The sequence below is a fragment of the Phyllostomus hastatus genome, unplaced genomic scaffold (assembly GCF_019186645.2).
Source record: "Phyllostomus hastatus isolate PE091 unplaced genomic scaffold, TTU_PhHast_1.1 phas_scaffold_1674, whole genome shotgun sequence".
Classification (NCBI taxonomy): Eukaryota; Metazoa; Chordata; class Mammalia; order Chiroptera; family Phyllostomidae; genus Phyllostomus; species Phyllostomus hastatus.
This window is the reverse complement of record NW_025334011.1, coordinates 9,460,001-9,532,089: the sequence shown is the minus strand read 5'-3', so window position 1 is coordinate 9,532,089 and position 72,089 is coordinate 9,460,001. Positions and strand designations below refer to the sequence as shown.

General features: G+C 39.1%; 1 non-coding gene across 1 annotated transcript; it reads right to left on the bottom strand.

Moving 5' to 3' along the window:
* Nucleotides 1-28,847: 28,847 nt before the first annotated feature.
* Nucleotides 28,848-28,953, bottom strand: LOC123831369. Its single transcript, XR_006787892.1, has one exon. It is a non-coding gene; the product is annotated as a U6 spliceosomal RNA (small nuclear RNA).
* Between the last annotated feature and the right edge of the window lie 43,136 nt (nucleotides 28,954-72,089).

Here is a 72,089-nt window from a genome sequence, read left to right as displayed (position 1 = left end):
ATGCCAAGAAATAAAGCAATGCCTATAAGGACAATTAATACATGAAAAGAGAGTAAGACTTCCAGTAAAGATTGTGGTGTAGGCAGACATGGAATGCCTCTTTGCTCAACCACATGAAAATTACAACTAAAATATAGGACGACCATCACTCAGCATGTCAGAAATTGAATTGAATGGAAGTCTGACAACTATGAAATTAAAGAAACCACATCCATCTAGACTGGTAGGAGGGGTGCAGATGCAGAATGCACAGGCCCAACACCCATATAGATAACAATTCTGAGGGATATCTCAGGAGCGAGGAATCCAAGACCCACACCAGGCCCCCCAGCTCAGGATTCTAGTGTCAGGAACATAAGTTCCCATAAATTCTGGCTGCAAAATCCAGCGGGGATTGAGTTGGTGGAAAAAACTGCTGGAACTCCAAAACTTTTGTCTTAAAGAACCTCACACAGACTCACCTACTGAGACTCACTCCCTCCAAATTCCAGCACCTGGGTAGCAGTTTTGAAAACCACTAGTGGTATACAAGGAGAAACTGAAGTATCTGGCATCAAGGCAGAGAGAAGGAATTGTCCTTCTCTAACTCTGTCCCTACAGTGCCCACCATCTGGTGCCATTTCTGAGACTGCATCCATCAGGCTAACACTGTTTGCACACCTTGGAGATACCCAAAGGCTTTGCCCCATCCTATTTACGGGACCACTCAAGCTGCTTTCCCATATGAATGGCCAGTGTAGTTCCTAAATCCTATTACACAAGCAATAGCTGGCTTAAGTAACCTCTAATGACAGCCAGATAAGAGTCACAGCTTGGTTTCCACTGGGAATCTCTAAGCCCAGCACAAATAGCAGCCATTAACAGTACTTTACAACCCTGGCTGGTATAGCTCAGAGGATTGAGGGAGGGATGCAAATCAAAGTATCACAGGTTCGATTCCCAGTCAGGGCACATGCCTGGGTTGCAGGCCACGACCCCCAGCAACCGCATATTGATGTTTCTCTCTCCCTCTCTTTCTCCCTCCCTTCCCTCTCTAAAAATAAATAAATAAAATCTTTTAAAAAGTGTATTAAAAATAAAAGAGTACTTTACAGATAAGCAGGGTGCCCTGGGCAAAACAAAGGTGGGGGCTGAACCTTGGCCTACACCACCTGGGAAATGCCAGAACCTGTGCACTCAGTGGACAGCTACAGACCACATCAGAGCATCACCACCCAGCCCCTCAGCAGCTGATCCTCTGTGGAGGGCAGAGGTTGGTGGTCAGTGATCACTGCCAGTCCTTGAAGCTGACTGGCCTGCATAAATCCCTCCCATTGACCTTCTAACAGCAATCAAAGTTCAGCTAAAGAGGTGGGTGTACTCTGTCCACACAGAGGGTGCACCTCAAATACCAGGCGTGGGTGATTGGGGAGACTGTACACTGGACCCTACAAGATACCTACTACATTTGCCATGCTACCAAGACAGGGACTTGTAGCAGCTCTACCCAATACACAGAAATAAACACATGAAAGGGGCCAAAATGAGGAGACAAAGAAACATGGTCCAAATGAAAGAACAGATCAAAACTCTAGAAAAAGAGCTAAATGAAATGGAGATAAGCAATCTGTCAGATACAGAGCTCAAAACACTGTTTATAAGGATGCTCTGAGAACTCACTGGGGACCTCAACAGTATAAAAAAAAGATCCAGTCAGAAACAAAGGATGCACTAATTAAAATGAAGAACAATTTACTGGGAAACAATAGCACAGTGGATGAAACCAAGAATCAGGTCAATTATTTGGAATATAAGGAAGCAAAATACTACCATGCAGAATAGAACAAAAAAAAAATAAAAAAAAAACAAGGATCGCCATAACCAGTGTGGCTCTGTGGATTGAGTGCTGGCCTGCAAGGCAAAGGGTCACTGGTCCGATTCCCACTCTGGGCATGTGCCTGGGTTGTGGGCCGAGTCCCAGGTTTGGGGTGTGTTGAGTGGCAACCACACATTGCTCTTTCTCTCCCTCCCTGTCTCTCTCCCTTCCCATCCTCTTTAAGTAATTAAATAAACTCTTTTAAAAAATAAACATGTTGTAAAGAGCCTTGGGAGCAGTTCAAGCATTCAAAATTTGCATCATAGGAGTGCCAGAAGAAGAGAAAGAACAAGAAATTGTAAATGTATTTGAAAAAATAGTAAAAGAAACCTTCTCAAATTAGGTAAAGGAAATAGTCATGCAAGTGCAGAAAGCACAGAGAATCCCAATTATGATGGATGCAGAGACCCACTCTAAGACACATCATAATTAAAAGGCCAAAGGGTAAATAAAGATAAAGAGAGACTCTTAAAAGCAGCAAGAGAAAGAAGTTAGTTACCAGACAGTTGCCAGATGGGAGGGAGATGTGGGGGAATGGGTGAAGAGGTGAAGGGATTAAGAGGTACAAATAGGTAGTTACAGAAAAGCCATGGGGATGTAAAATCCAGTATAGGAAATGGAGTAGCCAAAGAATTTATACTCATGACCCATGGACCAAGCAATGGTGGGGGGATTTCCTGAGGGGGTTGTGGGGTGCTTGGTGGAGGGGTGCCAAGGGGAAAAATCAGGAAAACTGTAATGGCATAATCAATAAACATAATTTTTAAAAAAGAAAAGACAGCAAGAATGGACAATAAAGGGAGGACAGTCTCTTCAGAAAATGGTGTTGAGAAAATTGGACAGATATCTGCAAAAAAATAAATCAAACTAAACCGCCTTTTTACACCGTACATAAGAATAAACTCAAAATTGATTAAAGACTTAAATATAAGACCTGAAACCACAGAACTTCTAGGAAAAAACATAGGCAAGATGCCATTACTCTAAACAATATTTTTTAGGATACATCTCCTCAGGCAAGGGAAACAAAAGAAACATAAACAAATGACACTACACCAAACTGAACTGTTTTCACAGCAAAGAAAAACATCGACAAAACAAAAAGACACTCTACTGAATCAAGGAACATATTAATTAATAATACACCTATTGTATCCAAAATTCATAAATAATTTATACAGCTCAAGACCCAAAAAAACAAATAATAGAATTTCAAATGGGCAGAAAACCAGAACAAATATTTCTCCAAAGGGGACATATAGATGGCAAAGAGACATGTGAAATGTAGCTAAATGACACTAATCATCAAAAAAATGCAAGTTAAGACCACAATGAGAAATTGCCTCACACCTGTCAGAATCATTATCATCAACAAATCAAGAAAGAATAAGTATTGGCAAGGATGTGGAGAAAAGGGAACCTTCATGCACTGCTAGTGGGAATGCAGATCCGTGCAGCTACTATGGAAAACACTGTGGAGTTTCCTCAAAAAATTAAAAGTACAGTTCAAAGATGACAGCCAGTTAGGTGGGATCTTAACCCACTTGCTCCTGAATCCTACTGGGACACCTAGTCAATCTTCTGAAGAACAGAGGGAACAGCAAATGGAATTCCAACTTATATGAACTTTGGAGGTCAAAGATTTTAAAGGACATTAAAAAACATGGTAAGAAAATTTTGTAGGTGGACAGGAAGGTCACCGGACCCTGAAGCTGGGAATGCAGTGCAGTGACTGAGGTCCTGGTCCCTGCTGCTGTAGGAACTTTGGAGGACAGCAAGGTTAGAGATTTTTACTTCAAAGTTCCCTCCCCTCACAGTGCAGGGAAGTCAGTCCCATCTAGGAGAGACCTGGATGCTTGAAGTTGCTAGGGGGATAAAGATGCAGTGGAAGATACACAGCAGAGGGCATTACACAGCTTGAACTGTGGTCACTGGCTCAACAGTACTAGAGAAATTGGTGAGCAGGGAGACACCTGGAGACGGTAGAAGAGTTGGGCCACAACTGACCATGACCTAGAGAGTCTTGGGACTGGTCAGAGAGTAGGGCTGTGTGAAAAGCCAGGCACTTATTAAAAACAGCAGCCTTCAACCAAGGGAAATTCACTCAAAAAGAAAACAGTGTGCAGCCACTGTGCAAGGATATCTCCTGCATAGCCGCTAGGCCAGTGAAGAAGAAGAATGCCACATGGACTGATCAGAGGAGGGCAGCAAGGGCTCAGAGAGTTAGTAGCCACCAGCGACCCTTAATTTAATAGGGGAACTAAACTGCTTGGAAGGAATTTTGAGAGTGCTTAGCACTCAGGCCAACAAAGAGGGAGAAGGAGAGGAGTGAGTTGCTTCTAATTGGTGCACCTCACGGGTGGCACAATGTGGTGGATTAAAGGCACAGGCCTGGCTCAGATGGATAGGGTTGGGCAGTGCACAAGGGACCTGGGGTGGAGGCTGGGCAATTGTGAATATTACAGTCCAGACCTAGCCCCTATTCTCACAAAACCATAGGAAAGAAAAAAAGGAAAGCCCAGCAATCCAGAAAGACCAGCAGAACTGGCTTGGCACGTTTCAAGTCAGCAGGGGTTATTCCCCACCCCCAAGTGTGAGACAATAAGATCTGGAACTGTGAAAGGACTAAAGAAAGATGGAGAGAGTGATCAGAGGGCCAACACTAACAACTGAGAAACTGAGACAAATTTAACTTTGCTAACCTACAGAACTTGTATTTTATTTTTTATGTTTATTATTATTCTTACACTATTTTTATTTCTTTTTATTATTTTTCTTATTTCTCTTCTTTCTCTTTAGTTTTCCTCATTTTGTTTGTTTAAGTACATTGTTTGACTGGTTTTCTTTGTTCTCCCTTTCACATTGCATTTTAATTTTTTTTCTCACTTCACTCACATTCCAATAACACATTACTCTTGGCCTTTTACTTTCACTAGTGCAAGAAGTATTCTTTTTATTAAGATCTTGTATTTCTTGTCATATTATTCCATTCTTTTTATTCAGATCTTATATTTCTTGTCATATTATTATTTTTCCTGTATTATTATAAATAATTGTTCCATATTATTGTAAACTTACATAGCACTCTTCCCTAGCCTTGGCCCACTTCACTATCTTCCTGAGCTTTATTACTGTTGTGGTTAACTCTATTCTCTTGCACACTATGCCTAGTTTCTATCCTTTACTCTCACAATAACTTACCATCTAACCTTGCATAAGAGTTCTGTATTATGGAATCAGCTCACTTTCTTTCTCCCCTATAACAAGAGTCTTATCTCTTTTTCACGTTTTATAAAAAGTGGCTAGTTGGTTACAATATCATGGTTATTGCTGTACTTCTTCAAAGGATATCTCATCTGTTTTCTACTCGTTGGAACTTTAAATCCCATAGAATACTCTCTCACTGTCTTTCTCCACTTCTCTTTCACCCTGCCATTGATCACATACAGGGTAAGGTGGGAGTTGTGAACACCAGTAAAACCTCTGGAGGAGAGAAACCACAAACAGGTAAAATCCAAGTACAGTAAGAGATCCCACACAAATGGAAGAAAGGGAAACCCTAGAGTATGCAGACAAGGAGATCAAAGAGACCATACCACGGAATCCCATAGAACTCCTACCACAGAAGTTCACCCTACAGAGACAACTAGCAAAGCAGAACATCAGTAACCACAGAAAAAAGAAAAGATTCACCTAAAATGGGCAGACAAAGAGAGAACCTGCAATCGAAAGGAATGGAAGATTCCCCACTAAAAGAGCTAAGTGAAATGGAGGTAAGCAAACTATCACATATAGAATTCAAAAGAATGGTTATAAGGATGTTCAACGAACTCACAGACATTACAAGGAACTGAGTGAGAACAATATGAAAAAGGAAATAAAACTATAAACAAGAACCAGGAAGAAATGAACAATACAATTGCTCAAATAAAAAATACACTAGAAGGAATTACAAGCAGGTTGGATGTAGCAGAAAACCAAATCAGTGAGCCAGAAGACAAGGTAGAAAGGAATACCCAGGTAGAGCACATGCATGAAAAAAGACTCAAAAAATATGAATGTAGCTTAAGGGAACTGCAAGACAATGTGAGACGAAACAACGTTTGAATCATAGGAATACCAGAAAGAGAAGAAAAGGAGCAAGGGATAGAAACCTTGTTTGAAAAAATAATGGCAGAAAACTTCCCTAATTTGAAGAGGGGAAAAGCCACACAAGTTCAGGAAGCAGAGAAGCAACCAAATAACATGAACCTATGAGACCTACCCCAAGACACATCATAATTAAAATGCCAAGTTTTAAAGACAAAGAGAGAATATTAAGCAGCAAAGGAGAAGCAAGAAGTCATATACAGGGGAGCTCCGATAAGGCTACCAGCTGATTTCTCAATAGATACACCACAGTCCAGGAGAGAATGGCAAAAAATATTCCAAGTAATGAAAAGCAAAGGCCTGCACCCAAGACTACTCTAACCAGGGAGGCTGTAAATTAAAATGGAAGGAGAAATAAGGATTTTCCCAGACAAAAGAAGGCTGAAAGAATACTCCTCCACCAAACCAGCACTGCAAGATATGCTAAAGGGACTGCTACAACAAGAGGAAGGAAAAAGAGCGAAAGAGAGTGGAACACAGGTATGAAGGGGAAAAATGAATAAGTACCTATCAGTAATAACCCTTTATGTGAATGGATTAAATGCTCCAATCAAAAGACATAGGGTAGCTGAATGGATAAGAAAACATGATCCACACATATGCCACCTACATAAGACCCACCTCAGAACAAAAGACCTACACAGACAGAAAGTGAAGGGTTGGAAAAAAAGATTCTAAGCAAATGGACAGGAAAAAAGCTGGGGTAGCAATACTTATATCAGACAAAATAGACTTCAAAACAAAAGTCATAAAGAGACACTGAAGGACACTTCATAATACTCAATGAAAGAAATCATCAAGAAGATATAAACATTGTAAACATATATGCACCCAACATAGGAGAACCCAAATATATAAGGAAAATCTTGGAGGACTTCAAGAAAGATATAGACAGCAAAACACTTATACTAGGGGATTTTAACATCTCACTGTCAAAAATGGATAGATATTCCAAACAAAATATCAACAAGGATATTGTAGCATTGAACAATGCCTTAGATCAAATGCATTTAACAGAAACAAGATACATGTGCTTTCAAATGCATATGAAGCATTTTTGAAGATAGATCACATGATAGGACACAAAACAAGCCTCAACAAATTTAAGAAAATTGAAATCACATCATACATTTTCTCTGACAACAGGGGACTGATACTAGAAACCAACCTCAAGGAAAAAAACTCAAACTCATGGAGACTGAATAGAAAGCTATTAAACAATGAATGGGTTAAGAATGAGATCAAGGAAGAAATCAAAAAGTTTCTGGAAACAAATGAAAATGAGCACACAACAGTCCAAAACTTAAGGGACACAGCAAAGGCAGTCCTGAGAAGGAAGTTCACAGCAATACAGTCCTACCTAAGAAAGAGAAACATTTCAAATAAACAACCTGACCCTACATCTACAAGAACTGGGGGAACAACAACAAACAAAGCCCACAGCGAGTAGAAGGCAGGAAATAACCAAGATCAGAGCAGAATTAAGAGACTAAAACAACAATCCAAAGGATCAATAAATCCAGGAGCTGATTCTTTGAAAAGATAAACAAAATAGACAAGCTTTTATGTAGACTCATCAAGAAAAAAAGAGATAGGACCCAAATAAACAAAATCAGAAATGAAAGAGGAGAGATGACAATTGATATCACAGAGATACAAAGAATTATAAGAAATTACTACAACTATAAGCCAAGAAACTTGAAAACCTGGGTGAAATGGACAACTTTCTAGAAAAATATAATCTCCCAAAACTGAATGAAGAAGAAACAGAAAGTGTGAACAGACCAATAACAGCTGATGAAATCGAAGCAGTAATCAAAAAAAATTCTGGCACACAAAAGCCCTAGACTGAATGGTTTCACAAGAGAATTTTACAAAACATTTAAGGAAGAGTTAACCCCTATCCTCAGACTATTCCAAAAAATCCAAGAAGAGGGAAGACTCCCAAACCCTTTTTATAAAGCCAGCATCATCCTAATTGCAAATCCAGATAAAGACACAACAAAAAAAGAAAACTACAGGCCAATATTGCTGATGAACATAGACGCTAAAATCAACAAAATACTGGCAAACTGCATCCAGAAATATATTAAGGAGATCATACAACATGATCAAGTGGGATTCATCCCAGGGATGCAAGGATGGTACAATATTAGCAAATCAAAAAATGTAATACATCACATAAATAAAAGGAAAGACAGAAATCACATGATCTTATCGATAGATGCAGAAAAAGCATTTGATAAGGTACAGTACCCATTTAGAATAAAAACAATCAGCAAAGTGGGGGTAGAACAGGTATACCTCAACATAATAAAGGCCATAGATGAGAAACTTACAGTCAACATCATATTCAATGGGCAAAAACTAAAAGCTTTCCCACTAAGATCAGGAACAAGATCAAGACAAGGATATCAGCTTTCACAGTTTCTATTCAATATAGTATTGGAAGTCCTACCCACAATGATCAGACAAAAAAGTGAAATAAAAGGCATTCAAATTGGAAACAAGGAAGTAAAATTGTCACCGTTTGCACATGACATGAGAGTGTACATAGAAAATCTATAGACTCCACCAAAAAACTACTTGAACTAATAAGTGAATTTGGCAAAACAGCAGGATTCAGAGCCAACATTCAAAAAACAAAGATATTTTTCTACACCAACAATGAAAAATGAGAATCAGAAATCAAGGAAAAAATCTCATTTGCTATAATAACCAGAAAGATAAAATACCTAGGAATAAATTTCACTGGGGAGGTGAAAGATCTTTACTCAGAAAACTACAGAACTCTGAAGAAAGAAATTAAGGAAGACACAAATAAATGGAAGTATATAGCATGTTCATTGATTGGAGGAATTAACATCATTAAAATGTCCATATTACCTGAAGCAATTTATAGATTCAACACAATACCTATTAAAATACCAATGACATATTTCACAGATATAGAACAAACATTTCAAAAATTTATATGGAACCATCAATGACCCTGAAAAGCTTCAGCAATTTTGAGGAAGAAGAAGAAAGTAGGTGAGATCACAATATCTGATATCAAACTATACTAATAAGGCCACAGGAATCAAAACAGTCTAGTACTGGCATAAGAACAGACACATAGATCAATGGAAGAGAATAGAGAGCCCAGAAATAAACCCAAGTCTCTATGGTCAATTAGCATTTGACAAAGGGGACAGGAGCATAAAATGGAATAAACACAGCCTCTTCGGCAAATTGTGTTGGGAGATCAGGACAGCTACTTGCAAAAAAAATAAAACTTGATCAGAAACTTCCACCATACACAAAAATAAATTCTAAGTGTATAAAAGACTTAAATATAAGTTATGACACCATAAAAGTCCTAGAGGAGAACATAGAGAGGAAATTCTCAGATATTCCACAAGCAATGTTTTCACCAATATGTCCCCGAGAGCAAGGGCCATAAAGGAAAGAATAAACAAATGGGATCTCACCAAAATAAAAAGCTTCTGCACAACTAAAGAAAACAACATTAGAATGAAAACAGAACCAATTGTATGGGAAAACATATTGCAAATGATACCTTGGACAAGGGTTTGATCTTCAAAATATATGAAGAACTCACACGACTCAACACCAAGAAGACAAACAACACAATTAAAAAATGAATAAAGGACCTGAACAGACACTTCTCCAAGCAGGATATATAGAGGGCCCAGAGACATATGAAAACATGTTCAGCATCATTAGCCATCAGAGAGATGCAAATTAAAACCACAATGTGATACCACTTCACACTGATCAGAATGGCCATTATAAACAAATAAACAAAGAGTAAGTGCTAGCCCTGGCTGGCATAGCTCAGTGGATTGAGCGCGTTCTGCGAACCAAAGTGTCACAGGTTCGATTCCCAGTCAGGGTACATGCCTGGGTTGCAGGCCATGACCCCCAGCAACCCCACATTCATGTTTCTCTCTCTCGTTTCTCCTTCCCTTCCCTCTCTAAAAAGAGTAAGTGCTGCCAAGGTGGTGGAGAAAAGGGAACCCTAGTACACTATTGGTGGGAATGCAAAGTGGTGCAGCCACTGTGAAAAACAGTATAGGAATTTCCTCAAGAAACTAAAAATGGAATTGCCATTTGACAGAGCAATTCCACAGCTGGGATTATACCCTAAGAATCCTGAAACACCAATTGAAAAGAACCTATACACCCCAATGTTCATAGCAGCACAATTTATAATAGCCAAGTGCTAGAAACAACCTAAGTGCCTATCAGTAAATGAGTGGATCAAAAATCTGTGGTACATTTACACAATAAAATGCTATACAGCAGAAAGAAAGGAGCTCCTTCCCTCAGAACAGCATGGATGGAACTTGAAACTATTATCCTAAGTTAAGTAAGCCAAGCGGTGAAAGACAAATACCATACGATCTCACCTATAATGGAACCTAATGGATGAAACAAACAAGCAAGCAAACAAAATACAATCAAAGACATTGAAATAAAGAACAAACTTACTGCCCTGGCTGGCATAGCTCAGTGGATTGAGCGCGGGCTGTGAACCAAAGTGTCGCAGGTTCGGCTCCCAGTCAGGGTACATGCCTGGGTTGCAGGCCATGGCCCCCAGCAACCGCACATTGATGTTTCTCTCTCTCTCTCTTTCTCCCTCCCTTCCCTCTCTAAAAATAAATAAATAAAATCTTAAAAAAAAGAACATACTTACAGTAACCAGAGAGGAGGGGGCAGAGGGATAATGGGGGAAAATGGGGGATAATAGGGGAAGGGCCATCAAGGAATATGTATATGGGACACACAGACAAAGCCAAAGGGGTAAGATTGAAGGGTGGAAGGTGGGGATGGATGGCACAGGGGATAAGGGGGCATGGTTGAGTGAAAATGGAGACAACTGTTCTTGAACAACAATAAAAAAGAATGTTTGTATATAAACAGGCAGCATTGGAATCATGCAGATGAGAAATAAATTGGCTAAATATCTTTTAAAAAAAATAAAAATAGAACTACCATATGACTCAGCAATTCTACTCCTGGGAGTATATGTGAGAAATCCAAAACATTAATTGAAAAAGATATAGGCATCCCTATGTTCATTTCAGCATTTTTACAATAGCCAAGATATGAGAGTAACCCAAGTACTCATCAATAGACAATTGCATAAAGATTTAGTAAATATTCACAATGGAATATTACTTGCCTAAAAAAAGAATAAAATCGTACTATTATGACATGGATGGACTTATAGGCAATTATGCTAAGTGAAATAACTCAGACACAAAAAGACAGATACCAAATATCAGCTAAGGACTTCTAGCCAGATGGAGGTGTAGGTTAGTACACTTTGCCTCCTTTCACAACCAAAAGAAGGACAACAAATTTAAAGACAAGAAACAACCAGAACTGCCAGAAAATCAAACTGTATTGAAGTCCAGCAACCAAGGAGTTAAAGAAGAAATATTCATCAAGACTGGTAGGAGTGGTGGAGACAGGCAGCCAGGCGGAGAGGTCTCATGGCAAGGTGGCGGATGGAGGATGGGGTGGGCAAGGTGGCAGCTGGCAGAGCAGGCAGTTCCATGTTTGAATGCAGATAAACTGGGAGGAACAACTGAGGAACGAGAGAGACCACACAACCCAGGGTTCCAGTGCAGGGAAATAAAGCCTCAAAACCTCAGACTGAAGAAACCTGTGAGGGTTAAGGTGGTGTGAAAAACTCCCAGACTCATAGGACACTTTATTGGAGGGACCCTCAGAGTCCTAGAATGTACACAAAACCACACACTGGGGAATCAGTACTAGAAGAGCCCAATTTGTTTGTGGGTAGCAGTGGAAGTGACTGAAAGCTGACAGACAGCTGAACAAGCGGCATTGTTCCCTCTCAGACCCCTCGACCACATACAGGACCACAGCACAGCCACGTGGATTGCCCAACCCTGGTGAATACCTAAGGCTCCACCCCTTACTATGTAACAGGCACACTGAGACAAAAAAAAAAGGCTCAAATGAAAGAACAGATTAAAACTCCAGAAAAAAATATAGCTAAGTGATGACGAGATAGCCAACCTAACATATGCACAGTTCAAAACACTGCTAACCAGGATGCTCACAGAATTGGTTGAGTATGGTTGCAAAATAGAGGGGAAAATGAAGGCTATGAAAAGTAAAACAAAGGAAAATATACAGGGAAACAACAGAGACAGCAAAGAAACCAGGACTCAAATCAATGATTTGGACAAGAAGGAAGAAATAAACATTCAACCAGAACAGAATGAAGAAACAAGAATTCAAAAATGTAAGGAGAGGCTTAGGAACCTCTGGGACAACTTTAAACATTCCAATATGCAGTCATAGGGGTGCCAGAAGGAGAAGAGGAAGAGCAAAAAGTTGAAAACTTATTTGGAAAAATAACGAAAGAGAACTTCCTCAATCTGGCAAAAGAAATAGACTTCCAGGAAGTTTAGGAAACCCAAAGAGTTCCGAAGAAGTTGAACCCAATGAGAAACACACCAAAGCACATCATAATTACATTACTCAAGATTAAAGATAAGGAAAGAACCTTAAAAGCTGCAAGAGAAAAGGAGACAGTTATCTACAAAGGACTTCCCATAGACTGTCAGCTGATTTCTCCAAAGAAACACTGCGGGGAAACAAGGGACTGGAAAGAAGTATTCAAAGTCATGAAAAGCAAGGACCTACAACCAAGATTACTCTATTCAGCAAAGCTGTCATTTAGAATGGAAGGGCAGATAAAGTGCTTCCCAGATAAGGTCAAGTTAAAGAACTTCATCATCATCAAGTTCTTATTATATGAAATGTTAAAGGGGCTTGTTTAAGAAGAAGATAAAAAATATGAACAGTAAAATGACAACAAACTCACAACTATTAACAGCTGAACCTAAAAGGAATACAAAAGCAAAAACAAACTAAGCAAACAACTAGAACAGGAATACAATCACAGAAATAGAGATCACATGGAGGGTTATCAGTGGGAGAGAGGGAGAGGGAGGAAAAGGTACAGGGAATAAGTAGCATAAATGGTAGGTAGAAAATGGACAGGGGGAGGTTAAGAATAGTATAGGAAATGTAGAAGCCAAAGAACTTATGTGTATGACCCATGGACATGAACTAAAGAGGGGGAATGCAAGTGGGAGGCTGTGTGCAGGGCAGAGGGCAATAAAGGGGGGAAAATGGGACATCTGTAATAGTAAAATCAATAAAATATATGAAAAAAAGAAATACCATATGATTTCATTAATAAGTGGAATCTAAAGAACAAAAAAAAGAAACAAAGAAAACAGTAACACTCATGCATACAGTGAACAAACTGAAGGGTTGCCAGATGGGAGGGGAGTGGGGATAAAATAAAAGACATGAAAGGAATAGAATGTTATGAAATAGTCACAGGGATGTGAAGTACAGCATGAGAAATATGGTCAATAATATTGTAATAACTATGTATGTTGACAGGTGAGTACTAGTATTATCACGGAGATCTCTTTATAAATTATATAATCATTGGGCCATCATGCTGTAATGAAACATATATTAAATAACATTGAATGTCAACTGTAATTTAAACATTAAATACAAAATAAATTGTAACAATAATTTAGTTTAATTAATTGATTGATTAATGTCATAATGGTATTATTTACGGAGGTAAAGTTCACAAAACATAAAATCAAACTTTTCAAAGTGAAAAATTCAGTAGCATTTAGTACATTCACAATATTGTGCAACTGTGTCCTCTAGTTCTAAAACATTTTCCTCACCCTAAAAGGAAATCCCATTCCCATTAAACAGATTCTCTTAATTCCCCCATTTCAAGCCCCAGGCAAGCACTAACTTACTTTCTGTCCCTATGGATTAACTTATTGTGGACACTTCATATAAAAAGAATCATACAATTATAAATAATTTTTAAAATGAATCTAAGAAAAAAATGAATTTTTATTTCTTATTTAGGAGTATTTCAGCTTAAAATTTATTTCTCATTTAATGAACAGGAATTAAGAACCTCATGAACCTCATATGCATTATCATAATTTTTATTTTAATTCATGAACAAATGAAATAAAATCCTTATTTATTTTCTGTCTTTACCAAAAAAAGAAATCTAAAACCCTACTCAGATTATGCCAAACAGTAAGATGAGTTAATGCAGAAAGTTAACTATACAGCAAACAGTAAGATGTTGGAAACAACAGGAAAAAGAAGGGCAAAATTCATAATTCAAATAAATCTGATAGGCCTAAAACAAATTTCAATTTGTATTATTTATGAACACAGGTTTTGCGAGATAAAATATAAGACATCTATTTATTAAACTTAAAAGTGAGGATTTAAAAAATACAACTTCAAATTAGTGAAACTTTAATAACCAAAAAATGATGACCATTAAATTTTCCTTCAGTTCTTCATAAAAGTCAGCTACTAAGTAACTCAGGAGAGTTGAGCATTTTTTTTCATTACCTGGGTTTCTTTTTTTAATTTGCACTTAAAATTATTTTTATCATATGTCATAAAATGGTGAGTTCCTGCCCTCACTTAAGTCTTATTTTTGTTGTGTCTTTATAATAATCTCTCCATCTTGACTCTCTTATTAAATATTTTCATCTCTCTCTTACATAGATTTTTCCCCTTCATCCTCTTCATTATCTTCACATTCATCTACCTGTTCTTTCCAGTAGCTTTCCAATGTTTTCCTTCCATTGTGGTGTATGTAAGAAATGTTTATATATGGCCACTAACCTGTATAAATCCCAGTCGTGTACATATATTCCCTTTCTTATTATACTTGTTTTTTATTATGATCTTGAGGACTTCCATTTCTTTCTAGGGTCCTTGTCATTACTATATAAGAATCAAGGATATGGTATGTCAAAAATCATGGGTGGAGAACATTTAAAATAACAATACAATTTTCCTTTGTAAGGTCGATGACTGCTAAGGATGTGGGAGGGGCTTTTAGAAGAAGTTCAAGTGACCTCTTCTAAAGAAAAGCCCTGGAGTTTTTCTGATGTGCTGGGAAGGGTTTCAACCACATCTTCAGTTTCACTATGAAAAGTATTGTCTTCACATAGGTCCTATTTTCTGGTCTCACAATGGCATATTTTGCTTCTGCTATAGTAAAACAAAGTAAACAATTTGTGAAAATCTCTATAACTTCAAACCAGTGAACAACACAAGAACAGACAGTCTTTAAATAGCTTACCATTTTTGGGAATCGTGGAAAACCAGCTAGTAGCTTTGCCAAGTGTGGATTTATGGCCTTCTAGAATAAAAATCATATCATTAAGTATCAAATTTTAACAACAATGATCATATTCACCATTACTATATGATCTAACACAGAAGTGGAATCATTCAGATGTAAAGTCATATCCCAGTTCTGCTACCTACTAACTTCCATTTTCTCATGGTGTAAGGATTATGAGATGACATAGTAAGCCTTAAAATGTTACTTTACCTCTAAATGAATATTATCTAAATACTATGATATCCATTAGATTATAAAATTTATCCCTAGGCAGTTTAGAGCACTATTGCAAAAAACTAACATTAAGAAAGTTAAGTAACTTATTTGTGATATTGTGTAATGTGTTTGCTTGATTTATATTTACATGAATTATCTCTTGTGTGGCAAGAGTATGAGAATTTAGTTTTCAGTTGTATTTAGATGGGTTGGAATTACAGACAGTATAAAGTTGTTTCTATTCTGTTTAACAAAAAGCTAAGAAGAAATTATTAAATTTAGGTCCTTCCAAGAAAGAGAAAAGAATAAAGCTGTGGGGCCACATACATATTAAATAGAAAGCAATGACCATAAATATGTTCACAATGAGGACAGAGAGAGATGGACTGAAAAAACAGACATTACTGCAAGGAAAAAATAGGGGAAAGAAGGTAGGGGAAGAAAAAGAAAACAAAAAAGTGAGATATAATCAGTTAATCAAGTATAAGCCTAAGACAAGAAGAAGGAAAGCATAAGTACAATATATAGAGAAAATATATAAAATTTCAATATTTATAATATGAGTAATACATTAATATTATTAGAAATATACTTTGAACAAAGCCTCCATTTTATATGTATTTTTATTATATTATTATTAAAATATAACATTTTATAAAACTATAAATGTACTATATGTAAAATATATAAACCTCCATTTCATATATTTTTATTATATACTAAAATATCTACAATTTTATAAAACTATATTAAGTATATGCAAAATGTGTTATTTTATATAAAAGCATATAACATTTTAGAAATAAATATATTACATATGAAATATACATAATGTAGGGATATATAAAAATACATAAAATAGAGGCTTTTGTTCATAGTATATCCCTAACAATACTGATTTGTATTACTCCATGAGTATTTCTTCTTATATACCACTGTATTAAAATTTTTAATTTTGTCACTGTAAAATAAGTTATTCGGTTATTTGAAGATGGTCATCCAGGACAACTTAAAAGCTGTAAATTTTTACTAGAGAGAGAGATAAAAATAGAAAAAATGTTCCTCTCTGTCCACATCTGCTTTCCATTTGGAGAAAGAATTGATAATAAGAATTCTAAGGAGATTTCTGGCCAAGATGGACACATAGGTAGATACACTGCACCTCCTCGCACAACCAAAGTAAGGACAACGAAAGTTTAGAAACAAAAAAACAACCAGTACTGACAGAAAATTGAGCTGTATGGAAGTCTAACAACCAAGGAATTAAAAGTAGACACATTCATCAAGACCTGTAGGAGGGGTGGAGTAGGGCGGCTTGGCAGAGAAGGGTCGGCAAAAAAGATGGTGGCTGGCAGACCTGGGTGTGCAAGGCAGCGGCGGGCAGACCCAGTGAGGTGGTGCATTGTGGAGGGGAGCTGGTGCACAAGGCGGGTGGAGGACCAGGTGGCCCCACATTTGTGTGCAGATAAACCAGGCAAAACTGGGAAGTGAGAAAGACCACGCAACCCAGAGCCCCAGCATGGGGAAATGAAGCCTCAAAATACCAATTGAAAACACCTGTGGGGGCTGAGGTGTTGGGAGAGACTCTCAGCCTCACAGGAGAGTTCCTTCGAGAGACCCACAGGTCCTAGAATGTACACAAACCCATCCACCCAGGAATCAGCACCAGAAGGGCCCAATTTGCTTGTGGGAGGTGGAAGAAGTGAATGAAATTGGGCAGAGAGTGGAGTAAGTGCCATTGTTACCTCTCACACCCCTCCCCCACATACAGCATCACAACACAGCGACATGGGTTACCCCACCCTGGTGAACACCTAAGGCTCTGCCCCTCACTACATAACAGGTTCATTAAAACAAAACAAAAAAAGGCCCAGGTGAAAGAATAGATCAAACAAAGCTCTAGAAAAAAGACAACTAAGCAATGAAGAGATAGCCAACCTGTCAAATGCACAGTTTAAAACACTGGTAATCAGAATGCTCACAGAATTGTTTGAAGTTGGTCACAAATTAGATGGAAAAAAATAAAGGCTATGCTAAGTGAAATAAAGGAAAGTATACAGGGAACCAATACTGATGGGAAAGAAACTGGGACTCAAATCACCGGAGTGGACCAGAAGGAAGAAAGAAACATACAATCAGAAAAGAATGAAGAAACAAGAATTCAAAAAAATGAGGAGAGGCTTAGGAACCTCCAGGACATCTTTAAGTGTTCCCACATCTGAATTATAGGGGTACCAGAAAGAGAAGAGGAAGAGCAACAAGTGGAAAAATTATTTGAACAAATAATAAAGGAGAACTTCCCCAATCTGGCAAAGGAAATAGATTTCCAGGAAGTCCAGGAAGCCCAAGAGAGTCCCAGAGAAGTTGGACCCAAGAAGGAATACACCAAGGCACATCATAATGACATTACCCAAGATTAAAATGGACAGAATCCTAGCAGCAGCAGGAAATAAGGAGACAGTGCCCATAAGACTGTCAGCTGATTTCTCAAAAGAGAACTTACAGGCAAGAAGGAGCTGGAAAGAAGTATTCCAAGTCATGAAAGGCAAGGATCTGCATATAAGATTACTCTATTCAGCAAAGCTGTCATTTAGAATGGAAGGGCAGATAAAGTGCTTCTCAGATAAGGTCAAGTTAAAGGACTTCATCATCACCAAGCCCTTATTATATGAAATGTTAAAGGGACTTATCTAAGAAAAAGAAGATAAAAAACATGTACAGTAAAATGACAGCCAACTTACAATTATTAACAAGCACACCTACAACAAAAACAAAAACAAACTAAGCAAACAACTAGAACAGGAACAGAACCACAGAAATGGAGATCACATGGAGGGTTAGCAACAGGGGAGTGGAAGGAGGAGAGAGGGGGAAAAGGTATGGAGAATAAGTATCATAGATGGTAGCTAGAAAATAGACAGGGGGAAGGCAAGAATAGTATGGGAAATGTAGAAGCTAAAGAACTTATCAGTATGACACATGGACATGAACTAAATGGGGGGATGTGGGTGGGAGAAGGTATGCGGGGTGGAGGGGAGTGAAGAGGATAAAATGGGACCACTGTAATAGCATAATCAATAAAATATATTTTAAAAAAGAATTCTAAGGAGAATTGTATGACTTGAAATGATACATTTAAAGGAACATGAGATGGGACTATGAAAAGTATAAAATTTTAATCTAAAATTATAAGCTCACAATTAAAGAAAGCTAAAAAAAGATACCATAACCCAGTTTCCACATTATCACATATTTCTCATTTCCTTCTTATTTATGACAAATTTCCTCAATATAACTCAATTGAATTTGCCATATTTCTAGAAATTCAAAAAATTTAATCAGTATATTTGATGCCTAATATATCCATTAGGCCTCAGTTCATTACAGAGTACTGCATTTGTCTGTTTTCTTATACACATTCAAGAATATAAAAAAACGCTTCTTACATGCAAGACCTTAATCTAGGGCTCCAAGAGATGTACAATGTTTCCTAACCTCCACTAGCTTTTAGTGAAGCAGGGAATTTAAAGTGAATACTTAAATAACTATAATATTAAAACATGTGAAATTTGAACATTTAAAAGGTGATACATGACACTGGGTAAATATTTTTAAAAAATATAATACAAAAATTTCTTTCTTGGCTTCAGTCAAGATGGCCAGGAGTAGGTAAACGCTGAGCTCGATCCTCCCATGACCACATCAATATTATAATTCAATTGCAGATCAACCACCCTTGAGAACCAACTGAAGATTAGCTGAACAGAACTCTCATAACTAAGAACATCAAGAAGCCACATCAAAAATGAGAGGAGTACTTCCAGTCAAGAAGAAGGCATAGGTAAACATGGCTCACCTCCTTATGTGACCACTTCACTCAGAACCATCAGAAACTGAGTTGCAAGTCCCACAACTATGGAATTAAGGAAACCACACCCAACCAGAGAGATAGGAGTGGCAGAGATACAGAGATATTGAATGGGCTGGTCCCACACCCACATGTGGTGAAAAAAAATTCTGAAGGGACATCTCTAGAACAAGCCAGGCCCCCCAGCCCATGGTTCCAGTGCCAGGAAGATAAGTTCCCATAACATTTGGCTGTAAAAACCAGCAGGGATTGAGTCAGTACAAGAGATTTCTGGAGTCCCCAGAAGTTACCCTTAACCCATAATGGACTTATTCAGACTCACTTCCTCTGAGCTCCAGCACCAGGGTAGCAGCTTGACGGGCACCAGTGGCATATGGGAGGAACTGACATGTCTAGCATAAAGGCAAGAGCTGAGGACAGCTTTCTCCCAGTCAGAAAGGAGGGCAGAAAAGGTTCCTTTTCTGAACCCTCCCCCAAAAGACACAGACCAGCAGGCAGGGGCTCTATCTGAGACTCCGTTAACCTCACTAACACTGTTTGCCACCCTGAAGACCCCTGAGACTCTGCCTCACACAATTTATGGCCCACCCAAGCTGCTTTCCAATAATGAGTGGTTGATCTTGGCTCATGCTTCCCAACTTCCTAAACCCTCTCAAACAAGCAACAACAGATCTCAGGGAGCCCCCAACCCCCATACCTCTTCTGGAGTGGCTTCAGGCCTGGCACTAGCAGCAGCCAACCAAGTTTCATGGGTTGGCTTCTCTTGGGAACCTCCAGGTCAGCACAAGTGGCAGCCATTTGCAGATTTTTCTGTAGCTCATGCAGGGTGGCACCGGGCAGAACACAGGTGGGGGCTGACGTTGGCCTACACCACCTGGGAAATGCCAGAACCTGTGCACTCAGTGGACAGCTACAGACCACATCAGAGCATAACCACCCAGCCTCTCAACAGCTGATCCTCTGTGGAGGGCAGAGGTTGGTGGTCAGTGATCACTGCCAGTCCTTGAAGCTGACTGGCCTGCATAAATCCCTCCCATTGACCTTCCAACAGCAATCAAAGTTCAGCTAAAGAGGTGGGTGTACTCTGTCCACACAGAGGGTGCACCTCGAATACCAGGCGTGGGTGATTGGGGAGACTGTACACTGGACCCTACAAGATACCTACTACATTAGCCATGGTACCAAGACAGGAACTCATAGCAGCTCTACCCAATACACAGAAACAAACACAGGGAAGTGGCCAAAATGAGGAGACAAAGAAACATGGTCCAAATGAAAGAACAGGTCAAAACTCCAGAAAAAGAGCTAAATGAAATGGAGATAAGCAATCTGTCAGATGCAGAGTTCAAAACACTGTTTATAAGGATGCTCTGAGAACTTACTGAGGATCTCAACAGCATAAAAAAAGATCCAGTAAGAAACAAAGGATACACTAATTGAAATAAAGAACAATTTACTTGAAAACAACAGTTAGTGAGTGGATGAAACCAAGAATCAGATCAATTACTAAGAACATAAAGAGGCAAAAACTGCCACATAAAACAAAGAGAAGAAAAAAAAGAATGTAAAAAAAAAGGATGTTGTAAGGAGTCTCAGGACAACTTCGAGTGTCAAATATTCACATCATAGGGGTGCCAAAGGAGAAAAGAAAGAGCAAGGAATTGGAAAACTACTTGAAAAAAATACTGAAAGAAAACTTCCTAGTTTGGTAAAGGAAATAGAGATGCAAGTCCAGAAAGTCCTGGAAGCACAGAGAGTTCCAGACATGATGGATGCAAAGAGGCCTACTCCAAGACACATCATAACTAAAAAGCAAAGGGTAAAGATAAAGAGGGAATCTTAAAAGCTGCAAGCAGAAAGCAGTTAGTGTCCTACAAAGGAATTCTCATAAGACTATCAGCTGATATCTCAAAAGAAACTATACAGGCTATAAGGGATTCGCAAGAAACATGCAAAGTCATGGAAAGCCAGATCCTACAGACGAGATTGCTTTACCCAGCAAACCTATCATTTAGAATCAAAGGGTAGATAAAGAGCTTCCTAGACAAGAAAAAACTAAAGGACTTCATTATCACCAAACCACCATTGTATGAAATGTTAAAGGGACTTATTTAAGAAAAATGAGAAATCAAAACTATGAAAAATAAAATGGCAATAAAAGATATCCAGCAAAAACTGAATATAAGAAACAAATTAAGCAATCAAGAATATCAGAGACAGAATCATTTATATGGAGGGCATTTTGATGGTTGCCAAATGGGAGGTGAGTTTGGAAGAATGGGTGAAGGTGTAAGGGGATTAAGAAGTACAAATTGGTTGTTACAAATGGCCATGGGGACGTAAAGTACAGTGTAGGAAGTGGAGTAGCCAAAGAACTTATCCTCATGACCTATGGACATGAGAAATGCTGGGAGATTGCCTGAGGTAGTAGGCGGCACTGTGTAGAGGGGGGCAAAAGGGGAAAAGAGGAGAACTGTAATGAAGATAACTATAATAGCATAATCAATAGAATATAATTTAAAAAAAAGACTGGTAGGAGGGGCAAAAAATGGACTTGTTCTATACCCATGTGTGTCATTTAAGAATTGGCAGGGATATCTCTGCTGTATCAGTCTCTCAATGATTGAAGTGCCCCAGCCCCACAATGGGCTCCCCACATTAGGTTCCTGACCCTAGAATACTAGTGCTGGGAAAACGAGTCCCCTCAGCACCTGCCTTTGAAATTAAGCAGGAATGCTATCCAGTGAGACAGAGGGCTGTTGGAGTTCTAGGTGTTCCTCTTAAAGAGTCCACATACTAACTTACTGACTGACACACTCACTCTGAACTCCAGGGCTGGGCAGCAGCTGGAAAAACATCACAGCCATATAAGGGGAAAAACTGAATTGTCTGGCTTCAGGGCCAGAGGTGCAGGAAAAGCTCACTCCATCATTTTGTTCCTTTGTTTAGTCCTCTCCACACAGGGCTAACAGGTGCAGTTGAACTTCAAATCTGAATCTGCATCAAATTCTCCACACCCCAGTGATTTCCTTAGAACCCATCACAGCCTATTCCATGCATAGGCCAGAACCTCTCTGTGTGATTGTTATTTTAAAGTTGTTGCCCTCAGCCCATGCTGTGGGCTTCCCTAAAACCTCTGAAAAATCTACAAACTCCAAACAAGCAGCACCTGGCCTTGGCATGCCCTGTTACTCTTGCTAAGCAGCCCCCAGCCTCAATAGCGGCAGCCAGCCTCAGATCATGGCACACTTCTCCCAGGAGCCTACAAGCCAACCACAGGCAGCTACTAAAAGTTGGCTCCAGCTGTATATAGCATCAGCTGACGTGGGACTGTACTGGAGTCCTTCCCAAAAGGCTCCAGAACTGACACACCCTGTGACAAGCTTCAGACCACACCAGAGCCCCACCCCATTAGCTTCACAAATGACAAATCCAAAGGGGTAGAGGGGACTCAGCAGGCACCAGAGCCCTGCAAGAGCAAATTTCACTGGTTCAGGCTGATACCCCAACACAACAGCTCATCCACTGTAGTCACAACCAGTCATCACAGCCAGTCAGCCTGAGGGTCAATCCCACCCACTGATGTGGGAACAGCAATCAAGGCTCAAGTACAATAGGAGGGCACATACAACCCACACAAGGGACACCCATAAGGTACCCAGCTCAGGTGGCTGGGGAGACTACATCACTGGGCCCCAGAGAACACCACCTACATAAGGCCACCCTGCCACGACTGGAAGACTTAGCAGTTATACCTAATACATAGAAACAAAAACAGACAGGCAGTAGAAATGAGGAGACAAAAAACATGTTCCAAGTGAAAGGACAAAAAAAATTGAGAAAAGAAATAAACAAAATGGAATCAAGCAATCTATCAGATATACAGTTCAAAACATTAGTTATAAGGATGCTCAACAAATTTAAAAGAAAATTAGATGAACTCAATGAGAACTTCAAAGACTGTAAACATAAAAAATGACATAGACTATAAAACCACAGGTAATACCATGAAAAATAGGTAAAACTGAGTAAGAGAATAACTGCAATGAAGAATATGTTAGATGGAATCCACAGCCAATTAAATGGTGCAGAGGATCAATTTATTGATTTGGAAGACAAAGTAGTTGAATACACAATCAAACCAGGAAAGAAAATAATTCAAATAAAAATGAGGATAGCATACAGGGGCTCTGGGGTAACATCAACCATAAGAACATTTGTACCATAGAGTTACAAGAATTACAAGAGAGAGAACAATGGATTGAAAATCTACTTGGGGAAATAATAACTAAAAACTTCCACTTCCTGGCAAAGAAAATAACCATACATTCTAGGAAGCACAGACAGTCCCAAAAAAGATAAACCCAAGGAGACCCACACCAGGATAGCAAAATTAAAGTGACAAAGGTTAAGGACAAAACACAAAAACAGAATCTTAAATGCAAGAAGAAAGCAGATAGTTACCTACAAGGGAGTGCCCATAAAACTGTCAGCTGATCTCTCAACAGAAACTTTGTAGGCCAGAAGGGGTTGACACAAAATATTTAAAGTAATGAAAACCAAAAACCTACAACCAAGATTAGTCATCGAGGATATCATTTAGAATCAAAGGAGAGATAAAGATGAGAAATAAATTAAGAGTTCATCACCACCAAACCAGTATTATAAGAAATATTACAGGGACTTCTTTAAAAAGACAAAATATATAAATAAAAAATAAAATGGCAATAACAGCATAACTACCAATAATTACTTTATTTTACATATATTTTATTCATTATTCCATTACAGTTGTCCCAATTTTCCCCCTTTGCCGCACTCCACCTGGTACTGCCATTCCAAAACAGGAAGACCTGTATTGCTATGAAATTGCCTCTCAGGACTGCCTTTGCTGTGTCCCATAGGTTTTAGACTGTTGTGTGTTCATTTTCATTTGTTTCCAGAATATTTCTCCTTTCTTATTTGATTTCATTGTTTACTCATTCGTTGTTTAATAACATTTTATTCAGTCTCCATGTATTTTAATGTTTTGGGTTTTTTTCCTTGAGGTTGGTTTCTACTTTCAAGCCATTGTGATCTGAAAAGATGCTACAATTTCAATATTCTTGACTTTGTTGAGGCTTGCTTTGTGCCCTATCATATAATCTATCTTTGAAAATATTCCATGTGCATTTGAAAAGAATGTATATTTTGCTTCTATGTTCTCATTTACCCCATATATATATTATTTAAGTTAGTTTTATCTAGAGGGTCATTCAGTGCCACAACATCTTTGTCAATTCTTTGTTTGGAAGACCTATCCATTGTTGACAATTGTTGGGAACTGCCCTGCCTGGTCTCAGGAAGCTGTAACCCCCCGTGACTTAGGCTGAATGAGAGACCTCTGGACCAGGAGCCACTAAGGAGACAAAAACTTATTTCCCTGGATGAACGCTGCCTGTTCTGTGCCTAAACCTCCTAAGCTTGATCAGTTAGCCAATGACGGGTAAGATTTCCCATGGAGGGAATCGCCTAAGACAGGCATGATCACATGGAGGCTTCTGGGAATAGACTCAGGGCTATGGAAATGAAGGGGTGATGGACATCAACCCCTGCCCCCTTGGCTTTGTCAAAGCCTGAGTCCTTGTTCTTAGAAGTGAGTAATCCAAGTTTCCTGGCTGCCTTTGTCTTCTCTATTAACTCAGGCCTGCGGAAATAGCAGGGGCGGTGCAGCCCACACCAGAAACAGTGGACCTCCAGGGTAATCAGGCCTGGGACATAGAATATGCAAGATCCTGTGAGATCTGTTTGCTGGAGGATGTTATTAGATTAGAATTTGAAGGCACAGACAGGAAACCAAAACAGCCCTTTGAGCCCTATTACTCCTTTCAAATGTTAAAACTCCAATCTCTGCCCAAAATCACAGCAGGGCTTCTGTCTGCACCTTTGTAAGTCACCTACTTCTTTTTTTTTTTTTAGATTTTTTTATTATTATTATTTAATCATTGTTCAAATACAGTTTTCTCTTTTTTTTTTTACTCCCAATACAGTCCCCCCTCCCACCCTCCCCACTTCCCTCCCATTACCACCCTCCCCTTAGTCTATGACCATGTGTCCTTTAAGTTTGTTCCTGTGAACCCTTCCCACTGTCCCCTTAAATTCCCTCTTCTCTCCCCTCCGGTCACCATCAGCGTGTACTCTATTTCAGTGTCTTTGGTTATATTTTGCTTGTTTCTTTGTTTTGTTATTTAGGTTCCTGTTAAAGGTGAGATCATATGGTTTTTGTCTTTCACTGCCTGGCTTGTTTCACTTAGCATAATGTTTTCCAGCTCCATCCACGCTGTTGCAAAGGGTAGGAGCTCTTTCCTTCTTTCTGCTGCATAGAATTCCATTGTGTAAATGTACCATAGTTTTTTGATCCATTCATTTACTGATGGGCATCTTGGTTGCTTCCAGCATCTAGCTATTGTAAATTGTGCTGCTATGAACATTGGGATGCATAGGTTCTTTTGAATTGGTGTTTTAGTATTCTTAGGATAGAGTCCCAACAGTGGAATTGCAGGGTGAAAAGGCAGATCCATTTTTAGTTTTCTGAGGAAGTTCCATACTGCTTTCCATAGTGGTTGTACCAGTCTGCAGTCCCACCAGCAGTGCACTAGGGTCCCCTTTTCTCCACAACCTCTCCAACACTTGTTGTTTGTTGCTTTGTTTATGATGGCCATTCTGTCTGGTGTGATGTGGTATCTCATTGTGGTTTTAATTTGCATCTCTCTGATAGCTAGTGATATTGAACATCGTTTCATATGTCTTTGGATTTTCTGTATGTCCTCTTTGGAGAAGTGTCTGTTCAAGTCCTTTGCCCACTTTTTAATTGGATTTCTTGTCTTCTAGAGTGCAGTCGTGTAAGTTCTCTATATATTTTGGAGATTAAACCCTTGTCTGAGGTGTCATTGTCAAATATGTTTTCCCATACAGTTGGTTCTCTTTTAATTTTGATACTGTTTTCTTTAGCTGTGCAGAAGCTTTTAATTTTGATGAGGTCCCATTTGTTTATTCTTTCCTTTATGTCCCTTGCTCTAGGGGACACGTCAGTAAAAAAGTTTCTGCGTGAAATATCTGAGATTTTCCTACCTACGTTCTCCTCTAGGACTTTAATGGTGTCATATTTTATATTTAAGTCTTTTATCCACCTTGAATTTATTTTTGTATGTGGTGTAAGATGGTGCTCAAGTTTCATTTTTTTGCACGTGGCTGTCCAGTTCTCCCAACATCATTTCTTGAAGAGGCTATTTTTACTCCATTTTATGTTGCTGCCTCCTTTGTCAAATATTAATTGACCATAGAGACTTGGGCTTATTTCTGGGCTCTCTGTTCTGTTCCATTGGTCTATGTGCCTGTTTTTATGCCAGTACCAGGCTGTTTTGATTACAGTAGCTTTTTAATATAGTTTAGTGTTGGGTATTGTGATCCCTCCTACTTTACTCTTCTTTCTCAAAATTGCAGCAGCTATTCGGGGTCGTTTATAATTCCATATAAATTTTTGAAGTGTTTGTTCTATGTCTGTGAAATATGCCATTGGTACTTTAATGGGAATTGCATTGAATGTGTAAATTGCTTTGGGTAGTATGGACATTTTGATGATATTAATTCTTCCAATCCATGAACACGGTATATGTTTCCATTTGTTTGTGTCTTCCTTGATTTCTTTCTTCAGTGTTGTGTAGTTTTCTGAATACAGGTGTTTTACTTCTTTGGTTAGGTTTATTCCTAGATATTTTATTTTTCTTTTTGCTATTTCAAATGGGATTTTTTCCTTGATCTCTGCTTCTGCTGTTTCATTGTTGGTGTACAGAAATGCCTTTGATTTCTGGATATTGACTTTGTATCCCGCTGTTTTGCCAAATTCATTTATTAAGTCAAGCAGTTTTTTGGTAGAGCCTATAGGATTTTCTATGTATACTATCATGTCATCTGCAAACAGTGACAGTTTTGTTTCCTCCTTTCTGATTTGGATGCCTTTTATTTCTTTTTCTTGTCTGATTGCTGTGGCTAAAACTCCCAGTACTATATTGAATAGAAGTGGTGAAAGTGGACAGCCTTGTCTTGTTCCTGATCTTAATGGAAAGGTTTTTAATTTTTGTCCATTGAGAGTGATGTTGGCTGAAGGTCTCTTATATATGGCCTTTATTATGTTGAGGAATGCTCCCTCTATTCCCACTTTGCCGAGTGTTTTTATCATGAATGGGTGCTGTACCTTATCAAATGCTTTTTCTGCATCAATTGATATGATCATGTGGTTTTTGTCTTTGCTTTTGTTTATGTGATGTATTACATTTACTGACTTGTGAATATTGAACCATCCTTGCATCCCTGGAATGAATCCCACTTGGTCATGGTGTATAATCTTTTTAATGTATTGTTGGATGCGGTTTGCCAGTATTTTGTTGAGGATTTTAGCGTCAATGTTCATCAGTGATATTGGCCTGAAGTTTTCTTTCTTTGTTGTGTCTTTATCTGGTTTTGGAATTAGGATGACGTTGGCCTCATAAAAAAGAGTTTGGGAGACTCCCATCTTTTTGGATTTTTTTGGAATAGTCTGTGAAGGATAGGGGTTAGCTCTTCCTTAAATGCTTTGTAGAATTCTCCTGTGAAACCATCTGGTCCAGGGCTTTTGTGCGTTGGGAGTTTTTTGATTACTGCTTCAATTTCTTTTGTTGTTATTGGTCTGTTCAGGCTTTCTGCTTCTTTTTCATTGAGTTTTGGAAGATTATATTTTTCTAGAAAGTTGTCCATTTCATCTAGGTTTTCAAATTTCTTGGCATACAGCTCTTTGTAGTAATTTCTTACAATCCTTTGTATTTCTGTGGTATCTGTTGTAATCTCTCCTCTTTCATTTCTGATTGTGTTTATTTGGGTCTTCTCTTTTTTTTCTTGATGAGTCTGCTTAAAGGCTTGTCGATTTTGTTTATCTTTTCAAAGAACCAGCTCTTGGATTCATTGATCCTTAGAATTGTGCTTTTAGTCTCTATGTCATTTAATTCTGCTCTGATCTTGGTTATTTCCTTCCTTCTGCTTGCTCTGGGCTGCCTTTGTTGTTGTTCCTCGAGTTCTTGTAGATGTAGGGTTAGGTTGTTTGTTTGGAATGTTTCTAACCTTTTTAGGTGGGCGTGTATCGCTATGAACTTCCCTCTCAGGACTGCCTTGGCTGTGTCCCATAAGTTTTGGGTTGTTGTGAGTTCGTTTTCATTTGTTTCCAGAAACCTTTTGATTTCTTCCCTAATATCATTCTTGACCCATTCATTGTTTAATAGTATGCTATTTAATCTCCATGATTTTGAGTGTTTTTTTTTTTCCTTGGGGTTGGTTTCTATCTTCAGTCCCTTGTGGTCTGAGAAAATGCTTGGTATGATTTCAAATTTCTTGAAATTCTTGAGGCTTTTTTGTGTCCTATCATGTGGTCTATCTTTGAGAATGTTCCGTGTACATTTGAAAAGAATGTGTATTTAGCTTCTTTTGGTTGGAGGGCTCTGAAAAATATGGAACGCTTCACGAATTTGCGTGTCATCTTGCGCAGGGGCCATGCTAATCTTCTCTGTATCGTTCCAATTTTAGTATATATGCTGCCAAAGCGAGCACGTAAGTTACCTACTTCTTTTGATCTTTTCTGCTAGACTGGGAATCCACAAACTAAGTTTGTATTCTCAATAAAAATCTGCTTGGGAATGGAGACGAGGTGCTCCCCACTAGAGAGAGTGGCCGTTCCTTTCCTATTTCCCCACAGGACCTGGTTGTCTCTGTGTATGTTTTTCTCATGTTTTGATGAGCATCCCCAGCAGAGATGGATACTGCTGGCCGGTATCCGCCACAGCTGGCACCCAGATGTGGGGGCACCAAGAATTGGGACCACTCCAAGCCAGAGGCTTCGAGCCCCTGCTGTGGACAAACGCATTAACTCTGGTGGACTTACGCGTAAAAATGCCCAGGTAAGGGCCGACAAACCCGTATTAGGTCGTAGAATGAGTTTAAATTTCCAGGGAATTAGGTCTTTTTTTTTTTCTAAAGGTCGCTCCTTTCTTTTGCGACCGCCTATAATAGAGTAAATAGTACCTTAGCTCTCAAATTTGGGAGAGAAAGCGAACAGTTTGCCTTGAAAAAAGCTATCAGGTGATGTGTTTTTGGCAAAAAGCCGCTTGTCGCAGCGACTTTTCAATCCTTGTTTTTTCTCTCTGTCCGCCTGCATCAGGGAAGCCAGTACGTTATGAGAGTACTGGTTGCCACGGAACTCCGAAGATCGCTTCCAGGATTTAAATGTTAGCTGTAGGTTTATATGAATGAGGGCTTTGGCATCCGCCAAGCTCGGAAGATAAAAGGCATTTCTTCCCCCCCCTGCCCCCCACCCCCCCCAGCTCCCACCAGCTGGGGAACCGAGTGTTCCCAAGTGAGTTGGCACCTCGAGGGGGTGTCTGGGATCATCTCCTTACAGGGAACTCCCACACAATGTAATCTTGCTACTTGGGAAGCGCACAGACTGATCGCCTGAGGTGCTTCAAGCTCCCTCCCTGGAAGGGAGGACCCAAAGCATATAAACGGAGTTGGGGTCAGATTCCCTTTCTCTGACTGTTTTTCACCAACAGCACACTTCAATCCAGGACACTTTTTCCCTAGCTAGTTAATGCAGGGCCAGTGCAGGTGGCAGAAGCAGGAAAAATAAGAATTCGAGAAAAAATTAAAAATAAATAAAAGGCAGCTTTTTCTTTTGAAAGGCAAACATGGGTTCTAACTTATCTAAAGTTCTGCGTATATTACAATAACTTCTTAAGGTAGCAAGGTATAAGGTGAAAGAAAGGCATCTAGTTCTAGAAAGGCTTTCTAGTTTTGCAATCTATAAGAAAATATTGTCCTTCATTTCCTGATAAAGGGACACTGGACATTGATGTATGGGAAAAAGTGGGTGACAGGTTGAAATCTTTGCAAGACGGCGGTATATCTATTGGTGCACACTCCTTTGAGACCTGGAGTCTGGTCAGGGATACTCCTGAGCCCATTTGGGCAAGGAAAGCAGAGCTAGACTCAAAAGAATCTGATTCAGAGAGTGAAACTGTGTGCAATTCCAGAGAGCAGGTTACGGAGGCCCCGCCTTTACTCCCACAGAGAGGCTTGTCACAGCCACGGGAGAGCAGTTCCCCCCGAGATGAGTCACCACCAAGAAAGCAAGAAAATTCAGGCAAATCCCTGGATAGGTCCATGAGAAAGTGCCTTCTCCAGGCAGCAGAGAAGGGTGACTGGGAGGCTTTATCTGCCTTCCCCATTATCATTAGGGGACAAAAGAACATCCACGAGCCACTCCCCTTCCCTTTGTATAACAATTTAAAGAGAAGCATTAAAGAAAATGGGCTCCGATCTCCCTATACCAACGGGTTATTACAAGCCATTACTGACAGTTATAAAATGGCTCCTTGTGATTGGTATGCTCTTGCCAGGACAGTTTTAACCCCAGCTCAATACACTGTCTGGTATTTGGAATATTGCCAACGGGCCAGCGCCCAAGGAGCCAAGAACAAAGTAATGCAAAATCCTGTTACTCTTCCCATATTGATTGGGTCTGGTGATTTTGTTAGGGCTGCGGCTCAGGCACAACTCCCTCCCCTTGCTTATGATCAGTGCACGCATATGGCCCTAAGAGCTATGAAAATTGTGCCTGATTCTCAGACTAGGGAGGTTTCTTCCTTTGTTGATATCCATCAGGGTGCTTCTGAGGCTTACATAGATTTTACTGATCGACTTCAGGAAGCCGTTGAAAGACAAATAGATAATGAAAAAGCAGCCAAAACTATCTTACTTCAGCTGGCTTATGAGAATGCTAATTCAGACTGCAGATCTGTCTTAGGCCTTCTTCGGGCGACTACAAAAGATATTAGTGAATTTATTAAAGCTTGCCAAGATATCGGCACCGAGCAGCATAAGCTTCTCCTTTAGCTGCCACAATCAAAGAAAATTCTAAATGTTATAATTGTAATCAACCTGGTCATATGCGTAAAGACTGCCCAAATTTACAGAAAGGAGGAAAGAAAACCTCCCCCCAGAAATTGCATATTTGTTATAATTCTAAATGTTATAATTGTAATCAACCTGGTCATATGCGTAAAGACTGCCCAAATTTACAAAAAGGAGGAAAGAAAACCTCCCCCCAGAAATTGTCTGTGCTGTGGCAAAGGCAAGCGTTGGGCAAAGGATTGCCATTTCAAATTTACCAGAAATGGCCATCCCCCGCAGGGAAACGGGAAAGGGGGCGCGTGCTCCTGTGTCCCAAAACCCAATCGGAGCTTTCAATACAGCTGCCAGCAGCAAAGAGACAGCGGCTGCCAGCATCAGAGAGTTCTGGAAAATGCAGAGTCTCAGACCTCTGTGCTGCCACTTTCGGGATCGCAGGGCTGGGATTGGTCTCCATCCATGAACTCCTTTTAAAGGAGCAGGATCAAGTACTTGCAGTTCCCACTGGAGTTTGGGGACCTTTACCCCAGGGAACAGTTGGTCTAATTTTAGGAAGATCCAGTATGGCTATTAAAGGTATTTTTGTTCAACCAGGAGTAGTTGACTCAGATTATCAAGGAGAAATTAAAATTATGCTCAAGGCATCCGGTTATCATATCATTCCAGCCCAAACACGGATTGCCCAGCTTCTCCTCCTCCCCTCTGTAACCCCTAAGACTCACAATGTGGAGAGAGGAGAAGGAAGCTTTGGTAGCACAGATGATCAGTCCATTTTCTGGACAGAATCAGTTAAATTAAATAAACCTATTTTGCAAGTAAAGATAAAGGGTAAAGCCTTTCACGGCCTCATAGATACAGGAGCAGGCATCTCTGTTATATCCAATCAGTTTTAGCGGCCTGGTTGGCCTTTAACGGACAGTGGCATGTCTGTCACAGGGGTTAGAGGGATTTCTCAACCTCAGATCAGTGTGTGGTCTCTCAAATGTTATGGGCTGGAAGGACAGGTAGGAAAAATTCGACTGTACGTTTTACCAATGCTCCTTATTATTTGGGGCCGTGACCTTCTCAGTCAATGGGGAATGCAAATCTCTCTGCCGCATTTTCCCTAGTGGCCACTGTTGTTATAAATCCCCTACCTCTTACCTGGCTTTCTAACACACGGGTATGGGTTGATCAGTGGCCTCTTAAACGGGAACGCTTTGAACAAACCTGCTTGTCAGTTAAACAGCAGTTAGAAGCGGGTCATATAGAACCTTCCAACAGTCCTTGGGACACGCCCATCTTCGTAGTGCCAAAGAAATCTGGCAAATGGAGGCTTATTCATGATTTAAGAAAGATTAATGAATCCCTCCAGCCTCTGGCCCCTCTCCAACCAGGCATTCCCAATCCTGCCTATATTCCAAAAGACTGGCCACTATTAATTATTGATTTAAAAGATTGCTTTTTTTACCATCCCCTTAGCAGAAAACGATTGGGAGCGTTTTTGCATTTTCCCTCCCTGTCATTAACAATTCACAGCCTTTACAAAGATTTCAATGGAAAGTTTTGCCTCAGGGTATGCTAAACAGCCCCACTATTTGTCAGGATTTCCTTCAAAGTGCCATACAGCCAGTAAGAGATCAGTTTCCTAATTCAATTATATATCATTATATGGATGACATTTTGATTGCAGCTCTCTCACAAGATATTTTAGCAAAAACCACTTCTTTTCTCAAGGATTCTGTTGCCTCTGCTGGACTAGTAATTGCTCTGGAAAAAAATCCAGCATTCAGAGCCTTGGAAGTATTTGGGCTACATCCTTCTTAACAGGACAATTCGGCCTCAAACCCTTGGAATTGATCCTCCCAAAGATTTAACCCTTAATTGCCTACAACAGCTTTTGGGAGCAATCAACTGGGTGCGGCCTAGCCTTGGAATACCTACCCAACACTTGACTAATGTGTTTAACTCCCTTAAAGGGGTCTCAGATCTTAATTCCCCCAGAAAGTTATCTCCTGAAGCTTTACAAGAATTGACTATAGTAAATCAGCATATACAGCAACCACCGCTAACTAGGATTAATCCTCAGTATCCTGTCAGATTTTTCTGCTTTCCGACTCTGAATTCTCCCACAGAATTGATTGGACACACAATACCTCACTTAGCTATGATAGAGTGGATTTTCTTGCCCCATCAGCCACAAGGCACTATCACCACCTATGTGACTGCATTGTGCCATCTTATTATAAAAGGATGTGAGCGAATGCAACAGCTATTTGGATATGATCCTGCTTTTATTCATGTTCCATTAACTCAAATTTATTTACAGCATCTAACAGCTCAGTCTTTAGAATTTCAGTGTGTCATAGCTGACTTTGTAGGAAAACTAGAAATTAATATGCCCTCAGATAAATTGCTTTAAAATGTTCCTTTTCTTCAAATAAGGCTAGCAGAAAAAATCAGACCCACGCCAATAACTGGAGCAAAAACTGTGTTTCTTGATGTGTCCAGAAAAACCGGACGGGCTGCAATTACCTGGCAAGAAGGAAAAAACTGGAGGAATTTTGTATCCTCAGGACATTCCTCTACTCAAAGGGCTGAGCTTTTCTCTGCGATTATGGCTTTGCGGCAATGGCCCCAAGAGCCTTTGAATATAGTTTGTGACTCAGGACATACTCTTTATACTATTCTGCATTTAGATCAGGCATTAATTAAGACTTCTATTGAGTCCAATCTACTAAATCTGTTTTTAACTTTACAATCCCTTCTGGATAAAAGGGAACACCCCTTTTTCATCACCCATATTCCATCCCTTTCGGGCCTGCCTGGCCCCCTGGTGGATGGTAACAATAAGGCAGATGCCTTGGTTAGTGTCCTTACTGCTTTTCAAGAAGCAGCAGATTCTCATCAGTTTTTTCATCAAAACAGCCAGGCACTCTGAAAGCAACTTAACATCCCTTGGTCCCAAGCTAAGCAAATCATCAGGGAGTGTCCTGACTGTCAAGTGCTTGCACAGGCACCTCCCTCGATGGGAATTAATTCCCGAGGACTAAGTTCTCAAATGATTTGGCAAACTGATGTCACCCATTATGCTTCTTTTGGAAGACTTAAATATATTCATATTTCTATTGATACTTATTCTGGTGCCCTACATGCATTTGCTTTAATAAAAGAATCTGCAAAAAATGTACAAGCTCATTGGCTTGAGGCTTTTAGTCATTTAGGGAGGCCTCAGCAGATTAAAACTGATAATGGTCCTGGATATCTTGCTCATTCTACTCAGGTTTTCCTTCAGCGTTGGAATATTCAGCATAAAACAGGTATACCTTATAATCCAACCAGTCAGGCAATTGTAGAACGGGCTAATCATACGTTTAAAAATCTTCTTAAAAAGCAAAAAAAAAAAGGGGATTCATGAGTCCTCTCCAAAGAATTTAATTATGTTAGTCATGTTTATGTATAATTTTCTAAATTGTGATGAATCACTTTGTACTCCAATTGAAAAACATTTTCAGACAAAAGAATCTAAGCCACCTTACCCTCAGGTTTTATATAGAGATCCTTTAGGAGCTTTTAGGAGCTGGCCCTTGGCAGGGACCTGTGGACCTTTTAACTTGGGGGAGAGGGTATGCATGTGTTTCTGTTCCTACAGGTCCTGTCTGGCTGCCAGCCAAAATAGTGAAGCCTTACCATGGACAACACAGCAGCAGCCAGCATCCACTATCTGCAGTCCACAACCAGCCACCTGTCAAGAAGGATGTTCTTGCTGCAACTCACAATATACGCCAAGCTTCACTCTCTGGAGGTGAAAATAACTTATCTGGAGAATCAGAAGGCTCAGCCAACCCCGGACAACCAGAAGGTCACCAGATGCCCACGGCATCACACACAGGGCCACCAACAGATGAGGACAGGGCCTCCCCCGACATGGGACTGCCAGCAGAGGAGGACGGGGCCTCCCCCAAAGGCAGGGGCTGAGGCTCGGAGGCCTCCTGCAGCAGGCAACCATCCGCTGACACCACGTAATGTTCCTAGTGGGCGTACACCTGTTACATGGGGAAGCACTGAAGCTCTTAATATTCAAGCTGACAAAATTCTTAATGAGTCTAGGGTGGAAGACACCCTGGAGAACAGGTTTCTTGCTTAGCTAGCAATACTGTCAGCCAAATCAACTAGAACCTTGCTTTTAATTGCTATTATATTTTGCCTAGGGGGGCAAGGCTTAGCTGCTAAAGATAATGCCTCTTATATCTATTGGGGTCACATTATCAATCCACCGGTGTTTAAGATGCATACCTGGTGGAATGTTGAGCCTCCTTTTTCCACTAATGATACTCAGTGGACTAGAGGTGTGTGGATACCCCCTGATGGCCCTTTGGAAGAAAACAAGCACTGGTTACCGATACCTAAAAATACTATTTATGTTGCTGAACATCTACCAGCTTGTTTCTCTGTTCTTCCGGATACCTTATGCTTTCCTATAGCTCCTATTCTTTCCGAGCAAGGAGCAATGAAGTACTCATTATCAGCTTTCCATGATTGCCACAGTTGGCTTACGTACTAAAGAGGGGTTTACCATACTTCTAATCCCCCTCCGGTTCCTCCTTGTACTTTACAATAACTGTAAAGATTGAGTCTATTGGTCTTTATGCAGAGGACCGAATGCCACTGTTGCTTTTCTCCCCAAAAGTCCTTTAACGATAGAGAATTGGGGAGCTGATTGGAGAATCTTAGCTAAGCCTGACACAACAACAGTTCTGGCTCAGCCTCAAAAACTATTTACTAATATGTGGTGGGAAGGGCCTGGTACTGGAGCACGCATTATTAGAATTGTTTCTCCCAACCACACTAGCCCATGGTGTTATAATTCTGGGAAAATGGGCTTGCCTTTTATTACTAGAAAACATCTATATATAAGGGTTAATTGTAACTCCAAGAGAGCTCCAGGACGTTGGTACCAGGTTGATCCTCCAGAACAAGATTGGGTCTCGGTTTGTACTTCTCACCCTTATTTGTTTTTGGCAACCCCGGAGACAGCCCAGGTCTTTTATAATGAATCAGCAATAATTTATTCTGTGCCAGTCCCTGAAGGCTCTATATATGCCAGTTGCCTTACCCACCTTAATGTTACTCAGTTAAATCTCACTATAGCTTATATAATTAGAAGACAAACTCAGGCATGGGTGCCAGTTAATATGACCAGAGAATGGGAGGATCCAAGTGGCATAATAGAGCTTAACAATGCACTGTCTTCCATATGAGTCCAACAATTTTTTGGCACCCTGATTGCATTTATTGTTTCTGCAATCATTATTGCAGCCACTGCTGCTACGGCAACTGCTACCCTCATGGACTCAGTCCAAACTGCACATACAGTTGATGTTCTTTTAACCAATACTACTTTAGAATTGGTCCAACAGGCTCAAATAGATCAGGATATCCTGACCTTCCTTTCTGCAGTTGAATCAGCACTGGACTGGATTGGCGAATGCCAGGACACACTAGTTACTCGTCAGCACCTAACCTGTGACCCTGGTTTCTCCAGACTGTGTGTCACACCACTACAATGGAATTCCAGCCAACATACTTGGACTGATATTCAATATCGTTTAAGAGAAGCAATCTCCATGAACTTAAAAGGACAAATTGATAAATTGCAGCTAGAGTTGCATCACCAGCTGCAGGACATTTAACCTTTAACCAAACAGGACGTTTTTAGGGCCCTTAATGAAAATATTAGTTGGCTGAATCCCAAAACATAGTTTGATGGACTTAATTTGAGAATTTGGGTTTTCAGAGCAACTGGTTGTTTACTGATTATAATATTGCTTTGTGTACTTTGGTGTATTTGTAAGTTGTTTTCCCAGGGTCATATCAGATACCAGCAATTAGCAACTGTTATGGAACCCTTAGCAGTCCTAACTAAGAACAAAGGAGGAGATATGAAAAACCATTCTGCTAGACATGGCAATATAACTCAACACCCACGTAAGAAACCAGTGGGGGATGACTCAGTGTGCAGAACTGCACCTGTAAAGAAATCCTCCCATAGGAAGTCAGGCCAGTGTTATACTCAGACTGCCTTGTGATTTACCTTTCCTGAAATTTATGTAATTCTCCCAAATCTTGAAATGTAATCAGACTTGTTACTCTTGTTTTTCCCCTGTATCTGAAATATGTTTTCTTAAACTGAGTTTAGGAATCTAGGTATTAACAACCCGTAGAATCTCCTTTTTGCCTTAATTTTAACTTGTGCCTTATGATGTATATAGATATTGGTTTTCTTGTGATTTGCATCCATGAACAGCAAATAGCAGGTTTCACAGGTTTAACAACAATTTGGTTTTTAATAACTAAAAGAGGGGAAGTTGTTGGGGACTGCCCTGCCTGGTCTCAGGAAGCTGTAACCCCCCGTGACTTAGGCTGAATGAGAGACCTCTGGACCAGGAGCCACTAAGGAGACAAAAACTTATTTCCCTGGATGAACGCTGCCTGTTCTGTGCCTAAACCTCCTAAGCTTGATCAGTTAGCCAATGACGGGTAAGATTTCCCATGGAGGGAATCGCCTAAGACAGGCATGATCACATGGAGGCTTCTGGGAATAGACTCAGGGCTATGGAAATGAAGGGGTGATGGACATCAACCCCTGCCCCCTTGGCTTTGTCAAAGCCTGAGTCCTTGTTCTTAGAAGTGAGTAATCCAAGTTTCCTGGCTGCCTTTGTCTTCTCTATTAACTCAGGCCTGCGGAAATAGCAGGGGCGGTGCAGCCCACACCAGAAACAGTGGACCTCCAGGGTAATCAGGCCTGGGACATAGAATATGCAAGATCCTGTGAGATCTGTTTGCTGGAGGATGTTATTAGATTAGAATTTGAAGGCACAGACAGGAAACCAAAACAGCCCTTTGAGCCCTATTACTCCTTTCAAATGTTAAAACTCCAATCTCTGCCCAAAATCACAGCAGGGCTTCTGTCTGCACCTTTGTAAGTCACCTACTTCTTTTGATCTTTTCTGCCAGACTGGGAATCCACAAACTAAGTTTGTATTCTCAATAAAAATCTGCTTGGGAATGGAGACGAGGTGCTCCCCACTAGAGAGAGTGGCCGTTCCTTTCCTATTTCCCCACAGGACCTGGTTGTCTCTGTATGTTTTTCTCGTGTTTTGATGAGCATCTTCAGCAGAGATGGATACTGCTGGCCGGTATCCGCCACTGACAATCGGACATTAAAATCCCCTACTATAAATGTGTTGCTGTCCATGTCTTTCTTGAAATCTTCCAAAATTTTTCTTATGTATTTGAGTGCTCCTGTGTTCAGTGCATATATGCCTAAAATGTCTATATTTTCTTGATGGATTCTACCCTTAAGTATTATGAAGTAACCTTCTCTGTGTTTTTTTATGGTTTTTGTTTTGAAATCTATTTTGTCTCACATAAGTATTCCTACCCTGGCTTTATTTTCCTGCCCATTTGCTTGGAATATTTTCCCCCAACCCTTCAGACTTTATCTTGTAGGTTTTTTGTTCTGAGATGGGTCTCTTGTAGACAGCATGTATGTGGGTCATGTTTACTTATCCATTCAGCTACCTTATATATTTTGATTGGAGCATTAAATCCATTTACATTTAAGGTTATTATTGATAGGTACTTATTCATTGTCATTTTTTCCCTTTGTGGAAGTGTTCCTCTTGGGAACCACCCTTCCTGCTTTCAGAATTTGTAACTCTCCATGGCTAAGGCTGAATAAAAAGACCTTGGGACATAAGCCACTAAAGAGACAAAACTTACCCTCCTGGAAGGGGCTCAGCCTCTGCCCCCTTTACTTCACCCTGCTTGGCCCCAGTGGGATGACTGGTTAGCCAATGACAGGTAAGATTCATCAAGGGAGGGATGACCTAAGAGAGGAATGGTCGTGATGGGACCATCAGGGAAGGACTTGGGGAACTACAGAAAAAGGGTGTGATGGACCCTCACCCCTTGGCTTTGACATAGCTTGAGTCCTCATTCTGTCTGCAAGAAGTCTCCTAATCTCTTGGCTGCCTTACTTCCCCCACCTGACTTAAGCCTGAAACAATGCTGGAGGGCTCTGCAGCCCTGGGCAGGAACTGGTGGTTTGTCCCCCCGGGGCGATTAGGCCTAAGAAACAATGCATAAAATCCCATGAAACTTGCTTTGCTAAGAAAGCCCTCAATTTTCTTTTAAGGTTCCAAGCATAAAATGAGTTTGTTTCCCAAAGTTTTATGGCCCTTTAGCTATCTGACCCTGACACAGAAAAAGCCCTCGTAGTTCTTAAAATGTTATCTATTGTTTGATCATTACTGCCTGACAATGATGGATGAGCTTTACCGGTATTCCTGTGCAAATTGATCCCAATAAAAGCCCATTGAGGAACAGGCTCAAGGCCCTTCTCCTTTGAGAGACTGGCTACCTTTCCACCCCAAGGAGATCATATAGACTTATTCTCATCCACAACGGCTGGTGGGGGGCTCTGCTAGACAAAGCTCCCCCACATCCCCCCCTTCTTCTCACTCTTTTCCTTCATCATCTTAAAGCAGCCCCTTTAGCATGTCTTTTAATGCTAATTTTATAGAGGTGTATTCTTTTAGCCATCTTTTTTCTGCGAAATGCCTCACTTCTCCCTTCATTTTAAATGACAGCCTTGCTAGATAGTGTAATCTTGGTTGCAGGATTTTGCTTTTCATTACTCAAAATATTTCTTAACATAATAGAGGACTTATATGAGAAACCCACTGCCAGAATCACACTCAACAAGCAAAAACTAAAAGCATTCCCCTTAAGATCAAGAACAAGACAGGGATGTCTGCTTTCACCACCCTTATTCAACATAGTACTAGAAGTCCTAGACATAGTAATCAGACAAAAAGAAGAAATAAAAGGCATCCAGATTGGAAAGGAAGACATAAAATTGTCTTTATTTGCAGATGACATGATACTGTACATAGAGAACCACTAAGATTCCACCAAGAAACTACTAGAACTGATAAAGGAATTCTGCAAAGTAGCAGGATAAACAATTAATATCCAGAAATTGGCTGCACTTTTATATTTACTCTATGGCAATGATGAACTAACAGAAAGGGTAATAAGAAAACAATCCCATTCACAATTGCTTCAAAAAGAATAAAATACCTAGAAATGAACCTAACCAAGGATGTCAAAGACATGTTCTTGGAAAAATTTAAGAAGCTGAAGGAAGAAATTGAAGAAGATACAAGTGAGTGGAAAAACACACCGTGTTCATGGATAGGAAGAATTAAAATCATTAAAATGTCCATGCTGCCCAAAGTAGTCTATAGATTCAGCAAAATTCCTATCAAGATTCAAATGACATATTTCATAGAACTAGGATAAATATTTCAAAAATTTACATGCAACCACAAAAGGCCCCACATAGTCATAGTATCAGTGATCTTGAGAAAGATGAACAGAGTTGGAGGAATCATGCTACCAAGTATCAAACTATACTTTAAGGCCACAGAAATCAAATAAGTATGGTATTGGCATAAAAACAGACATATAAATTAATGGAACAGAATAAAGAACCCAGAAATAAAGTCACATCTTTATAGTCAATTAATATTCAACAGAGAAAGCAAGCATATACGATGGGCTAAAGATAGTTGATTCCATAAATGGTGTTGGGAAAATTGGACAGATACTTGCAGAAAAATGAAACTAGACCACCTTCTTACACCATACACAAGAATAAATTCAAAATGGAATAAAGACTTAAATATTATACCCAAATGCATAAAAATCCTAGAAGAAAATATAGGCAGTAAAATCTCAGATGGTTTTTGTAGCAATATTTTTACTGATATATCTCCTAATGTAAGGGAAACAAAAGACAAAATAAACAAATGGGACTACATCAAACTAAAATGTTTTTGCACAGCAAAGGAAAACATCAACAAAATAAAAGGACAACCCATGGAATGGGAGAATGTATTCACTGGTACATTTGATAAGGGTCTAAAATTTATAAAGAACTTACAAAACTCAACATCAAAAAACCAAACAACTCAATTAAAAAATGGGCAAAGGACCTGAAGAGACACTTCTCCAAAGAGGATGTACAGATAGCCACTAGACATATGAAAAGATGCTAAACTTCACTAATCATCAGAGAAATGCAAATTAAAACCACAATGAGATATCACTTCACACCTGTCAGAATGGCAATCATCAATAAATCAACAAACAACAAATGCTGGCAAGTATGTGGAGAAAGAAGAGCCCTTTTTGCACTGTTGGTGGCGATGTAGATTGGTGCAACCACTGTGGAAAGCAGTATGGAGATATTTCAGAAAATTAAAAAATGGATCTGCCCTTTGACCCAACAATCCCACTTCTGGGAATTTATCCAAAGAAACCCAAAACACTAATTTGAAAGAGCATAAGAACCTCTGTGTTCACTGAGGAATATTTACAATCACCAAGATAGAGAAGCAGTCTAAATGCCCATCAGTAGACCAGTGGATAAATCAACTATGGGACATTTATGCAATGGGATACAACTTGGCCATTATAAAAAAGAAAAATATTTACCCTTTGTGGCAACATGGATGGACCTGAAGAACATTATACTGAGTGAAATAGGCCAGTCAGAGAAAGACAAATGCCACATGATTTCACTCATGTGTGGAATCTAATGAACACATTGAACTAATAAGCAAAACAGAAACAGACTTATAGAGAACAGGATGACAGCTATGGGGGTTGGAGTTTAGGGAGTAGAGGTATCAAGCAAAAAGGTAAAAGGACCCTTAGGCATGAACAGCAGTGTAGTGAATGTGGGGTGGGCTGTAAAGGGTCTAAATGACAATGGAAAAAATACAATAAAAAAGTAATTAATTTTTTAAAACCTGACTAAATAAATACATTTACACATTTTATAATATTATTTCAGTTCAAATGTGGAACCCAGGTAAGAAATTGATAAAACTTTCTCCTAACAATTACATGATACCAAAATGAAAGTAGTCTAAAAAGAAAAAAAAAAACTATATATTATATGATATATAATTTTGGAACTGAGAGACACCAAGATTTCATGATTATTGTGATAAGTAATTGGATCCACTAAAGAATCATTTAGGCAAGAGTATCATAAAAATCATGTTGATATAATTTAAAAATCACATTAAAAATCCTTATCTGAATTTTTTATCTCCTCTATTGAGGGAAACTTTTCCCCCATATAATTTTTCTGTCACTGTATTTTCCAGCCCTTTCTCTTTTTCAACCCCCACCTTCAGTACTTAAATTTTTTAAAAAATGCAACACTTTATATTTCTACAAAAATGGTTGGCTCTGACCACTTTTCCATTACAAACATAAAACAATGATAACTTGACCACTACTAAACTAAAATTTTGAGTAATGTTACACAAAACTAAATTCAGAGCAGGGAAATTAATTGCAAGAAGGAGCACTTTACCTTGGTACCAAAATCAAAGTCTTCGTCTTCTGATGTAGGCCATGAATCATCAATGTTAGGTTTGGAGGAAAGACTTAAGTAAAAATAGCCAACAAAAATGAGTTCATTTTGTTAAAAAGCAACCAAAAAATGAGTGAAAGTTCAGATATCTGTGCATTAAATGAAGTTTCTTGATATAATTAAAATTTGGCTTGTTTTTAAAAAAGCTTTTAGTTATCTATTCCTGCCTCCACCTCGCCCAACCTGTGAACAATCCAATGAAGGTGCACTCTAAATTCCCACAAAGGGTAACAGCCAACATACTGGCAAAGCCTGAAGTTAATTTGTTTTCACCAAAAGTCCTAAAGGCTGAACTAGAAATCCAGTAAATGGCTGAGTTTACATCTCACTTCCACCACTTACCATATTCAAATAAGTCACTTTAGTTGCTTTGTGTTTCAAATTCTCCATGTAAGCAACCAGTTGGCCAGAATGTCAAACACAAGTTGACCAGGATGTTATTAAACACAGGTTGAAGGACTAGAGTATGTTTTGATTAATGAGCCATTAATTTGCTCAGATTTAACTGCTCAGATTCCTTAAAGTCCTAAAGTCCAGCAGAAGTAATGCCTGCTTGAGTGTGGTTGGTAAGTGTGGGTGTGATAATTTATAGTTTTAATTTGAACATTTCTTCTAAACTATAATATGATATGCTTGAGTGTGATATCATTATGTTACAGAATGACATGTGTATGATTTTGTAATAAAATAGTTTCTAATTAAAAAGGGATGTTATCTGTGCCTGACCCTAAGACAAATGCTTGGACTAACTGGATTTCTTAGGAAAACTCTAATTCAGAGTTAACACACAACTAGATTTGACTTTCTGAGGTGAACTGATCTGTGTGTTTATCTTGATGCCAGTGCTACACAGAAACTTACCAGTGTATATTGAAGGACAACGGAATGGATTTGGGAGCTAAGCAAGCCGACACTCAAATCATGGGTCAGCCACTTGTTAATTATGGAATCATGGGACAATTAATCAACCTCCTTGAACCACAGTTGCCTAATTAATTAAAAGTAGGCTATCAGAGCACAGCTACTTTGAAAAGCTATTGTGGAGATTATATAACATGTGTTGATTACATAACACAGTGTCCAGCCCAGGGCAGAACACTCAAGAAACATTTGTTTCTTTTCTCTGCATTCCCTTAGTTAACATATAATTTTTAGAAATCCATAATCCTACCTTCTCAAAGAGTCATCCTCAGACTTCTTATCCACTATCAAAGAAAAATGTAAAATACAGTTTAAATCAACAGTAGAAAACTAAAATTTCAAAAGTACTGTTTGCTGTGAAAACTAAAGAAAACATCCATTTTTAAAAATAACAAGTCCAATTTGTTATTCAGTGATTATAGAAGAAATATACAACATCCTAACTTAAAAATCTTTTTTCTTTCTTATGTGAAGATATCATAAGAAATTTTAGGGGTAATGGCTAAATAAAGGAACTTCTTTTCAGACAATATTTCCCCAGATTTGAAATGACCTACAGTTAGCTTTTCAGGTAATATTGAATACCATTCTATTAAGAAAGAAATTAAGAAAAAACAAACTATACATGCAATTTATGGGGTTTTTTTTTCACTGCTTTTTCACTATCAAAACTTCTTTACTCTTACCTATGGTAGGATCATCAAGAATAATTCATTATCAAAGCCCTGGCTGGCGTAGCTCAGTGGATTGAGCGTGGGTTGCGAACCAAAGTGTCGCAGGTTCGATTCCCAGTCAGGGTACATGCCTGGGTTGCAGGCCATGACCCCCAGCAACCCCACATTAATGTTTCTCTCTCTCTCTCTTTCTCCCTCCCTTCCCTGTCTAAAAAAAATAAATAAAAAATCTTTAAAAAAAAAGAATAATTCATTATCAGAAGACTTACCAAGGCTTTTGCTACTTTCAGAAAGACTTTCAGAAAGACTTTCAGGTTTGCTTTCTGTTTTATATACAGAAGTTTGTTGATTGCTGTGTATTAAAAAAAGGTGAGAAATAACATTACTATCTTAATGCTAATATAAAAAATACCTTCCAAATACATAGTCTGGAACTAATAATGCCCCATTGTATTACAAAATATTTTATTATGAAATCATAAACATGTAATCCTGTAACATAACAATACCACACCAAAGCACACCATATGACATTTTAGGTAAAATGTTCAAATTAAAACTAGAAATTACTACACCCATATTATTACCCTACCAACCACACTCAAGCAGGTGCTACTTCTGCCAGACCTTGCATATTAAATTTGTAGAGTACTGCAAATAATATCAGAGCTAATACTAAAGCTTTATACCATACACTTCAAATTTGTAAATTCTACAAAGTTTTTATTAAGACAAAAAGTAATGTGAAACAGTCATGATTTGAGGGCAGTACAGTTATGCAAATTGATGAGAGTAAGATCAACATATTAATGGCAAGTGTCTTGAACCCAAAAGTCCTAGCACTGTAACAACAGTTCCTTGTTCTCAAACAAGTCTCTCTTCTTTGGCTCCAAGTCTTCCTCCACAAAATAAGAATCTTCCTGCCTTATTTTACAAGGTTGTTAGAATGACTAATTAAAAGAGATAATATACCAAAAAGAGATGCTCAGAGAAACAGTATAGCAAAAGAAAAATCTGTTCATGAACTTTATTTGTTGAACCTATTTTGGAATCCCAAGAAAAACCCCAATGTAAATTTTTCATACCTTCTAACATTCATATGATGTAGGTTTCAGAAAATGTTATTATTTTTAGTTATTAGCTATTCATTCTTTGTGGTTCATATTTCACAGCACCTTAGCTATTATATAACTTGCAACTAAATTTATTTATAAATACATTAATTCAGTAAAACAGATAACAAAATTCTCTTCTATTATTCTAGCTAATCATACTAAGGGCAGAAAACTAAGAGAAGTCAGGACCTGGCCTGGACTACTACTACCACCCCCTCTCTACCTGCTCAAACTCTGAACCAGCAGGTCTTTATGAGAATGATGCTTAATCTCTCTGTCCACCTGAAACTGACTTGAAGATACAATCCTACTTGTCACACATGGATACTAATGAGTCATAGATGGGGCCTTAGCAATTCTAATGCCAATAACCTACTTTTGATTCAGAGCTTTCAGTTTTGTTTTCTTCTTTTTTTAATTTTAAAAAATATACTTTATTGATTATGCTATTATAGTTGTCCCATTTTTCCAACCTGTACCCTCATCTCCTATCCACATTCTACCAATTTAGTTCACGTTCACAGGTTGTACATATAATTCTTTGGCTTCCCCATTTCCCATACTATTCTTAACCTTCCCCTGTCTATTTTGTACCTACCATTTATGCTTCTTATACCCTGTACCTTTCCCTCATTTTCTGTCCTTCCCCCACTCCCAATGATAACCCTCCATGCGATCTCCATTTCTGTGAATCTGTTCCTATTCTAGTTGTTTACTTTGTTTGTTTATTTTTTATTTTCCTTTTAGGTTCAGTCATTGATAGCTGTGAGTTTGTTGTCATTTTACTGTTCATATTTTTTATCTTCTTTTTCTTAGATAAGCCCCTTTAACATTTCATATAATAAGGGCTTGGTGATGATGAAGTCCTTTAACTTGATCTTATCTGGGAAGCACTTTATCTGCCCTTCTATTCTAAATGATAGCTTTGCTGGATAGAGTAATCTTGGATGTAGGTCCTTGTTTCTCATGACTTTGAGTACTTCTTTCCAGCCCCTTCTTGCCTGCAAGGTTTCTTTGGAGACATCAGCTCTTAGGGGATACTCTTATGGGAACTCCTTTGTAGGTAACTCTCTCCTTTCATCTTGCTGCTTTTAAGATTCTCTACTTATCTTTAATCTTGGCTAACTTAATTATGATGTGTCTTAATGTGTTTCTCCTCGGGTTCAATTTCTTTGGGACTCTCTGGGCTTCCTGGACTTCCTGGAAGTCTATTCCCTTTGACAGATTGGCCAAGTTTTCCTTCATTGTTTGTTCAAATAAGTTTTCAACTCCTTGCTCTTTCTCTTCTTCTTTTCGTACCCCTATGATTTGGATGTTGGAACATTTAAAGTTGTCCGAGAGGTTCCTAAGCCTCTCATATTTTTAAATTCTTGTTTCTTCATTCTGTTCTGGTTGAATGTTTATTTCTTCCTTCTGTTCCAAACATTGATTTGAGTTCTGGTTTCCTTCACTTCACTGTTGGTTCCATGTACATTTCTCTTCATTTCACTTTGCAGAGCCTTCACTTTTTCTTCCATTTTGCAACCATACTCAACCTTTTCTGTGAGCACCTTGATTAACAGTGTTTTGAACTCTGCCTCTGATAGGTTGGCTATCTTTTCACTACTTAACTGTATTTTTTTTCTGGAGCTTTGATCTGTTCTTTCATTTGGGCCATATTTCTTTGTCTCAGTGCAACTGTTATCTTGTAAGGGGCAGAACCTTAGGTATTTCCAAGGACAGAGCAAACCACTCGCTGTGTTGTAGCCCTGTATGTGGGAGAGGGGTCCGAGAGGGTTCCAAGAGGGAAGAGTGCTGCTTGCTTGGCTCTCAGCCAGCTCTCAGTCACTTCCCCTCTACTACCCAAAAGCAAATTAGGCCCCTCTGGTGATGATTCCTGGGTGGGTGGGTTTGTGTATATTTCAGGACCCTGTGGATCTCCAACAAACTCTCCTGTGAAACTGAGATTTCTTCCACTGCCATAGCCCCAAAGGTTTTTACAGCCATGGTTTTGAGGCATTACTTCCCCATGCTAGAACCCTGGGATGCCCCAGCCGCCACCTTGCCATCCCAGTCCTCTGGCTGCTGCCTTCCTGTGTGTCCTCTCCACCCCAACTGCCCATCTTCACTCAACTACCATTCTGAATTAATGTTTCTTCTTTAACATCTTGGTTGATGGATTTCCATAGAGTTCGAATTTCTGAGAGTATTGGTTATTTTCTGTTTTTAAATTTGTTGTTGTCCTTCTTTTGGTTGTACAAGGAGACAAAGTGTATCTATCTATGCCTCTGTCTTCGTCAGAGGTGATTCAGAGCTTTCTGTTGACATCAGTGATTGCACCACTCTAGAAAAATACTAAGGTTTCAAAAAAGTGTACAACTGTACCTTTCCAATTGCTTGATGCGTAGAGTTTCCTTTACGAAAAATTCCACCATTTCCTCAGTGTTGTCACTTACAGCAAGTGTAAGTGGTGTAAGGCCATCCTATAAAGCAGCAAAAACAATTTATAATTCATAAAATTGCACATATCCAAACTGAATTTTAGAACTAATGAAAAAATCATCTGAACATAAACATATAATATAGAAAGTAAATAAAATGTAGCGCCTCCCTTTTCACACCCTGTGCTGTCACTGGCTGCTCCTTCTCTTTAAAATGCCCTCCTCTCCCTCTCCAGTAGATTGACTGTAACACCATTCTCCAGGGCTCACTTCAAACATTTACAGTAATGGTTCCAAGAATCTTTGTTCCGGTCACAGTATACATCATGATATACTGCCATTATTTTATTGCTCCCCATCTAAACCAAGAGCTTCTTAAGGATTGAGGCTATTTTTGTATCTCTCTGTCTCCAAACTTTAAAACACAGTAGTAACTTGTTTTAGTATTTTTATTGAATTAATAACCTAAATGATTAAATCTATAGTATTTCTTAAATTATATTTCAAGGAATATGTACTTTGCCAGAAATTCAGTACTATGTCCCAACAGAAAAAGATTCCAGAAAGATCACCTGTGTTTAAGAAATATTACAAATCTGTGCATTGTATGCCCAGTACTAAAGAAATGTTTAACTTTGCTTAATCCCAATTTGTCAATAGTTTCTGTGGCAAAAATTAACATTTGTAAATTACAGAGTTTCAGGGATACTCTGTATCCCTGAGAGCTTTTCAACAGAGGTGAAGGTTTTCTGCAGGTTATACACACTTGCTTGACTCTCTTCTGCCAAAGCTATCAGGCCCCAGATGTCAACATCAATCACACCTGCTCCAAAAGGGTTTCAAAAACAATGGACTCTAAATCAAAAGAGATAGGCTTCAGATGAACTCTGATTGCTTACTACTAAATGGTCCATGGGTTTTTGTCTAGCATGAGGAGAAAGCTTTCATCCTAGCTGTCAGAAAGCTCAATGTGAAACTATACATTCTCAATTATGTTGACAATCCTGGGACCCTAATGAATATGTACTTTTTAAAACATTGTTTTTATTCCACTTCCATTTTAATTGCCCTTAAAATTACTTTATATGTGAGGTAAAATATGAATCAGAAATAAAAATATAATGGCTTATCAATAAAAATTTCAACTCTAATCTATACAAATTATTTTCAGTACAATGAAAGCTACCAATCACTTGCATTTCTGAGTAACAACGCCGAGGAGAAAGATATAATGTGATCTGGAATAGGCACACCCTATTCAACTCTAAGCATGATTAACTTCCTCCTAAGAGTCATAGACATTCTACTGAGAATGTGACAGAATAGGAAGACATTAGGGAAAAACCTGGACAAGTGAAATGGGGAAACTGAGAAAACAGAATTAAACTAGGCCAAACAATCTGAACAAGTTACAGCAAGCTGGTGAATCCCAAGACCTTATCTCCCTTCACCAAAGACACTTGAGAGCAAATGGTTTATACTCCACCTCCCTAACCAGAAAATACAAAGCTGAAATCACCCTGGTCTGAGAAATAGAGAACAGAGACCCAGTTAATGCCATTTGTGTCAGCTAAACCCAAGAACAGGTGAAGTCAGGGAACAGTTAACAAAATCCCCACTAAAAACCAGACAGACCCAAGATCAAAGGAAAACAGCATAGTAGACCAAAGAATAATCCCAAATCCCCCTATTAGCTTATGTTGATGCCATCAACATATTAAAAAGGCATCTGGAAAGCTCACAAATATTCAACTGAAACACTCCCTTAAGACTCTAGCTCTTGGAAGAGACATAAGAACCCCCCAAAAACAAAGGATATCAGTGTGTGCTCCCTCTAGAGCACGCCCATGCCTTTTGTTACTTCCTCCTGAACTCTAAGGGTCCCCATGAGACATGCAGCCAGGGCAGCAGCCACCAGGGGCACTGTGTCCCAGGCTTGTCCCCTGAGCCTGTCTTCAAGGCCCCCTTTTTGTCTGACTGCTTTGGCTCTGGGGAGCTAAAGCAGGCAGAGCACCACCTGGCCTCTCTCCTGTTGCTTCTTCTACCCTAAGTTCTTCCTTTGTTTCACTGTCCCCAGCTTTAATAAACATACTCTCAAAATCACCTGGACTCATGTTGTAAAATCTTTCCTACATGAAGTCAAGAAGCCACATAGAACAGGCAGCCTGAGGCAGACCCACTCCAGTAACAAGAATAGGAATTTTTTATAGGACATATAAAGGAAAAGCGTTTTTTAAAACAACAACATACACTCTAACTTGAAAAATTCAGTCCCATTCTTAGAAGATTAGCATAAAATATTTATTATAAATGAGTGTAGGTGGTCTTTAAGATCTTGAAGTCTTTAATAAAATATACTATAAAACAGAAATTGTGAACCTAAGTGCTTATGGAGGCAAAGTAGGTGACCCAAGCAAGTGCAGAATCTAGGTGGGGATGGCAGCAAACTGGAGAACCCACGTGTCCTATGAGGGGGCAGCCTCTGCACAGCAGAGCAAACAGCAGGGGGTGCTTAAGGGGTGCCAGATTTGCCTCTTGAAGAGAAGCTTGAAATCCAGATTTCCATATGAGACTCCTAAATTGTAAATGTTGAGTCAATTTATGGCTGCAGACTAAATATATCCAGGGCCCGCATTCAGTCTAGACCCCACTCGTGGTTTTATATTTGCTGTGTTTTTAAATGGGTATGTATAAAGCAAAGTTTTGTGTTCACGACCATTCCTTTCATTAGCATCATACGTTTTCTCAATATTGTTGGCCCCAATATGTGATAAAAATCATTATTTAGACTAAAATAATACCCACTACAAAAATTTTGGCAATACTTATTAAAACTACAATCGATTTGTATTTATTTCTCCCAGATTGTTAACCAAATAGATAATTATTTCATAGGACTGCTGAAACTAAATTATTAAAACAATTCTCACCTTCATTGTTGCTAAATTCATGGTTTTGATGTTTAAAACTGCCATCCTGATTAGGCCAGGGCTCTATGAATTTAACAGATGCACTGAGAGAGTCTACCACACAGCTTCAACTAAAAGGAAGGCTCAAGACAATATTCTTGCTGGAAAATCCTGCTTGTAGCAAACATTTGCTGATCAATAATAAATGACGCAAAATTCCTAAAGAGTCAGATTCTACTAAATAACAAACGACCCATAAGCAAGTTTCTAAAGACTCTGAGTGCCAGCGAATGTCTGATGATTGAAAGAAAAAAAGGTGTTTTTGAGCCAGTAGATATTGCTAATAATGTTCCCTGCATAATTCCCAAACGAACAGGTAGAAAGAGTTGAGAGTCAGGCCAATGCTGCTGGAATGGAAAGGGTTCAAGGAAGTATTACCACCTATCAAATTCCAGCTCTTCTAGAGATTTCTGAAGTTTGTGCGATCTGTGAATTTATACATTACACTTATCCACTCAGTAGTTCTTAACCAAGTGTTGTATCAGAATCTCAAGGAAATATTTCTAAATTCACGTGTCCAGGCATTATTAGGTTTACTCAATCAAAATCTTTAAGGAAGAGCTCAGACTTGTGAACTTTTTAACAGTTCCTCAGGTGACTATGGTTCACCTGCACACTTGAAGCTGAGAACTAGTGCAGTACACACTCACTTTAGTCTCCTCTCTCCCCTGCACGGCCAAATCCTTCTGCCATTTGAGGACTGGGCCAAGTGTAAGAGATAGGAGCAACTTACCAAAATGGCATATAATTTCCTGTGTAGGGGTGGAAAGGGACTAATAAAGTCAATATTGAGTTTATTGATTTCAAACTTACTGAGTTCATAAGTAACAAAATCAAACGCCACTTCATTTTGTTACTTATAAACTCCTTACGTCCCATCCAGACCTTCTAGATTTGAAAGCAGAGTTCAGCCACTTACCTAAGGGGCTGTTGCTGCCAGAACAGGATAATATCTCAGTTAATTCCCTGTCCTTTCCTCTTGTTTCCCACTTGAGGACCACTGTTCACTGCCAGTCCAGCTGCCTCAGAGCCTGCTAAGACTGATCTGGAGGCAAGTTTACAACTCTGACACTCTCTCCCAAACTAAAAATTACTGTATCTGAAACCTGAAGAGCACCTTACCTAAACATATAAAGTGAAAGGAGAGCAAAAAACAAAAACAGACAAGCAAACAAAAAACAAAAGGAAACTCTTCTGGTCATTTCCCCTCAATTGCCACATTTCCAAATCAACCTGCTTATTTCTAATTGCTCTTTCCCTTTCCATTTCCTTTTTCCCTCTTAGGGCATGTTTGAGCTTCCAAATATTGGGTTGACAAAAAAAGTCCATATGGTTTTTTCCATAAAATAAAAGAAACATTTTTCTTTTTCGCCCTTGACTTTATTGATTTGGATGTGTTGAGTGTGTCACCTATCTCCCGATATTGCCTTCTAGTGGGTAGAGTCCAGGGGTGCTGTTGAACATCTTCTAGTGCATAAGATAGCCCAATAACAAAAAATTATTTGGCCAAAATGTTAACAGTACCCAGAAACATTGCAAACCACTTTTGGCACTTTCCATCAGTCACAGCACCTTCTCCATATACTGCACAAATCCCTTTTGGCATACCAGCTGCATTTTTACCTTTCTTGAAATAAAGCATAATACACTGAAAATGTCACTTATTTTCTTCTATCTTCAATATTAACATAGCGACACAAAAACTCACCAGTTTTGGTAAGTTTTTTTAAATGAATGCTCATATGACAGCTCTCACAATACAGTCTAACAAAATTGTGTCCCATGAAGTTAAGACAACTAAGCACTACTAGAGCCATCATACAGAAAAAACTTAAGGAACTTTTTGGCCACCCCAATATGTAATATCGACCCTACCTGTGTCAACTAAGCATGTTCCTGTCAGGGTTACAGGGCAAGAGGTGATATACACCCAGGAGAAAAAGTGAGTGAACTGCTTTGCCATCACCTGTGCCCTATGTACAACAACAACCCCTCTGAAGAGCTACAAGAGGCTGAGCAGAAGCTACACTCTGATGTGGAAAAACCCCAAGGAGGTACATGGCTGGCAGAGTGGCTATGAGCTGGACTGGATGACTTTGCTAATGTCAAGACACGAGCTGATTCTCTTGCCACAGGTCAGCACTTTGGGGTCCTGAAGTGTTCTGGGCCTGTGGACTTCTGCTCCCCCCTTCCCACTCCCACTCACCCAGCTCCCCCTGCTGGGTACTAGGCCTCCTCCTCTCACCCACTCCCAGCAGCACCAGTTTCCTAAGCCCCTGCCTGCACAGTAGCCAGCCCCCACCCTCACTTCACTCTCCCCAGGCCTTCAGCCCCCTTGTGGGCTCTGAGCCTATCACCCTCTCCCAGGCACCAACAGAAAGCTTTTCCTTCTGGGCTGAAGGGTAGCTGGAGACAGAGCTTGGCCCTTTCCATGGACACCACATGGCTGTGGAGCTGTTTCCATGGTAACATGGCCTGCTATATTGTGTTCAGTATATGTATGTGAGAAAGAAAATGCTTATGGCTAAAATGAAAACATGTATTTAAAATATTTTGTAAAGAAAGTTCATTGATCTGTACCTTGTTTATCACTTTCGTATTTGCCTTGTGTGCTAGCAGCTTTGCTACTATGGATGTATTTTGACCAAGGACAGCGTGGTGGAGAGCAGTGTTGCCATCAGTGTCTACTACATTTGGGTCGGCACCACGTTCTAACAGAATAGTTGTGCATTCCTCTTCCTGGTATTGTACAGCCTGTCAGTATTATACCAAGAAAGAGATTGTAAATTCTAGGATTTCAAAGTAAACATTCTACAAGTTTCACCAATAACTTATAATTAAATGAGATAAATTCATTTTTATTCTAGTAAGGAAATCAAATCCATCTCATGTTGAGATAGTTGGCTACTACATACCTTAATCAGAGCTGTCCTGTTTTCATTGTCAAGAAGGTTCAACAGGATTTTGCTCTGAGATAGCATATTGACCTCTTCAATATAGCCATTGGCACAGGCCGAATGTAGGGCACTCCTGTGAAAGTGAGAAAAATTTTTACAACCTAAACATACCATTATTCTCTGTCTCAAAACATACAATCATTCATGTAATTGTAAACATTAAAACTTATCCTATGCCTTCAAAACAAATGCTTAGACTTCTTCTGGAGACAGTACAGTATTAATTAAATCTTATTACTCACCACATTAACAAAGGAGCAGACTATCTGAATAGAGACAGCATTACCTGGGAATTGAGTTCAGCTTTGGTCTGCTCTTATTTTAACTCTGCCATGCCTGAGCTATCACTTAACCTTTCTGTGCCTCAATTTCCTTATCCGCAAAATGGGGGCTAAAAACAGTAGTTATTTCAGAAAACACTATTGTTTGCTGAAATGAAAAGGTATGCAGTGTTTACTACAGTTCCTAGCACAGAAAGTCTCAGTAATTGTTAGATTATGTTATTATAATTATTACTCTTACTGCAACTTTAAAAAAGACATTTCAACTAAATAAAATGATATCATTATACCTACTTTGCAGATGTGTTTTAAGAATTAGAAAGTACAATGTATTTCAATAATTCTAAGATACTTATTTTCTTGCATTTTAATGTCTCTGACATTGGAATGCAATTTAATTCAGAGTGTCTCACAACTATGATTGGCAACATTTTAAAACAATTCTTATTGGTAGATAAAATACTGGACTTCATACCATCCATGGTTCCTTACATTAAGAGAAATAATGGTAAATACAAGGGTTTCTGATTTCACCACTCCCATTCAACATAGTACTAGAAGTCTGAGTCATGGTGAGCAGACCAGAAGAAACAAATGGCATCCAAATTGGAAAGGAGGAAGTGAAGGGTCATTATTCACAAGCAACATGACAGTGTACATAGAAAACCCTGTAGGCTCCACCAAAAAACTACTTGACCTAGTAAGTGGATTTAGCCAAGTAACAGGATACAAAGCCAATATTCAGAAATCGATGACATTTTTGTACACCAACAATGAATTACCAGAAAGAGAAACTAAGAAAAAAATCCCCCTTACTATAGCAACAACAAAAAAGTACCTAGGCATAAATTTAACCAAGGAGGTAAAAGACCTATACTTGGAAAACTATAAAACACTGAAAGAAGTTGAGGAAGGCACAAATAAATGGAAGCATATACCGAGTTCACAGATAGGAAGAATTACCATCAGTAAAATGTCCATGCTACCCAAAGCAAACTATAGATTCAATGCAATACCTATCAAGATTCTAATGATGTATTTCACAGAACTAGAACAAATATTCCAAAAATTTATTGGAACCCAAAAAGACCCCAAATTGCCTTGCAACCCTGAGAAAGAATATATTTTTCTACCATCTCTTCTCTAGCATCTGAAACTCTGAACCATGTTTGTATGAAAATGATACTTAATCTCCCTGTCTACCCCCAGTTGACCTGAAGATATAATCCTACTTGGTACAATGGACACTGATAAGGCATAAGTAGGCCCTTAGCAATTCTAATGCCAACCTACTTTTGATTCAGAGCTTTCTGTTGACCTGAGTGATAGTACTGCTCTAGAACAATACAAAGGCTTACAAAAAAAAAAAAAAAGAGAGAGAGGAACAACAGTACCTTTCCAATGGATCGACTTCTGCAGCTTCGTTTACTAAAATTTCCACCATATGCTCCTTCTTTTCACTTACAGCAAGTGTAAGTGGTATAAGGCCATCCTATAAAGCAGCAAAAACAATTTATAATTCATAAAATTGCACATATCCAAACTGAATTTTAGAACTAATGAAAAAATCATCTGAACATAAACATATAATATAGAAAGTAAATAAAATGTAGCACCTCCCTTTTCACACCCTGTGCTGTCACTGGCTGCTCCTTCTCTTTAAAATGCCCTCCTCTCCCTCTCCAGTAGATTGACTGTAACACCATTCTCCAGGGCTCACTTCAAACATTTACAGTAATGGTTCCAAGAATCTTTGTTCCTGTCACAGTATACATCATGATATACTGCCATTATTTTATTGCTCCCCATCTAAACCAAGAGCTTCTTAAGGATTGAGACTATTTTTGTATCTCTCTGTCTCCAAACTTTAAAACACAGTAGTAACTTGTTTTAGTATTTTTATTGAATTAATAACCTAAATGATTAAATCTATAGTATTTCTTAAATTATATTTCAAGGAATATGTACTTTGCCAGAAATTCAGTACTATGTCCCAACAGAAAAAGATTCCAGAAAGATCACCTGTGTTTAAGAAATATTACAAATCTGTGCATTGTATGCCCAGTACTAAAGAAATGTTTAACTTTGCTTAATCCCAATTTGTCAATAGTTTCTGTGGCAAAAATTAACATTTGTAAATTACAGAGTTTCAGGGATACTCTGTATCCCTGAGAGCTTTTCAACAGAGGTGAAGGTTTTCTGCAGGTTATACACACTTGCTTGACTCTCTTCTGCCAAAGCTATCAGGCCCCAGATGTCAACATCAATCACACCTGCTCCAAAAGGGTTTCAAAAACAATGGACTCTAAATCAAAAGAGATAGGCTTCAGATGAACTCTGATTGCTTACTACTAAATGGTCCATGGGTTTTTGTCTAGCATGAGGAGAAAGCTTTCATCCTAGCTGTCAGAAAGCTCAATGTGAAACTATACATTCTCAATTATGTTGACAATCCTGGGACCCTAATGAATATGTACTTTTTAAAAACATTGTTTTTATTCCACTTCCATTTTAATTGCCCTTAAAATTACTTTATATGTGAGGTAAAATATGAATCAGAAATAAAAAATATAATGGCTTATCAATAAAAATTTCAACTCTAATCTATACAAATTATTTTCAGTACAATGAAAGCTACCAATCACTTGCATTTCTGAGTAACAACGCCGAGGAGAAAGATATAATGTGATCTGGAATAGGCACACCCTATTCAACTCTAAGCATGATTAACTTCCTCCTAAGAGTCATAGACATTCTACTGAGAATGTGACAGAATAGGAAGACATTAGGGAAAAACCTGGACAAGTGAAATGGGGAAACTGAGAAAACAGAATTAAACTAGGCCAAACAATCTGAACAAGTTACAGCAAGCTGGTGAATCCCAAGACCTTATCTCCCTTCACCAAAGACACTTGAGAGCAAATGGTTTATACTCCACCTCCCTAACCAGAAAATACAAAGCTGAAATCACCCTGGTCTGAGAAATAGAGAACAGAGACCCAGTTAATGCCATTTGTGTCAGCTAAACCCAAGAACAGGTGAAGTCAGGGAACAGTTAACAAAATCCCCACTAAAAACCAGACAGACCCAAGATCAAAGGAAAACAGCATAGTAGACCAAAGAATAATCCCAAATCCCCCTATTAGCTTATGTTGATGCCATCAACATATTAAAAAGGCATCTGGAAAGCTCACAAATATTCAACTGAAACACTCCCTTAAGACTCTAGCTCTTGGAAGAGACATAAGAACCCCCAAAACAAAGGATATCAGTGTGTGCTCCCTCTAGAGCACGCCCATGCCTTTTGTTACTTCCTCCTGAACTCTAAGGGTCCCCATGAGACATGCAGCCAGGGCAGCAGCCACCAGGGGCACTGTGTCCCAGGCTTGTCCCCTGAGCCTGTCTTCAAGGCCCCCTTTTTTGTCTGACTGCTTTGGCTCTGGGGGAGCTAAAGCAGGCAGAGCACCACCTGGCCTCTCTCCTGTTGCTTCTTCTACCCTAAGTTCTTCCTTTGTTTCACTGTCCCCAGCTTTAATAAACATACTCTCAAAATCACCTGGACTCATGTTGTAAAATCTTTCCTACATGAAGTCAAGAAGCCACATAGAACAGGCAGCCTGAGGCAGACCCACTCCAGTAACAAGAATAGGAATTTTTATAGGACATATAAAGGAAAAGCGTTTTTTAAAACAACAACATACACTCTAACTTGAAAAATTCAGTCCCATTCTTAGAAGATTAGCATAAAATATTTATTATAAATGAGTGTAGGTGGTCTTTAAGATCTTGAAGTCTTTAATAAAATATACTATAAAACAGAAATTGTGAACCTAAGTGCTTATGGAGGCAAAGTAGGTGACCCAAGCAAGTGCAGAATCTAGGTGGGGATGGCAGCAAACTGGAGAACCCACGTGTCCTATGAGGGGGCAGCCTCTGCACAGCAGAGCAAACAGCAGGGGGTGCTTAAGGGGTGCCAGATTTGCCTCTTGAAGAGAAGCTTGAAATCCAGATTTCCATATGAGACTCCTAAATTGTAAATGTTGAGTCAATTTATGGCTGCAGACTAAATATATCCAGGGCCCGCATTCAGTCTAGACCCCACTCGTGGTTTTATATTTGCTGTGTTTTTAAATGGGTATGTATAAAGCAAAGTTTTGTGTTCACGACCATTCCTTTCATTAGCATCATACGTTTTCTCAATATTGTTGGCCCCAATATGTGATAAAAAATCATTATTTAGACTAAAATAATACCCACTACAAAAATTTTGGCAATACTTATTAAAACTACAATCGATTTGTATTTATTTCTCCCAGATTGTTAACCAAATAGATAATTATTTCATAGGACTGCTGAAACTAAATTATTAAAACAATTCTCACCTTCATTGTTGCTAAATTCATGGTTTTGATGTTTAAAACTGCCATCCTGATTAGGCCAGGGCTCTATGAATTTAACAGATGCACTGAGAGAGTCTACCACACAGCTTCAACTAAAAGGAAGGCTCAAGACAATATTCTTGCTGGAAAATCCTGCTTGTAGCAAACATTTGCTGATCAATAATAAATGACGCAAAATTCCTAAAGAGTCAGATTCTACTAAATAACAAACGACCCATAAGCAAGTTTCTAAAGACTCTGAGTGCCAGCGAATGTCTGATGATTGAAAGAAAAAAGGTGTTTTTGAGCCAGTAGATATTGCTAATAATGTTCCCTGCATAATTCCCAAACGAACAGGTAGAAAGAGTTGAGAGTCAGGCCAATGCTGCTGGAATGGAAAGGGTTCAAGGAAGTATTACCACCTATCAAATTCCAGCTCTTCTAGAGATTTCTGAAGTTTGTGCGATCTGTGAATTTATACATTACACTTATCCACTCAGTAGTTCTTAACCAAGTGTTGTATCAGAATCTCAAGGAAATATTTCTAAATTCACGTGTCCAGGCATTATTAGGTTTACTCAATCAAAATCTTTAAGGAAGAGCTCAGACTTGTGAACTTTTTTAACAGTTCCTCAGGTGACTATGGTTCACCTGCACACTTGAAGCTGAGAACTAGTGCAGTACACACTCACTTTAGTCTCCTCTCTCCCCTGCACGGCCAAATCCTTCTGCCATTTGAGGACTGGGCCAAGTGTAAGAGATAGGAGCAACTTACCAAAATGGCATATAATTTCCTGTGTAGGGGTGGAAAGGGACTAATAAAGTCAATATTGAGTTTATTGATTTCAAACTTACTGAGTTCATAAGTAACAAAATCAAACGCCACTTCATTTTGTTACTTATAAACTCCTTACGTCCCATCCAGACCTTCTAGATTTGAAAGCAGAGTTCAGCCACTTACCTAAGGGGCTGTTGCTGCCAGAACAGGATAATATCTCAGTTAATTCCCTGTCCTTTCCTCTTGTTTCCCACTTGAGGACCACTGTTCACTGCCAGTCCAGCTGCCTCAGAGCCTGCTAAGACTGATCTGGAGGCAAGTTTACAACTCTGACACTCTCTCCCAAACTAAAAATTACTGTATCTGAAACCTGAAGAGCACCTTACCTAAACATATAAAGTGAAAGGAGAGCAAAAAACAAAAACAGACAAGCAAACAAAAAACAAAAGGAAACTCTTCTGGTCATTTCCCCTCAATTGCCACATTTCCAAATCAACCTGCTTATTTCTAATTGCTCTTTCCCTTTCCATTTCCTTTTTTCCCTCTTAGGGCATGTTTGAGCTTCCAAATATTGGGTTGACAAAAAAAAGTCCATATGGTTTTTTTCCATAAAATAAAAGAAACATTTTTCTTTTTCGCCCTTGACTTTATTGATTTGGATGTGTTGAGTGTGTCACCTATCTCCCGATATTGCCTTCTAGTGGGTAGAGTCCAGGGGTGCTGTTGAACATCTTCTAGTGCATAAGATAGCCCAATAACAAAAAATTATTTGGCCAAAATGTTAACAGTACCCAGAAACATTGCAAACCACTTTTGGCACTTTCCATCAGTCACAGCACCTTCTCCATATACTGCACAAATCCCTTTTGGCATACCAGCTGCATTTTTACCTTTCTTGAAATAAAGCATAATACACTGAAAATGTCACTTATTTTCTTCTATCTTCAATATTAACATAGCGACACAAAAAACTCACCAGTTTTGGTAAGTTTTTTTAAATGAATGCTCATATGACAGCTCTCACAATACAGTCTAACAAAATTGTGTCCCATGAAGTTAAGACAACTAAGCACTACTAGAGCCATCATACAGAAAAAACTTAAGGAACTTTTTGGCCACCCCAATATGTAATATCGACCCTACCTGTGTCAACTAAGCATGTTCCTGTCAGGGTTACAGGGCAAGAGGTGATATACACCCAGGAGAAAAAGTGAGTGAACTGCTTTGCCATCACCTGTGCCCTATGTACAACAACAACCCCTCTGAAGAGCTACAAGAGGCTGAGCAGAAGCTACACTCTGATGTGGAAAAACCCCCAAGGAGGTACATGGCTGGCAGAGTGGCTATGAGCTGGACTGGATGACTTTGCTAATGTCAAGACACGAGCTGATTCTCTTGCCACAGGTCAGCACTTTGGGGTCCTGAAGTGTTCTGGGCCTGTGGACTTCTGCTCCCCCTTCCCACTCCCACTCACCCAGCTCCCCCTGCTGGGTACTAGGCCTCCTCTTCTCACCCACTCCCAGCAGCACCAGTTTCCTAAGCCCCTGCCTGCACAGTAGCCAGCCCCCACCCTCACTTCACTCTCCCCAGGCCTTCAGCCCCTTGTGGGCTCTGAGCCTATCACCCTCTCCCAGGCACCAACAGAAAGCTTTTCCTTCTGGGCTGAAGGGTAGCTGGAGACAGAGCTTGGCCCTTTCCATGGACACCACATGGCTGTGGAGCTGTTTCCATGGTAACATGGCCTGCTATATTGTGTTCAGTATATGTATGTGAGAAAGAAAATGCTTATGGCTAAAATGAAAACATGTATTTAAAATATTTTGTAAAGAAAGTTCATTGATCTGTACCTTGTTTATCACTTTCATATTTGCCTTGTGTGCAAGCAGCTTTCTTACTATGGATGTATTTTGACCAAGGACAGCGTGGTGGAGAGCAGTGTTGCCATCAGTGTCCACTACATTTGGGTCGGCACCACGATCTAACAGAATAGTTACGCATTCTTCGTCCTGGCATTGTACAGCCTGTCAGTATTATACCAAGAAAGAGATTGTAAATTCTAGGAATTCAAAGTCAACATTCTACAATTGTACAAATAGCTTATAGCTTACTGAGATAGTTTCATTTGTTTTACGATTTTATTTATTTTATTTTTAGAGAGGGAATGGGGGAGAAAGAGAGAGAAACAAAAATGTGTAGTTGTCTCTTGAGGTCTCCCTACTGGGGACTTGGCCTGCAACCCAGGCATATACCCTTACTGGGAATCAAACTAAGGATCCACAGGCCAGAGCTGAATCCCCTGAGAACTACACCAGGCAGGGTGATAAATTCATTTTTATCCAGTAAGTAGAACAAATCCATCTTATGTTGACATAGTTGGCTACTACATACCTTAATCAGAGCTGTCTTGTTTTCATTGTCAACAAGGTTCAACTGGCATTTTCTCTTTGCTAGCACAGTTACCACTGCCACATGACCACTGGCACAGGCCAAATGTAGGGCAGTCCTGTGAGAGTGAGAAAAATTTTTACAACCTAAACATACCATTATTCTCTGTCTCAAAACATACAATCATTCATGTAATTGTAAACATTAAAACTTATCCTATGCCTTCAAAACAAATGCTTAGACTTCTTCTGGAGACAGTACAGTATTAATTAAATCTTATTACTCACCACATTAACAAAGGAGCAGACTATCTGAATAGAGACAGCATTACCTGGGAATTGAGTTCAGCTTTGGTCTGCTCTTATTTTAACTCTGCCATGCCTGAGCTATCACTTAACCTTTCTGTGCCTCAATTTCCTTATCCGCAAAATGGGGGCTAAAAACAGTAGTTATTTCAGAAAACACTATTGTTTGCTGAAATGAAAAGGTATGCAGTGTTTACTACAGTTCCTAGCACAGAAAGTCTCAGTAATTGTTAGATTATGTTATTATAATTATTACTCTTACTGCAACTTTAAAAAAGACATTTCAACTAAATAAAATGATATCATTATACCTACTTTGCAGATGTGTTTTAAGAATTAGAAAGTACAATGTATTTCAATAATTCTAAGATACTTATTTTCTTGCATTTTAATGTCTCTGACATTGGAATGCAATTTAATTCAGAGTGTCTCACAACTATGATTGGCAACATTTTAAAACAATTCTTATTGGTAGATAAAATACTGGACTTCATACCATCCATGGTTCCTTACATTAAGAGAAATAATGGTAAATACAAGGGTTTCTGATTTCACCACTCCCATTCAACATAGTACTAGAAGTCTGAGTCATGGTGAGCAGACCAGAAGAAACAAATGGCATCCAAATTGGAAAGGAGGAAGTGAAGGGTCATTATTCACAAGCAACATGACAGTGTACATAGAAAACCCTGTAGGCTCCACCAAAAAACTACTTGACCTAGTAAGTGGATTTAGCCAAGTAACAGGATACAAAGCCAATATTCAGAAATCGATGACATTTTTTGTACACCAACAATGAATTACCAGAAAGAGAAACTAAGAAAAAAATCCCCCTTACTATAGCAACAACAAAAAAATACCTAGGCATAAATTTAACCAAGGAGGTAAAAGACCTATACTTGGAAAACTATAAAACACTGAAAGAAGTTGAGGAAGGCACAAATAAATGGAAGCATATACCGAGTTCACAGATAGGAAGAATTACCATCAGTAAAATGTCCATGCTACCCAAAGCAAACTATAGATTCAATGCAATACCTATCAAGATTCTAATGATATATTTCACAGAACTAGAACAAATATTCCAAAAATTTATTGGAGCCCAAAAGGACTCTGAACAGCCTCTGCAACCATGAGAAAGAGGATCAACTTGTATGGTCACAGTACTTGACATCAAACTATACTACAAGCCCACTCTAATCAAAACATTCTGGTCCTGGTATAAGGACAAACACATAAGTCAATGGAATGGAATAGAGAGCCTGGAAATAAATCCATGTCTCTATGGTCAATTAATATTTGACAAAGGGGGCAAGAATATACAATGGGAGAAAGACTGTCTCTTCACTAAATGGTGTTCAGAAAATTGGACAAGTACATGCAAAACAATGACATGAGACCACCAGCTTACACCATACACTAGAACAAACTCTAAATGGATGAAAGACTTAAATATAAATAAATATAACATAAAAATTCTGGTGGAAATCATACATCGTAAAATTTCAAACATCTCACATAGGAATATTTTTCCTATATATCGCCAAGGGCAAGAAAGAAATACACAAATGAGACATCAAACTAAAAAGCTTCTGCATGGCTAAAGAAACCATCATTAAAATGAAAGGGGAATTGACTGTATGGGAACACATATTTGCCAAAAGTATATCAGAGAAGTGTTTAATCTTGAACACATATATGGAGAATGCATACCACCCAACACCAGGAACACAAATAATCCAGTTCAAAAATGGGAAAAGGACCTGAATAGACACTTCTCCAATGATGACATACAGATGGCCCATAGACATATGAAAAGATGCTTAACATCACTAACCGTCAGAGAGATGAAAATGAAAACCTAATGAGTTATCACCTCACACCTATCAAAATGGCTTGTATTAACAAATCAACAAACAACAAGTGCTGGTGAGGATGTGGAGAAAAGGGAACCCCAGTGCACTGTTGGTGGGAATGCCGACTACTGCAGCTACTGTGGAAAATGGTATGGAATTTCCTCAAAAAATTAAAAGTAGAACTGCTTTTGACCCAACAATACCACTGCTGGGATTATACCCTAAGTGTGCCAAAACACCATTTCAAAATAATTTATGCTGCCCTATGTTCATAGCGGCACTATTTACAATAGTTAAGTGTTGGAAAGAGCCTAAGTGCCCATCAGTAGATGAGTGGATTAGAAAACTGGTACATTTTCACAATGGAATACTACAAAGCAGAAAGAAAAAGGAATTCCTACATTTAATGACAGCATCAGTGGAATGGCAGACTATTATGCTAAGTGAAATAAGCCAGTCACTGAAAGACAAATACCATATAATCTCACTTATAAGGGGAATCTAATGAACAAAATAAACTAATGGGCAAAATGGAACAAGAGGTTTAGCATCATGAAGTAAATTAACAGCTGTAAGAGAGGAGGAGGGAAGTGGGGACTGTTCAAAAGGACAAGGAATTAGTCAAAGAACATATCTGAAGGATCAATGGACATAAACAATGGTACAGAGAATGACTATGGAAACAGGGAGTGGGTGTGGTAGAGGGGGCATAGGTGGGAAGAATTGGGACAACTGACATAGCATAAACAATTAAAAAAACCCATCTATTTGCTATGCATATTAAAATTTGAACTAAAAAATATTACTTTCTGATAGACTATTTTTAATTTTTTATATTGTACAGTCAACCTCCAGAAATTTTACTTTTGTAGTCTTTGTCAACTTAAAAAATACACAAGGTCTGTTCAGAAAAAGTCCAGCCATTGTTAATTTAATGAGAACAGTTTATGCAACATCAGCGTAACCTGGCAGCCAAAGAGAGTGGACTGGAATGTCCATGTATGAACAATGATGACTTCTCTGTACTAGTCAGTGGGGTCAGTAGACACCATTGAGTGAGAGTGTGTACTGTGTGGCCATCACATTTAAAATCACTGAGGGAGTAGAGCAACAAATATGCATCAAATTTTGCTTTAAGCTTGAACATTCCTCTAAGTGTGCCGAAACTATTTGGATGATTCAGAAGGCTTTGGAGACAAGGCAGCATAAACAAAAGTGTGGCACAAACATTTTAAAGATGGTTGAGAATCTGTTGAAACTGATCCTCATTTTGGAAGGTCTGCAACAAGCATATCACCTGAGAATGTTGAATGTGTAAAGGCTGCAGTCAACAAAGATCTGGGACTGACAGTGTGAGAACTAGAAGCTAACCTAGGGATTCCAAAAACTACTGTGTCTGAGCTTTTGATGCAGGATCTTGGAATAAACCATGGCATGGCAAAATTTGTTCCATGGTTTCTGATACCAGAGCAGGAGGAACATTGTGCTGTAGTTGCTAATGATTTGATTTAAACTGCTACCATTTAACCATTTTCTTCCAGAAGGTCATAACTACAGATGAACCATGGTTCTATGGCTATGCACATGATCCAGAAACGAAGGCTCATTTATCCCAATGGAAGATGCCTGCTTCTCCACACCAGTAGAAGGTGCAGTGAAGTCACAGCAAGATCAAGACCATATTAACTGTGTTTTTTTATTGGGAAGGAGTTGTCTATCAAGAGTATGCCCCTACAGGGCAAACAATTAATAAGGAGTACCACCTCAAAGTTCTTCATCGGTCAAGAGAGGCAATATGACAACAATGGCCATAGGTATGGGCAACTGGTGATTGGCAGCTGTGACATCCACTCATGCATCACATCTTATATAGAGTTTTATGGCCACACATCAAGTCACCCAAATGACTCAGCTCCCCTACAGCCCAGATTTGGTGCCCTGAGAATTCCGGCTTTTCCCAAAACTCAAATCACCTTTGAAAAGAAAGAGATTTCACATAGTGTTGATGAGATTCAGGAAAATACGACTGGGTAGCTGATGGCAATTCCAAGAAAGGATTTTGCAAGTGTTTTGAACAGTGGAAGAGACACTGGGAGAACTGTGTGATCACTCAAGGTGCCAACGTTGAAGGGGACTGAGATGTCATTGTCCTGTGTCCAATGTTTCTTGTATCTTCTTCAATAAATCTCTATTTTTCATAGTATATGGCTGGATACTTTATGGGCAGCCCTCATACATTGGTGTACACTGATATAAAATGGATATTGGATTTTATCCCAAGAATTTTTAGTCCAGAAGTTGATCTATTATGGAAATTATTTCTCTTATTATCCAGTTTTGTATAGTATGCAGCACTATTAGGTAGAAGTTAGAAAATTCAGGAGGAGGAAGGTGGGAAAGGATCCACAGTGCTCAGAGAAAAAGCCCATAAACAACTTTAGTTAACTAATCTAACTTTGATTATTTGCCTCTGGTCACCTGTTTTACAAGGGATAACAAGAGGACCTATATGTTTTATAAAGGATGACAGGAGGTTGTCTGGAGCAAGATCAGAATCTGGGCTAACAACCCTCCGCACGTGTGTATGTTTCGGTGGTATGTTGGTGGGGGGCAGGGAGCTGGCACCGCCTTTACCTACCAATCAATGTGCAACTCCCTCAACCCCTCCCACCAACTATATAAGCCCTCAGGACAAAGGACCTGAGAGGTTGCCTTGCCCTTTACCCATGACTTTCTCCTCACCTCCCAAGGTCCATCCTCTTCCACGAGAACCTGTCGCTAATAAACTCTACCTATCTACTAATCCACTTGCTGATGTTTGATTTTTGACTGCATGGGTGAGAAGAATGGAGTTTCCCATAACATGTGAACATCAAATATAGAATGCTGCATATACCTAAAGTGTTCTTGGAATTATGAGTGGGTCCTTAAATTTTTGTTTTTGCTGCTCCTAAAGGCAGCCTGAGTGCTAGACCCTGTAGCGCAGCGCCCTCGGTGACAGGAGGGCTGAGCTCCACCTGGCGGAGCGGGGCAGGTGAGCACTTCTCCCAGGTCCACCCCACCTCCTCCAGGTTGACCCCCGCCCCGGCCGCTGGCCTCGCAGTCCCTATTACCTGTTCATCTTGTCTGTATCGTTCACGCCATTTCTGCGGAACAACAGAATCTGCCGCACTTTCGCTGCGTTGCCCTTCGTGGCAGCTCTGTGGATCTTTCCCAGATCTTTTTCTTGGATTTGGTACCCGTACGGCGAGGTAAATTCTACCCTCTTGTTCTCGGGGCTGGTGGGCAAGCCCTTCTTACCCTCAAAGCCAAAAAACTTCTTCATCTCAGTTAGCCTAAGGGCTTCAGAGAAGCCTCACCTTCCCCTTAACTTTCCACCGCTTCCGAGCCCAACACTATCGCTCTAGATAAGCCAAACGCCTCACTAGCGCTCTCTCCATCTCAGTTAGCCTAAGGGCTTCAGAGAAGCCTCACCTTCCTCTTAACCTTCCACCGCTTCCTGAGCCCAACACTATCGCTCTAGATAAGCCAAACGCCTCACTAGCGCTCTAGATAAACCAACCGCCACTCGCCACTCCAACTCTTCTACACTCCAACAAAGAAGAAAGGCGGTTTAGAACCTTTCAGCCCAGAATTATTGTAACCGAGCAACCCCATCACGCACAAACACTACTGCACACGGGCCCTTCAGAGCTCGTCACCACGCGTGTGCACAAGCCCTACAGCCGGATACCTAGAACACATGTGTAGGGTGCCGAGGTTTTAAAAACTCAGCGATGGCTTGCAGCCTGTGGGGTTCTGTTCATACACTGGTCGGGTTTGCCATTGTTTCCCACAAATCTGCAGAAGTTATATTCACCCCAGTGGAAAGCTGTCTCTGCTTACTTCTTGGGGCTAGAGTGGTGCGAAACTTGAGGGTGCTGAAGGCCTCCAGCCCAGAAAGCTCCCCTATGTATCTACATCATCTTGTCCCTCACTTTACTCCTCTTCCACATCCCTTTGGGCCCAGCCATTCTTCAAGGAACTTGGCGGATGCAACAACAGAGTTTTTCATTGTTCACAGATTGTGGAAAAATGTGTATACAAGTGGAAATTTATCAGAAACAAATACACCTTCTCTAGATGAAATGAAAGCACATTTTCGCATGCCTCTAAATCCTCTCCTTGTCCCAGCCTTACAGTTCCGTTTTCTTTACTTTGTATTTCCCCCAATTAAATCTTTAATTAATCCAATCTTTAATTAATCCAATCTTTAATTAATCCTTTAATTTTGGAGCATGGTGTAACATTTAAGAACCTTAAAAAAATGGCAATCCATGTGTTGCAAACCATCTTTTTTCATCTAATTTAAAATGTCACTTCACTGTGCATTGAATTCCCAGGTTATGTTTATTTCTTGGTTTTCTGTTCTCATCCATTGAATGATCTGCTGCTTCTTGCACCAGTACTCCACTATTTTAATTTCTTTATGACATGTATTTCAATGTTATAGTTCCAAAGTTTCCCCTCCTCATTATCTTTTTTGGTATTCTCTTGGCAATATTTCCCTCAATATTTGAGATGAATTCTTAATCAGTACTCCAAGTTTAAAAACATTATTTTAATTAGCTTGAGAATTAATTTTAACTGACAATTTCTTGAATCTCTGAAAATATATCCAGATATATATTATGTCTAAGTATTATTATACATTCCTCATCAGCTTTTGGTAGTTTTTTCCTTAAGCAAATCCTGCTCACCTCTAGACATATCAGGAGTTTTTCGTTTTTATTGTAATGGTTTATTTTTTCATTATAATTTATTAATGATTATTGTTTTGATATCAGTGCATTTGACCAGACTGTAGAACTTTTTCAAGCTATAATTTTGTAACTGGAGAAGGAGTGGACAGTTTATGGCAGGTTCTCAGGAAAGGCAAAGTGGATGGTAAAAATATCACCAGAAAGCTATAATATTGAGGAATGGTATGATGCAGATTTAAAAAAAGTCAAATACAAATGAGAGCTGCTTTTATTGAGGAGTAAGGTAATTGCTTTAGAAAAAGTGAACATATAATATAGTTAATTTTTCCTCAAATTCCATTAGCCAAAATTTTAAGTAATTTGTTTACTAACCTTGTACAATCTTATCTTCACCATTATGAAGCCTCTTGTGGTCCTCACATGTTCTGCATTCTTTAAAGCTTGCAAACTTGAAATCTAAATACTCATTTCCACTTCCATTTTTCTCCATCAGCAACTCCTGTCTTTCCATCTACATTCCATTTCTTAGGAAGTCAAAATATGTTGACTCCATACTCCACAGAAACTGGCATAAATACGTGAGTGTATACAGAAACTCCTTTTAATGTAGTTCTTGACCTAGTGATTCCAATGGGACTATGCCTGGTATTGTGGGTGAAGCAGACAGGAACAGGCACAGGCCCAGAACAACAGCTCATGCAAAACCCCAGCTCACTCAGAACTCACCAGGCTCTTGTTATTATACACTTGGCTAATGATTTTAAGAGCTAACCAAAATGAAATATAACAGAAACAAACACAACACAAAACTGGAAAGTTTGGCAACCATATTTTTACAGAAAGACAAATGCATGAACATTAACTTAGGTACTTATCCCTCAGAGGCCATTTATTGCCATTTTGTTCTTTATTGGTTGACTAACTTGCAAAATTGTTTGGAATTAGCAACTCAGCTTAGTGCTTGGACTTTTAGAATTGCTGCTGGACAGTGCTGGGGTCCCTGCTGAGGGACTGACTCCTTCATTGGCAAAAAAAAAAAAAAGGAAAACAAAAAACCAATTAACAAAAACAACAAAAATTTATCAGGTCTACTCAGCCTAGCTAGACCAAATAGTTTTGGTGTGTGTGATTGGTTTCAACTATGATCACCAAGCATTTGCTTCTTACAAGAGCCCAACTCAAAAACTGTATCCTACTTGTCTCCTCAGACCAGTAAAGGCTCTCTGTAGTGACTGACATCTGAAGAGAAAACGCTGACATTTCCAGAGGCAGCCTATAATGAGTGCCAAAGACATCGCCAGGCTGCAGAAGAGGAGACACACACCAGGACTCCAGGTCGATCATAGAGATTTGGCTGACCCTAGTGCTTTTGCATGAAGCAAAGAAACTTAAGGAGTCTATGTTAGGCCAACTCTGAGCTTCTGTATTCCTTAGTCAAATGCTATCTTGATACCAAGTTTTGTACAAGCAATTGAAAAGGTAAGATTTCCAAGAGTGGAAATGGGAAACTAATTTCAGATCCAGAGCAAATGCCCTGTAGAAAGTTGTTGCTTAGAACTCTCATGCCTATCCAAGACTCAAATAATGCCCTGATCTAGCTTTCCTGCACTTATTTTAAGTTATGCTAATGGAATTAATAATGCATAGAATGCTATTTGTTTTATGATGAAACACAACTGAGATGGATACCCTAACAAATCCCTTAGCAACAGTTTTCTAATTTCAGTTCAAAGGCTGTCATTAATGTTTTGTCCTTGTAAGTTTCCAGGAAACATATCAAGCACTTTTCCACAACTGATCCACTCCTTCTTTGGGATGTACAAAACCAGGGCTGACTTGAAAATGACCTGAATGTTCAATGCACTTGTCAACCAACGTTAGCAGAGTAGAAGGCCTGACTGATACTCTAGGTTCTACAGCATAGGTAATTTACTCAGAATAACATAAACAGTAAGGGAAAGAGAATTAAGATTCTGGAAAGTCAGAGACTTCTTCTGCAACACTTTCTAAACTTTTCCATTACATAAACTTCTTATACCCTTAACTACTCTAAAGCATTTCTTCTACCTCCTTCAAATTCATCAAAACTTGGCCCTCCTGGGGAGACTGCTTTCTCTGAAACTCCAAACGGCAGTTATTACTCTCATCCCAGATACTTCAGGGTAAAGGGGTGAGCTCTTTGTTCCCATCAACACTTCCAGACCATTACTAGACTACTGTTTTCTATCAAGCACCATTCCTTTGAAGTTCATACTATTCGACTACAGCCTTCCCCAGCTCCCTTCACTGTGCCACCTAAGTCCTCATTCACTAAAGATTTCTGGCACTCTGCCCAGTATCCTCCTTCATTCTAAGACCTGCCTTCATGTGTGCCCAAATGGACACATATCCAACCTCTGAACTAGCTCCAGACCCACATCTCTCCCAACCCCTAATCTTTACTAAGACACCTCAAATTTAACATGTACAAAACTGAACTCATGATCTACATCCTTCCCAGCCTTAGCCACCCGTGTTTGCTCAGTAAATGACACAACTAAATAGCTGCATAAGGCAGAATCTAAACAAATTTATATTTTTAGACTGAATTAGCTTCTCTCTCATCCTAAACATAACAAAGGCACTTTGATCCACTATATCAGTATATCTTGAACCCACCCATGTTTCTCAATTTCCACTTTTCACCAACCTAATCCGAGTACCCATTATACCATGACTAGATTGCCACAGTACTTAAGTGATCTCATTGAATCTACTCTTACACATTCTTCTTCCCTCATCTGTATTGGACACTGCAGTCAAAATGACATTTGTTTTGCTTATTCTGTATTCTCAGCACATGTACACTGCTAGGCACAAGAAAATAACAATTTATGTTGAATATATGTCAGAATGAGAAAATAATAAAGACTCAATAATCAATATCCCCAGTTCTAACATCTCTTACAGTTTTGCAGATAGAGGAAAACTGAATATTTATAATCATTGATATAAACTGTTCTTAGCCTATGGCCAGAATAAAATAAATATCCAGTTTGTGATGAGAGGTTCTCTAACAACATATTTAAGTCATGGTTACAATGGTGCATCTATTATCTCTATTACATACAGTCATATTTCCAAGAATAAAAGCCTTCAGTTACCATTTGGGAAACATGCAAACACTTAGGCACATTATGGCTAAATAAAAAGCATAGAAAAGCACAATCATTATTCTCAGAAGGATTCTGATTTCTTGCTCAATAGCTGACTGCGTCTCTGGACTCAGTTTCCCTGCATCACTGTAGGTCATAACTTCAAGCTAAAATGAATGGGAAGAAATTGAACAACAACAACAACAAAGTGACAACACTCAAACAGAAATGTAGCAGAGGAAGTATTATCCTATACATAAGAAAACAAATTTCATAGGGGTAGGGGCAAAGAAGAAATTCAATATAAAAATGACCTTTAGGGCAAGGAAATTTCATCATTCTTCTGAAAGTATATGACTAAAATTAGA